We start from the raw sequence: 72089 nt of genomic DNA, 5'->3' as shown, positions 1-72089 counted from the left end.
AGACTTGAGATCGGGTTACCATCAGTTGAGGGTCAGGGAGGAAGATATTCCGAAGACGGCATTCCGTACGCGGTATGGCCATTATGAGTTTCTGGTGATGCCATTCGGGCTTACCAATGCACCGGCAGTCTTTATGGACTTGATGAACCGGATTTTCCGGGAGTTCTTAGACCGCTTTGTGGTTGTTTTTGTGGACGATATCCTTATCTATTCGTCATCTAAGGAGGAGCACGAGGAACACTTGAGAGTGGTGCTTGAGTTGCTTAGAGCTCATAGGCTGTATGCCAAGTTTGGGAAGTGTGAGTTCTGGCTGGGGGAAGTCAAATTCTTAGGCCACGTGGTATCCGGGGAAGGGGTGTCTGCTGATACATCCAAGGTTGAGGCAGTGCAAGATTGGGCACAGCCTAAGAGTGTGTTTGAGATCCGCAGTTTTCTGGGATTAGCTGGGTATTACCGTCGGTTTGTGAAAGATTTCTCCAGGTTGGCGTCACCGTTGACTAGACTGACTCGGAAGGGAGTCAAGTTTGTGTGGAGTGAGACTTGTGAAAAGTCGTTCCAAGAGTTGAAAGTTAGATTGACCACCGCTCCGGTATTGATTATTCCGGAGAGAGGGTTGGGTTATGCGGTTTATTGTGATGCCTCACGAGAGGGTTTGGGTTGTGTGTTGATGCAAGAGGGGAAAGTGGTAGCTTATGGCTCACGTCAGTTGAAAATACACGAGAAGAATTACCCCACACATGACCTAGAGTTAGCAGCTGTGATCTTTGCCTTGAAAATCTGGAGGCACTACCTTTATGGTGAGAGGTTCGAGGTATTCTCGGATCATAAGAGTTTGAAGTATCTGTTTACACAGAGAGACTTGAATCTGAGGCAGAGGAGGTGGATGGAGTTCATCGAGGATTATAATTTTGAGTTGCATTATCATCCGGGAAAGGCCAATGTTGTGGCCGATGCCCTTAGTAGGAAGACCATTAGTGATGTAGCTTGTATAGCCATCCGGGAATGGGTGATGTTGGGAGCACTTGGCGAGTTTGATTTGCTATTGGGCGAATCTGTTGAGGCTGCGGCCTTGTTTTCTGTTGTTGCGCAGCCTACACTTATGATTAGAGTGTTAGAGGCACAGAGAGGTGACCTTGAGGTAGGATCCCTCCGAGAGAAGATCTCTAGTGGGAAAGTTGAGAAGGGTTTGACGGTGTATCCCGACCTGAGTGTGAGATACCGAGACCGTTTGTTTGTACCGGAGTCTTGCCGAGAGGAAGTACTCCGAGAGTTTCACCATTCGCGCCTTGCGGTGCATCCGGGAGGTACTAAGATGTATCAGGATTTGGGTCGCCAGTTATGGTGGCGGGGTATGAAGAGAGATGTGGCTGTCTTCGTATCGAAATGCCTTACTTGCCAGCAAGTGAAGGCCGAGCATCAGAGGCCAGCGGGTTTGTTGCAACCCTTGCCTATTGCCGAGTGGAAGTGGGAGCATGTCACTATGGACTTCGTTGTAGGTCTTCCGAGGACTCAGCGGGGTAGTGATGCTATTTGGGTGGTTGTAGACCGGTTGACTAAGTCGGCGCACTTTATTCCTATGCGCGTGAGAGATTCGGTAGATCATCTTGCCGACTTGTATATTCGGGACGTAGTGAGATTGCACGGGGTCCCAGTGACGATCGTCTCAGATAGAGATCCTCGTTTTACTGCTAGGTTGTGGCAGAGTTTGCAGAGTGCCTTGGGCACTAAGTTGACCTTTAGTACGGCTTATCATCCTCAGACTGATGGGCAGTCCGAGCGTACTATTCAGATCCTCGAGGATATGCTTCGGGGTTGTGTCCTGGACTTCAGTGGGACGTGGGAGAGGCACTTGCCATTGGTAGAGTTTGCCTACAACAACAGTTTTCAGTCTAGCATCGGTATGGCACCGTTTGAGGCCTTGTATGGCCGACCGTGTAGGTCTCCAGTGTGTTGGGCCGAGGTGGGTGATGCACCTTTGTTGGGTCCGGAGTTGGTTAGGGAGACGACGGAGAAAGTTGAGCTTATCCGTAGGAGGCTTGTTACAGCCCAGAGTCGACAAAAGAGTTATGCCGACCGTAGGAGGAGGCCTTTGGCGTTTGAGGTAGGTGATCATGTCTTTCTGAAGATATCACCTAGGCGAGGTCTGATGAGGTTTGGGAAGAGTGGGAAGTTATCCCCTCGGTTTATTGGTCCTTTTGAGATCCTTGAGAGGATAGGTGAGGTTGCTTATCGGTTAGCCTTACCGCCGCAGTTGTCCGGAGTGCATGATGTGTTTCATGTGAGTATGCTTCGGAAGTATGAACCAGATCCATCACATGTGTTGGATTGGACTGATTTAGAGGTAGATGAGGATGCCTCGTATGAGGAGAGACCGGTTCGGGTCTTGGATAGGCGGGATCAGGTCCTGCGTGGCAAGACCATTCCTTTGGTGAAAGTCTTGTGGAAACATCACGGAGTGGAGGAAGCCACTTGGGAACGTGAGTTGGAAGTCCGAGAGAAATATCCGGACTTGTTTGTTGATATGTAATCTTATATTTAAATTTTACATCTTGTTGAACTTAAGAGCTTTGATACATGTCTTAAGTTGTGAAACATTGAAAATGTTTTGGTTATTGGAAGTATGTTTTGGAACTTGCCTCATATGGAAGTTGAAAGTGACATTATATGTGTTAAATATATTGTTGAAACTGGAAGGATAGTGCATAATGATGATGCATGTTGAAAATACATATGTTGTTTACATATTGTGATATGTCTCTTGTTAAAGGGATGGGATGACCGGTAATGGGTCGAAATGTTGAATGTTAAAATGTAACATTGTTTAAAATGGAGGAAAACTTGTATTTGAAAACTTGTGTTTAATTTCGGGGACGAAATTCTTTAAGGGGGGGAGGTTATAGCGATCCCGGGTTTACCCTTGTTGTATAGTGATCCGGACATGTGTCCGTGGATGTTGGTAGTTGCTTATTATCTTGTTTACATCCTTTCTTACTTTGTATGTGAGTTATAGGATGTGTTGAGCGGGTTGTTACAGGTTGGTTGAGTTTAGAAACCAAAACTAGTTGCCCAGATTTTTGGCCTGTACGCTCGAGCGGAGGTGTTGGCGCTCGAGCGTAGATTACATCCATCCAGTATCTTGTTGTGCAGTGTTGTGAGCTCGAGCGTAGGGTTGGGAGCTCGAGCGGAGGCCTGGTTCTGCAAAAGTGCTGGGCGAGTGCATTCTGCGCTCGAGCGGGAGGTTGGCCGCTCGAGCGGAAGTCTGTGAGTGGCCGCTCGAGCGGGGTGTTTTAAGCTCGAGCGGAAGACTGGGTTTAAGTCCCGAAATTGTGACTTTTCAAATCACTTTTTGCTTTCTCTTCTCTCTCTTACTTTTCCAAAATCACCATTGTTGAGCCTCTCACTCTAGACTCTACCTTCTCTCTAGGTTTTGATCTAGTAGGAGTGATTTACTCACCTTTGGCCTTTACAAAAAAGTTGTTGATCGTCGAGGGCTTCATTTTAATCTGAAAATCACGGGTTTTGGAGCACGTTGGGTTTTGTAGTCTTCTCCTTTGGGACTCCGAATTTGAGGTAGGGATAACCTACTCCTCTCTATGGGTTTTGTCTTTAAATTTTGGTATTTTTGAGATGTTGGGCTTGGTTGGGTAATCTTGTAAAGGTTTGGGGCTTTTGTGTAATTTTTACAAAAGTTGGGGTTTTATTCATAATAAACCTAGATGCATGTTTGGCATGGAAAATGGAATTAATGTTGAATCATTGATGAAAATGGAACCTAAGGGTTGAAATGGTAATTATGGAAAATGGCCTAATTACATTGTTTAATTAATTGGGATAATTAATTGGTGAGAAATGAGGAAATGAAATGTTGATTGAATATCCATTGTGCATTTATTTTCTGTCTAGAAATAACTGCTTTGGGCTATCGGTGGAGGATAGTCGTGATTGTTGTAGACAATGCTTGATGATTAAGTAAACTGAAACTAATCAATGGAATGTGTCATGGAATTTGACAGTTGATAGAATACATTAAATGTGTGTATTGTGTGATTGTATATAGAACCAATGTGTTTATATGCGTTATGTGTAGAGGAGGAGATAGGGGATGTACTCCGCGGTTTAGGGGAAGATAGGGGATGTACCTCTAAACCGGATAGGTATTTGGAGGAGATAGGGGATGTACTCCGTGGACAGAGCTCATATGCTTGTCTGAGAAGTGAAGATAGAGCTCATATGCTTATCTTTGTGAAGTGAAGTGTGGATACAGCTTGTATGCTTATCTGTGGATATTGTTGATATACATATCTGTTGTAGAGTGTGGATACAGCTTGTATGCTTATCTGTGGATATTGTTGATATACATATCTGTTGAGATTGTGGATATAGCTTTTATGCTTATCTGAATGTGAGATATAGTTTTTATACATATCTGTGGAAATGATGATAGAGCTAGCATGCTTATCTGTTGAAAAAGGGAAAATGAAAAGTAATTGGGACTTGTAAGTCGTTGACATAAATATGTAATTTATGTGATTGTATCAGTGTTGACCAACTATCAATTGCTAATGTTTTAGTCATTGTCCATGGTTGGTTTAGTGTATTTCTACTGGGCTGTGGCTCACCCTATATGGGAATATCATTTTCAGGTACAGGAAGCATGCCACCTCCAAGGACATAGCTGGGAGGCTTGTGGCAGGCATAGTTTTGTCGTTTTACTTTGATGTATTACATGTAATTTCAAGCCAAGGGCTTAATGTGTAAACGAGTTAGAACTCTTTGTTGTAACCAAGTGTTAACTTGGAAAGCTGTAAGCCCGTAGGGCATTTTGTTATGAGATTAACATGTAATACTTATGTAATGGAATTCTAATGAATGATAGAAGATGGTTAGTTTATCTATCAACGCTCGTCTTATTTGTTGGGTTTAATGTTATTATTTTGAGGGCGTTACACTTTTCAACATCCTTTCTCTCTCTTACTTTTCCAAAAAGCTATTTTGAGAGCTCCTCTCACTAAAACCCTAACTTCTCTCTTAGGATTGATCTAGTAGGAGTTGTTTTCTCACCTTGGGCCTTTACAAAAGTTGTGTTGATCGTCGAGGGCTATCTTTTAATCTGAAAATTTTGGGATTTGGAGCATTTCCGTTTCTTCATCTCCTTCGTTGAGCCCCATCATTCGAGGTAGGGATAACCTACTCCATCTTATGAGCTTTGTCTTTGAATTTTAGCATTTTGTTATGTCGGGGGTTGTTGGGTGATTTTGAGAAAGTTTGGGCCTTTGTGTAATTTTACAAAAGTCGGGGTTTTAAATATATAAACATATATGCATGTTAGGCATAGAGAAATGAGATTAATGTTGGGACATGGATGGAAATGGAACCTTAGGGTTGTTTTGTGAGTTATAGTAATTTGCCTTAATTGGTTTAATTAATTAGCGCATATAATTAATTGAAGAAAACAAGGAATTTAATTGAGAATGTTGAAATTGGGAATGTATGGGACTAAAGAGTGTAGTCGAATCTTTTATTGCTCATCTAGTTGAAGTGTGAGTATATTATCCAATTGTGCACTTATTTCCTGCTTAGAAATAATTGTTTTGGGCTACCGGTGGAGGGTAGTGTTGATTATTGTAGACAATGCATGATGATTAGGCAAACTAAAACTAATCAATTGGATGCGTCATAGAGTATGATGGTTGATTGAATACATTAACTTTATGTGTTGGTTGATTGCGCATATGGCCGATGTGTTTATATGCGTTATGTGTAGACGGTTGATGGAATGCATTAACTTTTTTGTAATGATTGATTGCGTATGTGATTCTGTGTTTATATGCATTACTTGTGTATGGGAGGAGATAGGGGATGTACTCTACGGTTTAGAGGAAGATGGGGGATGTACCTCTAAGCTGGTTAATGGTTTAGGGGAAGATGGGGGATGTACCTCTAAACTGGTCAATGGTTAAGGGAAGATGGGGGATGGACCCTGGGATGCAGCTCATATGCTCACCCGTTGAAGTGTTGATACAGCTCATATGCTTATCTATTGGAATGTTGATATAGCTCATATGCTTATCTGTTGTGGTAGTGATACAGCTCATATGCTTATCTATTGGAATGTTGATATAGCTCATATGCTTATCTGTTGTGGTAGTGATATAGCTTATATGCTTATTTATTGGAATGTTGATATAGCTCATATGCTTATCTGTTGTGGTAGTGATATAGCTCACATGCTTGTCTGTTGAAGTATTGATATAGCTCATATGCTTATCTATTGAAAGGTTTGTTTGATTTAATATAACACTAAGATGTATGTCATCATCGTTTGTGAAGTACGAAAGTAGTTTATGTGTTATTGATACAACACCAAAATGTGTATTCACCTTGAGTTTCAAAAAAATGTTCTAGTGATGAACTATAATCTCATCAAATGTTTTGGCCAGAATACTGAACCTTGTTTTCTAACTCAAAGTTGAATGAGAACTGGAAAGCGAATTGTAACATAAACTTGACTGTCCTGGAATTTTAATAAGTTGTAAATGGAACTGTAAGTGTTGACCATCTACCAGTTGCTAACCTCTTAGTCATTGTTCATAGTTGATTTAGTATATTTCTACTGGGCTGTGGCTCACCCTTTATGGGGACATCATTTTCAGGTACAGGTAGCATGCCACCTCTAAGGACATAGCTTGGGAGGCTAGAGGCGGACATACTTTGGTTGTCTTATTTTTTTTGTATTATATATTGTTTCAAGCCAAGGGCGTAAGGTGTAATTGAGTTAGCATTCTCTTTTGTAACCAAGTGTTAACTTAGAAAGCTGTAAGCCCGTAGGGCATTTGTTTTGTTGTAAACATGTAATACTTTTGTAATAAAATACTCTGATGGTTAGATGAATGTGGATCTTTTATGTATAAATGCATGTGTACATTGATGGTTTAAATGTTATCTTTTTGAGGGCGTTACAGAAATTGCAAGTGCAATCTTTCTCAGTATAATATGAAAATCAAACCAAACATGAAATTTGAAAATCAAATTTGAACACTAGAGGTAAGCAGCGTTCAGTTAAAATTCTGTTGGTTTCACTGAAATTGCAAGTGCAATCTTTCTTTACTTTCAAGATTTTTGTAGGTTAATTATTGACTTCATTTTCATATCAGACAATGCTTATGTTAGAGAACATATTCTTCTCATTTGGAAATTGGATTGGTTGCTTAATTATTATTGGGGGGAGAAAAAAAATTTGGGGTGGTTAAAATTAGTTGGATTTTTGTTTGTTAGGTAAGTAGTCGTTTTTGTATTATTGATGAAATTTTTTGTTACTTTTTTGGGTGGTTAATATGTATATTTATCTGTTTGTGATTAATTAGTCACTGTTATTTGTATAGTGTAGGCACCTGCATTTTCTATTAGGTGCAAAATCAAACTTCAAATTATAGTAGTGTCTTTTGGCTTCTATTGCTGGTATGTGTTATTTTGTTTTATCATAGTAGTTTTTATGTTTATTTGTATTATCTTCAAGGCCTACTTGCTCACTTTGATCTTCTCTCTCTTCACTCAAAATTTTGCACGAAATTTCTGATTTGAATATATATATATATATGCAGTGATGAAGTTAATATTCCAGATTTGAGTATATATTGTAGATATGAAGGGGCATGAGTTTTGGAGTGGCCCCTTGACTGAGTTTTGGCTCAATGAGGTGTGTATATTTTGCAGTGTAATTGATTTATTTATACATATGTAGCTGATTTTTTCTTTTTGAATTTCAAAATGGCAATTTTAATAAATTTGCACTAGCTTATAGATGGGCCACTCCAAAAGCATTAAGTTCCATAAATTCTATTAAAAAAAATTAAACTAAACAACATTTACTTTGTTTGGCTTTGAATGATTTTGAGTTTTCAAAAACAATTTTTATTTTTTTATTTTTTGTGTTTTGTTCTCTTTAGAGGGGGAATATATATATTTTTTACTTTTTAGATGTACCTGACCTATATGCATCTAGAAAACAAAATATTGGTAATTTTTTTTTAAAAAAATCAACGAATACAAAAAAAAAAAAAAAAAAAAAAAATTTAAATATACTATTTATTTATTGTATGTAAGTGAAGTTTTAAAATATTTTTCATAAATATTTTACTTTTGAAATGTATCTAAGTGTGTAGATTAAGTGAATCCACAAAGTAAAAAAAAAAAAAAAATTACTTAAAATATTTAAAAAGTTCACTAAAAATGAAAAATAAAAAACTCAAAAACTATTTTTAATAATTGTAAGAGTGATTTAAACTTCTCAAAACAATAGATCGTGAATTTATATTTGATGGGGGTCTCTTAACTTTTTAATGAGATTAATTTATATCAAACAAAATATTGGTAACATAAATAAATTTTTTAAATTTTTTTTTGATAGTTTGATGGGTTACTTGGACCCCATCGGTTACTATGTGGAGTCGCCTCTAAACAAGATACATCTCCACTACTTAGTGACGATGGTGGACATTGATCACTTTGACGACTACGATTGGGGTGGTGCTGCTCTAGTCACCCTCTACAGATACGCTAGTGTTGTCATGCGTAGTTGAGAGATGACCATCGAAGGGCATTAGAAATGATGGAAGGTACAATTTACTGTTTTATGTCATTTCTACATTGCACATGTCATTTATGCATTTATTCTAAATTTTTTGCCTCATCTTGTACTAATCAACTTTCTGAATTGTGGATCTAGAGCTTTGAGTATTTCAGGGCCAATGCCCTTGACGCTCAGGAGATGGACTAGCACGTCATCCCTTGGTCCCGACAATACTTTTGTTAGCATCGCCACCAGTCCCCACGGTTGTCAAGCATTTACAAGTTTAGATAGTATTTCAACATAGTCACCCCCAATCAGGTAATTGGCTTAATCCCTGTTCAATCATGTACTATATTGCTTTCATTCATTATGCTCTGAGATTTCTATACTTCAAACTTTTGTGACTTGGGCGTTGTGGGCAGCTATGGCATCGGATATCGTGATGTGCTTCATCGCAGTGCTCAACATCACTCTGGTGAGTTGGAGAGGATTTTGCTAAAGGGCCCCTTCTATTAAGTTTGGTATTTCGACAAGCTGGGATGATGCTAGTCTATGGGGATGACTGCCCCCAGAGTGCCTATCGTGGTAACAAATTGCATGCGAACTACTGACACCTTCACTCTAGAGGACATCATACCACCCATAGAGGGCACCGATATAGAGATCTTCTATGTTGTGGCAGCTAATTCCTTCATGACCATGACTTCCCTACTAAATGAAGGCAAAGAAGCATATATGGCACAGTACAATCCATCCATCCCCAATATTATGATCAATTCATCAGGCATGCACCTTGTGTGAGATAAGAGTTTGTGCTTGTGTGTGACTACATCCCTTTTTTATGAAAAATGCTAGGAACCCACACTTACGGAACCCAAATTTATCTCAAATGTGTTTATGTGTAGTAGAGATTGAATTAATGAACTATGAGGTCTACATATGAAATGAATATGAGCCATTGATTTTTTTTTTCCTGGTAAATTCTAGGTTGATAAGGGTGGATTAGTAGTATTGTTGCTTTTTATATGAGTCAGAGTTTCTATTTCATCTTACCAGTTATTTTATTTATTTATTTATTTATTTATTTTTGCCATAATTCAATTTTTACAAGTTTTTATTTCCAAAACCACAACGTTATAAATTTTAGCCAATTGAGATTTTACTATCTTAATGTTAGCTTAGACAATAAAATCCAACCACCACTATAGCGATCCCAGTTTCCCTTTTCTTTAATTGTTGTATCCGGACTTAGGTTCCGTGGAGTTAGTAGTTGTATATGTCTTGTTTACATCCTTTACTCCTTGCATTCGAGTCTTGGGTTGTGTTGGGCGAGTTTGAAACAGGTTGGTTGAACTTAGAAACCAAGAGTAGTTGCCCAGATTTTGGCCTTTACGCTCGAACGGGGATTTTGACGCTCGAGCGGGCCCTTCGTTGTTGTCTGTCCGCTCGGGCGGGGTTTTCGACGCTCGAGCATAGTTTTCCATCTTCCAGTATCTCCTCTGCAGTGTTGTGCGCTCGAGCGGGAGTTTTGATGCTCGAGCGGGATGTTGTGTGTGACGCTCGAGCGGGGAGGGTTGACGCTCGAGTGGAGACCTGGTTCTGGAAAAGTTCTGGGAGTGTGTATCCGCCGCTCGAGCGGGATTGTTGACGCTCGAGCGGGAGTCTGTGAGTGACGCTTGAGCGGGGGTTTGGACGCTCGAGCGGGGAGGCTTTTATATAAATCCGAGATCCGACTTTTGGATCACTTTTTCAACTCCTTTTCTCTCTCTTACTTTTCCAAAAAGCCATTTTCAGAGCTTCTCACTCTAAAACCGGCCATTCTCTCTTAGATTTGATCTAGTAGGAGTTGTTTGCTCACTTTTGGTCTTTACGAAAGTTGTGTTGATCGTCGAGGGCTACATTTTAATCTGAAAATTTCAGAATTTGGAGCATATTGGTTTTGGTCTTCATCTCCATTGGAGCTCAAACTTTGAGGTAGGGATATCCTACTCCTTTCTATGAGCTTTGTCTTTAAATTTTAGTATTTTGAGATGTTGGGGTTGGTTTGGTGATTTGGTGAAAATTTGGGGCTTTTGTGTAAATTTACAAAGGTTGGGGTTTTAGCTAAATAAAGCCTAGATGCATGTTTGGCATGGAAAAAGTGAAATTAATGTTAAAACATTAATGAAAATGGAACCTAAGGGTTGTAATGTTAATTATGAAAAATGCCCTAATTACATTGATTGATTAATTTGTATAATTAATTATTGGGAATGAGGAATTGAATTGAGAATGTGGAAATTGGAAAGGGAAGGGGTTAAAGGGTGTAGTTGGATTATTTATCACTCACCTAGTTGAAATGTTGATTATATATCCATTGTTGCATTTACTTTCTGTATAGAAATAACTGCTTTGGGCTATCGGTGAAGGATAGTCGTGATTGTTGTAGACAATGCATGATGATTAGGCAAACGAAAACTAATCACTGGAATGAGTCATTGAGTACGATGATTGAAAGAACACGTTAAATTTATGTGTTGTGTGATGATGTGTATAATTATTGTTTATATGCATTGTGTTGTGTTGGAGGAGATAGGGGATGTACTCCGCGGTTTAGGGGAAGATAGGGGATGGACCTCTAAACCGGATGTGTTGGGAGGAGATAGGGGATGGACTCCGTAGATAGAGCTCATATGCTTATCTAGTGATGTATTGACAGAGCTCATATGCTTGTCATTGGAAGTGTGATAGTGCTCATATGCATATCTGTGAAAGTGATGATATAGCTTGTATGCTTATCTGTTGTTGTGTGATATAGCTAGTATGCTTATCTGTTATGAAATGGGAAGTGTTTGATATGAGTTATTGTCTCATATGAGTTGTTTGGCCAGGTTCTGAGCCATGGTTATAAATTGAGAATTGAAAAGAAATGGAAAATGGACTGTAATTATGGACTTGTATGTCATGAAACCATAAAGTGTGATAAGGGAAAGTATTTGTGTTGGCCATCTATCAACTGCTAATCTTTAGTCATTGTTTAGATTTGGTTTAGTGTATTTCTACTGGGCTGTGGCTCACCCTATATGGGAATATCATTTTCAGGTACAGGTAGCATGCCACCTCCAAGGACGTAGCTTGGGAGGCTAGAGGCAGGCGGATTTTGTTGTTTTACTTCTTTGTTGTATTATTCAAGCCAAGGGCTTAATGTGTAAATGAGTTAGTACTCTTTTGTTGTAACCAAGTGTTAACTTGGAAAGGTGTAAGTCTTTAGGGCATTTGCTTTTGTCGTTAACATGTAATACTTTTGTAATGGAACTCTGATGAATAGAAGAATGTGGAGTTTTTATATATCAATGCATGTCTCTATTGATGGGTTTAATGTTATAATTTTGAGGGCTTTACAACTTGGTATCAGAGCGTACCGGGTTCGAATACTTTGGGTACGTGGGAAGTGATTAGGATCACAATGGGTTTGTCTCGCTTGATAGAGACTTAGATGTAGTGTCATATGCTATGTGCTTAATTGATAACATGCTTATGTGACTCTGTGGGTATGGAATGTAGTTTCTAGGATGTTGATTGGATCCTTGGGTTTCTGGGAGTCTTGTTGGAAAAGCACTTGATCAATGCTATTTCTAACCGGAACTCTAGTAACGCCTCCGGACTATCATTATCCGGAAATGAAATTCGTAAGTGCTTATGTGTTTATGTGCTTACGTGGAGTGAATTACTGTTGTCCATGCACTAGGACGTGAGTGTTTAGTTTTGGCACATTTGTGAATGTGCTAACGTTCTGTATTACCTTTATTAGGATGTCAGGACGAGGAAGAGGTGCTAGGCGTGGTAGACTTGCGAGGCAGGAAGTACCTTTACCGGATGATATTCCGGCAGTGCAGGAGGGAGTTGGCCAGGCCAATGTGGCCGAGCTAGCGGGTCAACAGGCTATGAGTGCCTTGGCACGAGAGATAGCAAGGGCTTTGGGTATTCTCAGAGCAGGAAATCAGGCAGCTGAGGCAGGGCCTTCTTTCTTGAAGAGGGAGTTCTTCTGGTCTAATTCGGACGAGTTTGTTGGAGATCCGAAGGAACCACTGAAGTCTGACGAGTGGTAAGAACAGATGAGTAAGACGTACGAGATGCTTGGCATCGAGGACGGGGCACTGAAAGTGACCTTGGCATCCTTCTAGCTGAAGGGAGATGCGGGTCAATGGTGGAAGTACGAGAAGGCTCGTGTTGGTGGTACATGGGAGGCGTTTGTGAATGCTTTCCAGGAGAGGTTCTTATCTGCAGTGGCTAGGGAGAAGCTGAGGGATCAGTTTAGCCGACTTAATCAGCAGGGCATGTCTGTGGCGGAGTTTGAGGCCACTTTCACTAGTTTGTCCAGGTTTGCACCTGAGTTGGTGGCGTCCGAAGAACGCCGTTGCTATGAGTTTGAGCGAAAGTTGAGGTAAGGCCTCAAGTTGAGAGTTGGTGGGTCTTACATCCGAGAGTATAGACATTTAGTGGATGTTGCAGCTCATATGGAGCTTTTGATGCAGGAGGAAGACGAGGAGAAACATAGAGGCTCCAAGCGGGGCCAGGAGGGTCAGGGTGATGGCAGGAGACAGAGAGGTTATAACCCTCAGCAGTCTCAGGGTGGAGTTGCTAGATCGACCTTTCCGGTGCTGAGTACAGGTTCGGGGAGAGGTAGTCAGGGAAGCCTGACTTGTTTTGTGTGTGGCCAGCTGGGTCACAAATCTTCGGTTTGCCCACAGAAGGGAGGACGTCAGCGAGCTGCTTCTTCTTCAGCTAGACCTCAGGGCCAGAGTCACGGCAGGGGCTAGCCTTTGTCTTGCTATCAGTGTGGTCAGCCTGGGAACCTGAAGAGGTATTTCCCATAGTTGGGTGCCACATCGGGAGCGTCTGGTTCTAGGCAGACGCAGAGTTATCAGCCAGCTCAGTCTGCGCAGGCCTCGAGGGCCAATCCGGGAGCTTCGTCATCCCAGTCTGTGCAGCAGTCTTTTGCTCCGAGGGGTGAGCAGGTAGATCAGGGGCCTACAGGGCGCGTGTATGCTGTTACCGCGCAAGATTTAGTACTGGCTCCATCAGTAGTGAGAGGTACTTTTCTGTTCTGCAACTCGGTTGCCAGTGTGTTGATTGACATGGGTGCATCTCATTCTTTTGTATCTGCTGCATTTGCATCTATTTTGGAGTTGGAGTTAGCACAGTTAGCATCTCCTATTTGTGTAGTGTCACCTCTTGGGGGTGAACTGATCTTGAAACAAGGTGTTAGAGGTTGTGATATAGAGGTCGCCGACCATAGGCTTCCTTTTCCGTTTGTTGTCATGCCCATGAAGGGCTTTGATGTTATTTTGGGTATGGACTGGCTATCGTCATACCGGGCTGTTATCGATTGCTACCGCAAGAGGGTCACGTTATGTACCTTGAGTGGGGAGTGGTTCCATTTCTTGGGAGACCAGGTTGGTTGTGTTTTACCACCGGGGTATGATTCGCGAGGGCGAAGTGAGCTTAGTGGTCTACTTGCTAGCTTTGAGAGTGGTGAGGGTGATGAGACCCAGCTTGTGTTGCCGAGGGTGGTTTGTGAGTATTCGGATGTCTTTCCCGAGGACCTTGTTAGTTTGCCACCTCACCAAGAGATAGAGTTCTCTATTGATTTAGTGCCCGGCACGGCGCCGAATTCTATGGCACCTTATCGTTTTGCCCCAGCCGAGTTGAGTGAATTGAAGACTCAGCTTCAGGAGTTGTTAGATAAGGGTTTTGTTCGCCCTAGTGTTTCACCGTGGGGAGCACCGGCCCTCTTTGCTAAAAAGAAAGATGGTGCCTTGAGATTGTGTATAGACTACCGGAAGTTGAATCGGGCTACGGTCAAGAATAAGTACCCTATGCCTCGTATAGATGATTTGTTTGACCAGTTGAAGGGTTCCCGTTGTTTCTCTAAGATAGACTTGAGATCGGGTTACCACCAGTTGAGGGTTAGGGAGGAGGATATTCCGAAGACGGCATTCCGTACGCGGTATGGCCATTATGAGTTTCTGGTGATGCCATTCGGGCTTACCAATGCACTGGCAGTCTTTATGGACTTGATGAACCGGATCTTCCGGGAATTCTTGGATCGATTTGTAGTCGTTTTCGTGGACGACATTCTTGTTTATTCGCCTTCTGAGGAGGAGCACGAGGCACACTTGAGAGTGGTGCTTGAGTTGCTTAGGGCCCATAGGCTGTATGCCAAGTTTGGGAAGTGTGAGTTCTGGCTAGGAGAGGTGAAATTCTAAGGCCATGTGGTATCCAGGGAAGGGGTGTCTGTTGATACATCCAAGGTAGAGGCAGTGCAAGATTGGGCACAGCCTAAGAGTGTGTTTGAGATCCGCAGTTTTCTGGGATTAGCTGGGTATTACCGTCGGTTTGTGAAGGATTTCTCCAGGCTAGCTTCGCCTTTGACTAGATTGACGCGGAAAGGGGTCAAGTTTGTGTGGAGTGAGACTTGTGAAAAGTCGTTCCAAGAGTTGAAGGTTAGATTGACCACCACTCCGGTTTTGATTATTCCGGAGAGAGGGTTGGGTTATGCGGCTTATTGTGATGCCTCGCGAGAGGGTTTGGGTTGTGTGTTGATGCAAGAGGGGAAAGTGGTAGCTTATGGCTCACGTCAGTTGAAAATTCACGAGAAGAATTACCCTACACACGACCTAGAGTTAGCAGCAGTGATCTTTGCCTTGAAGATTTGGAGGCACTACCTTTATGGTGAGAAGTTCGAGGTGTTCTCGGACCACAAGAGTTTGAAGTATCTGTTTACACAGAGAGACTTAAATTTGAGGCAGAGGAGATGGATGGAGTTCATTGAGGAGTACGATTTTGAATTGCACTATTACCCGGGAAAGGCCAATGTTGTGGCCGATGCCCTTAGCAGGAAATCCTTTAGTGATGTAGCTTGTATAGCCATCCGGGAATGGGGGATGTTGGGTGTACTTGGTGAGTTTGATTTGCATGTGAGCGAATCTGTTGAGGCTGTGGCCTTGTTTTCTGTTGTTGCGCAGCCTACACTTGTGACTAGAGTGTTAGAGGCGCAGAGAGGTGACCTTGAGGTAGAGTCCTTCCGAGAGAAGATCTCTGGTGGGAAAGTTGAGAAGGGTTTGACGGTGTATCCCGACCAGAGTGTGAGATACCGAGACCGTTTGTTTGTGCCGGAGTCTTTCCGAGAGGAGGTACTCCGAGAGTTTCATCATTCGCGCCTTGCGGTGCATCCGGGGGGCACCAAAATGTATCGGGATTTGGGTCGCCAGTTTTGGTGGCAGGGTATGAAGAGAGATGTGGCTGTTTTCGTATCGAAGTGCCTTACTTGCCAGCAAGTGAAGGCCGAGCATCAGAGGCCAGCGGGTTTGTTGCAACCCTTGCCTATTGCCGAGTGGAAGTGGAAGCATGTCACTATGGACTTCGTTGTAGGTCTTCCGAGGACTCAGCGGGGTAGTGATGCTATTTGGGTGGTTGTAGACCGGTTGACTAAGTCGGCGCACTTTATTCCTATGCGCGTGAGAGATTCGGTAGATCATCTTGCCGACTTGTATATTCTGGACATAGTGAGATTGCACGGGGTCCCAGTGACGATCGTCTCAGATAGAGATCCTTGTTTTACTGCTAGGTTGTGGCAGAGTTTGTAGAGTGCCTTGGGCACTAAGTTGACCTTTAGTACGGCTTATCATCCTCAGACTGACGGGCAGTCCGAGCGTACTATTCAGATCCTTGAGGATATGCTTCGAGGGTGTGTCCTAGACTTCAGTGGGACGTGGGAGAGGCACTTGCCATTGGTGGAGTTTGCCTACAACAACAGTTTTCAGTCTAGTATCGGTAAGGCACCGTTTGAGGCCTTGTATGGCCGACCGTGTAGGTCTCCAGTGTGTTGGGCCGAGGTGGGTGATGCACCTTTGTTGGGTCCGGAGTTGGTTAGGGAGACGACGGAGAAAGTTGAGCTTATCCGTAGGAGGCTTGTTACAGCCGAGAGTCGCCAAAAGAGTTATGCCGACCGTAGGAGGAGACCTTTGGCGTTTGAGATAGGTGATCATGTCTTTCTGAAGATATCACCTAGGCGAGGTTTGATGAGGTTTGGGAAGAGTGGGAAGTTATCCCCTCGGTTTATTGGGCCTTTTGAGATCCTTGAGAGGATTGGCGAGGTTGCTTATCGTTTAGCCTTACCGCCGCAGTTGTCCGGAGTGCATGACGTGTTTCCTGTGAGTATGCTTCGGAAGTATGAGCCGGATCCATCGCATGTGTTAGATTGGACCGACTTAGAGGTAGATGAGAATGCCTCGTATGAGGAGAGGCCGGTTCGGGTCTTGGATAGGCGGGATCAAGTCCTGCGTGGCAAGACCATCCCTTTGGTAAAGGTTTTGTGGAAACATCACGGAGTGGAGGAAGCCACTTGGGAACGTGAGTTGGAAGTCCGCGAGAAATATCCGGACTTGTTTATCGATGAGTAATCTTGTATTTAGATTTTGTAATATTGCTGTACTTAAGAGCTTTATATATGTCTTAAGTTGTAAAACATTGGTAATGTTTTGGTTTAATGGAAGTATGTTGTAGAACTTACCCTGATATGGGAGTTGATTATGATATTGCATATGTTGGCTATATTGTAGAATGGGAGTTGTATTTGGTATATTAACCATGATATGAACTGTGAACCATGTATGTTGAAAATGGTTGGAAATGGGAGAAAATTGCATGTTGATAATGCACTTGTAATATGTGTTGTGAAATACCTCTTGAAAAGAGATGGAATTGACTGGTAATGGGTCGGAATGCTTAATATTATGTCGTAATATTGTTGGACATGGAGAAAACCTATTTCTGAAACTGTGTTTAATTTCGGGGACGAAATTCTTTAAGAGGGGGAGGTTATAGCGATCCCGGTTTCCCTTTTCTTTAATTGTTGTATCCGGACTTAGGTTCCGTGGAGTTAGTTGTTGTATATGTCTTGTTTACATCCTTTACTCCTTGTATTCGAGTCTTGGGTTGTGTTGGGCGAGTTTGAAACAGGTTGGTTGAACTTAGAAACCAAGAGTAGTTGCCCAAATTTTGGCCTTTACGCTCGAGCGGGGATTTTGACGCTCGAGCGGGGTTTTCGACGCTCGAGCGTAGTTTTCCATCTTCCAGTATCTCCTCTGCAGTGTTGTACGCTCGAGCGGGAGTTTTGACGCTCGAGCGGGATGCTGTGTGTGACGCTCGAGCGGGGAGGGTTGACGCTCGAGCGGAGACCTGGTTCTGTAAAAGTTCTGGGAGTGGGTATCCGCCGCTCGAGCGGGATTGTTGACAGTCGAGCGGGAGTCTGTGAGTGACGCTCGAGCGGGGGTTTGGACGCTCGAGCGGGAAGACTTTTATATAAATCCGAGATCCGACTTTTGGATCACTTTTTCAACTCCTTTTCTCTCTCTTACTTTTCCAAAAAGCCATTTTCAGAGCTTCTTACTCTAAAACCGGCCATTCTCTCTTAGATTTGATCTAGTAGGAGTTGTTTGCTCACTTTTGGTCTTTACGAAAGTTGTGTTGATCGTCGAGGGCTACATTTTAATCTGAAAATTTCAGAATTTGGAGCATATTGGTTTTGGTCTTCATCTCCATTGGAGCTTAAACTTTGAGGTAGGGATATCCTACTCCTTTCTATGAGCTTTGTCTTTAAATTTTAGTATTTTGAGATGTTGGGGTTGGTTTGGTGATTTGGTGAAAATTTGGGGCTTTTGTGTAAATTTACAAAGGTTGGGGTTTTAGCTAAATAAAGCCTAGATGCATGTTTGGCATGGAAAAAGTGAAATTAATGTTAAAACATTAATGAAAATGGAACCTAAGGGTTGTAATGTTAATTATGAAAAATGCCCTAATTACATTGATTGATTAATTTGTATGATTAATTATTGGGAATGAGGAATTGAATTGAGAATGTGGAAATTTGAAAGGGAAGGGGTTAAAGGGTGTAGTTGGATTATTTATCACTCACCTAGTTGAAATGTTGATTATATATCCATTGTTGCATTTACTTTCTGTATAGAAATAACTGCTTTGTGCTATCGGTGGAGGATAGTCGTGATTGTTGTAGACAATGCATGATGATTAGGCAAACGAAAACTAATCACTGGAATGAGTCATTGAGTATGATGATTGAAAGAACACGTTAAATTTATGTGTTGTGTGATGATGTGTATAATTATTGTTTATATGCATTGTGTTGTGTTGGAGGAGATAGGGGATGTACTCCGCAGTTTAGGGGAAGATAGGGGATGGACCTCTAAACCGGATGTGTTGGGAGGAGATAGGGGATGGACTCCGTAGATAGAGCTCATATGCTTATCTAGTGATGTATTGACAGAGCTCATATGCTTGTCATTGGAAGTGTGATAGTGCTCATATGCATATCTGTGGAAGTGATGATATAGCTTGTATGCTTATCTGTTGTTGTGTGATATAGCTAGTATGCTTATCTGTTATGAAATGGGAAGTGTTCGATATGAGTTATTGTCTCATATGAGTTGTTTGGCCAGGTTCTGAGCCATGGTTATAAATTGAGAATTGAAAAGAAATGAAAAATGGACTGTAATTATGGACTTGTATGTCATGAAACCGTAAAGTGTGATAAGGGAAAGTATCTGTGTTGGCCATCTATCAACTGCTAATCTTTAGTCATTGTTCATATTTGGTTTAGTGTATTTCTACTGGGCTGTGGCTCACCCTATATGGGAATATCATTTTCAGGTACAGGTAGCATGCCACCTCCAAGGACGTAGCTTGGGAGGCTAGAGGCAGGCGGATTTTGTTGTTTTACTTCTTTGTTGTATTACATGTATATTCAAGCCAAGGGCTTAATGTGTAAATGAGTTAGTACTCTTTTGTTGTAACCAAGTGTTAACTTGGAAAGCTGTAAGCCTTTAGGGCATTTGCTTTTGTCGTTAACATGTAATACTTTTGTAATGGAACTCTGATGAATAGAAGAATGTGGAGTTTTTATATATCAATGCATGTCTTTATTGATGGGTTGAATGTTATAATTTTGAGGGCGTTACAACCACCATCACTAACCATCACAATAATCATAGATGAAATATCATTTTGCCCCCCAAACTTTCACTCGTTTTTCAATTTGACCCCTAAACTTCGATTAATATCAATTTTACACCCAAACTTTTGAAATTTTGATCAATTTGGCCCCTGCTGTCACATTCCGTCTACAATTGGACGAAATGTGTTGTCGTGGCTCCAAAGTTCATTAGAAACTTCATTTTAGCCCACAAACTATACCTTAAAAATCAATTTGCTCCCCAAGTTAAAAATCAATTTGCCCCCCAAACTATACCTTAAAAATCAATTTATCCCCCACGCCAGCACATTCCGTCCAATTGTAGATGGAATGTGACGGCAGGGGCCAAATTGATCAAAATTTCAAAGGTTTAGGTGTAAAATTGATATTAATCGAAGTCTGGGGGTCAAATTGAAAAACACGTGAAAGTTTGGAGGGCGAAATGATATTTTCTCATAATCATAACGCATTTGAATTATTATATCAAATTTCTTATAATTTGAAATATAAAAATCAAACAAACAAAACCCAAATTGATTAAAAAATCAATTTGTTCCAAAAATCTTAAAATTAATCAAGATTTTTGAAGCAAATCAATTTTTTAGGAACCACCAGAATTAATTTATGTATATTGCACATACATATCACTCCCTACATTAAAGACTCCAACATGAAACCCATGCTTTGATGTGCATACCATGCCTTTTTGGTGATTATTAATTTTTTTTTTGTGAGAAGCAAAGAAATAGATATATATTAGCTTCTGCAGCCATTAACTTGTCTAGCTAGTACATGAGTCTTGATTACCTTTAGAAATAGAAAGAAAATCAAAATCCTTACTAATTAGCTTAATATCATTAATAATAGTCGCAATGCTCCAATCAGGGATGCCTTGCCCTTGCAAAGTAGATATCAAAGCTTGACTATCCGTAAAAATGGAGATACTTAACAAATGCTGGCCTATAGCCCAATGAATAGCTTCCCAGCACACTTTAACTTCGGCCAACAATGGAGAAGGAAGCTACATCCTAGAAGCATAATCTTGAACCTGTGATTGATCTATATTGAAACAAACACATGCCACACCCGCACTTTGATTAGCTGCCTACTGTGAACCATCTATGACAAAAGTCCACACCTTGTAATCTGTCATATTAGAGAGAGGATTTGCAAGCATACATATATCATCATCATTACAAACATCAGCAATAGATGTTGAGGTATTAAAGCCTGCTCTAAACATAAGGATGATCTTCGAGTAACATTAGAGGTAAGCTTTTCAACAAGAAGATTTGCTTGTCCTTGTGTCATATTCATGCCTTTAAACACATAAATATTTCTCTAACGCCAAACGGCCCAAAGAATAGCAATGGATTGAACAATAATTTCATGATCCCAAACCTTCTTAATCTATTGTTTGAACCAATTTCGAAAAAACATGGGATTTCCTCTACAAAAATTAGGCCTAATGAAGAAGCTCACCAAACTCATTGAGAATACTAGCATTCAAAGAAACAGTGTTCCAAAATCTCAATCCCTTTATCACATCGTGGACAACTAGGCTCAGTGGAAACTCCTCACATATAACACCCATCAGACCGAAAAAATATAGTGAAGACACTTCTATAAGAAGAGTGTCCTCTTAGGTAGTCTAAGATTCTACAATTGTTTCCAAATGAGATCACTAGAATGGTAACGTGTACCAAGATTCTACAATTGCTTCCAAATGAGATCACTAGAATGGTAACGTGTACCCCTACGGCCTAAGCTTGTTGCATATAAATAACCCGCCTTAATGGTGTATTGGCCAAATTTAGTAAAGCCCCAAATAATTTGATCTCACAAAGGCACCATTGATAAATAAATACCCCAAATATAATCTATGCACTCCAGTGGAAAGAATACTCGTAGAAGATTAAGCATGATTTTGAGTACCAATGAAGTGAGATAGATTCAAGCATGTTAAAGAATTGCGAATAGTTGGAATCCATTGATCCTCCAAAGAGGATTAATTAACTTACCATCCCCTACCACCCATCTTTTCTCTGATTTTAATTAGTCTCTTCCTCATAAAATTCCTTTCCATCCTCATGAAGCATATCGATAAGAAAAGATTGAGATGAACAATATTTCCCCAATAGGGCCTTGGAGAATATGGATTTAGGGTCAGTCAAAATCCTCCACACATGTTTGGCTATAAGTTCTTGATTAAAAAGACTTAAATATAATCATTTCTCGGTCTACTAATTATAATCGCTAAAAACATTTGATAATTATAATTAATAGACTGAGAGATGACTTGATACTGAGCCCTTTTATTTTGTTATTGTGAATTATAATATGTTAATTAGTCTTCGATGTCTAATCTAAACATCAATGACCTATTTATATATTTTTATTTATGTATTTCAATTTGTATATGTAATTCATGGTTGGGATGCGCATTTAATTTAATCTTTTGAAGATCAAAACAACATTTTAACAAAAATCACAAGATATGGGCATGTTTTACGGGACAAACCGGTTCTTCTTATAACTAATGAAAATGATAAAAACATGGACTTGAAAACTTTTAATGGAATAAAAGTGAGAATTTTACTAGATAATTATGCTAAAAAATAATTAGTTTTCGATGAATTAATTTTTTTTAAATTAAAAAATAATAATCAGTAGCTTAAAGGGGGAATTTCATTTCGATGTTAGTAAAAAAAATATTTTCAATTTAGTGGTTAAAGTTAATTAAATTTTCTTTCGATATTGCAAAGTTTCCACTAAATTAATATTATTTTTTTCAACTTTTCATTAAAATGGTATTCCCCTTGCGTAAAAAAGAACAAATACAGGATCTACCTATTGCGTAGAAAGAACTATCCAAAGCATGCCACTTACCAGTTTTGATCATCTCAAGCTATTTTAATTAAAATTAAAAAAAAAATGAAAAAAAACTTCAACCCTTCATCCATTCCACAAAAATACCATGATACCAGCAGAGCATTATACAACACTACTACTAGATCAGCACCTCATAATTAAACCCTAAATCAGCACCTCATAATTTCATACAAATCAACAAGGAAGTTCGTCTCCAAGCTCCAATTTGCATATACAGTATTCTCTCTCTAATAATAAAAATTCCTGGACAAAACAAAACCAAATTATCAGCGCAATCAATGGTATTTAATTGTTGTATCAACCGAAACAACGGCAAGTTACAATGCAAAAATGGATTGTTTATGATACCTATAAAATTCTGAATAAATTATCAAATAGATCCTAATAGTTGGATTTAATCTCCATCAAATCCTAATAAAACAGTGGCTAAAAATAATTTTTTGTAACAACTTTTTGCATTTCGCTAAAAATTGACAATTTGTGATTTTTTGTCACAATTTTCATAAATTGTCACTAAAATTTACAATTAGTGATGTTTTTCTATGATAAATTTTTTAAACTCACTGTAAGTTGAAAATTAGTGAATTTTTTTGTGATGATTTTTTTTAAACCATTGCTAAAACTTATAATTAGTGACATTTTTTGTAACAATTTTCAAACTATCGATGAAAATTAACAATTAGTGACGTTTTTAATAGTGTTTGATGAAAAACGCCATTAATTATCATATGACCTATTTAACAATAAATCTACCTATTAGGACCTATACGTAAATCCCCCTAAAATTCTCAAACGGATGAAAAATTATATACCTTTTATCTTTCAAGCAAATTTCTAACATAGTAAGATTATGGGTTAATTACATTTTTAGTTCCCAAAATATGACTAAATTGGAACAGTTTTTATACATTGGGGAAACGATTGACACAATTTAAACATTGAGGATCAAATTGAAACACTTTCATACATTAGGGACCAAATTGACATAACTTAAATACTGAGGACCAAAATGACACAACACTCATACTTTGGAAACCAAAAATGTAATTAAGCCTAAGATTATGATAGGGCCCTAATCTTGGCAACTTTACCAGAAACCAAAAAAATAAAAATAATAATAATAATAAATAAATAAATAAAAAGGTGGATGGGCAAAATTTAGGAGGGCAACACTATTGCCAAGGAAAAAATTATGTTGAATTGACAAAACTGCCATCCAAGTCAATTCTCCTGTTAGGGAAGTCAACGATGACTGAGAAGAATGAAAAGAGAAAATTTGATAATAGCCACCCCAAGCAAGTAAAGACTCGTTATAGCGACCCCGGTCTTTTTCCTTTAGATTATTGTATCCGGACTTAGGTTCCGTGGACACTGTCAGGATATATTGGTTGTTGTCGTTCTTTAATCTCTTTGTATTTGAGTTATAGGATGTGTTAGGCGGGTCTGTTACAGGCCGGTTGAGTTTAGATGCCAAAACTAGTTGCCCAGATTTTGACCTATCCGCTCGAGCGGGAGTTTGACGCTCGAGCGGGGATTCTTTTGTTGCTTGTACGCTCGAGCGGGGGTTTTGGTGCTCGAGCGGGATTATCACCCATCCAGTATTTCCTGTGCAGTGTTGGACGCTCGAGCATGGGATTGGACGCTCGAGCGGAAATGTGTGAGTGCCGCTCGAGCGAGGAGTTGGTTGCTCGAGCGGGGGCCTGGTTCTGCAAAAGTACTGGGAGTGCGTATTCGACGCTCGAGCGGGAGTTTGGACGCTCGAGCGGGGAGTCGACTACATCAGTCTGAGATTTCACTTTTTGGATCACTTTTTGACCTACTTTTCTTTCTTAACTTTTAGAAAACCGCCCCTTGAGAGTCTCTCTCTCTTTCTCTCTCTCTAAACCTGCCTTCTCTCTAAGAATTGATCTACCTAGGGTGAGTATCTAACCTTGGTCCTTTATTAAAAAGATAGAGTGAGTCAAGGGCTTTCATTCAATCTGAACGTTTGGTGGTTTGGAGCACTTTGGAATTTGGGTATTCATCTTCGTCTTCTCCATTCGGGTTATTTTCTTCGAGGTAGGGATTTCCTACTCCATCCTATAAGTTTTGTTCTAAGTTTTGGTATTTTGATATGTTGGGAGTACTTTGGTAATTTTGGGAAAAACCCTAGTTGTATTAATAAATTAATTTGTATAATTAATTTAAGGAAATTGGGGAAAATTGGTTAAATGCATGAAATTGAGGAATTCATTGATTAAATGGTGTAGTTGGATAATTAAAATCACTCGCCTATTGAATTGTTGATATATTTATTTCCAGTCTAGAAATAACTGTTTTGGGCTATCGGTGGAGGATAGTCGTGTTTGTTGTAGACATTGCATGTGGATTAGGGAAAATTGAAACTAATCAATTTGTTTAAGTCATAAATTTAGACTATTGAATTAATACAGAAATTACATGTATTAATTGAGCATTGCACATGCATATTGTTTGGGAGGAGATAGGGGATGTACTCCACGGTTTAGGGGAAGATAGGGGATGGACCTCTAAACCGGATTTTGTTTGGGAGGAGATAGGGGATGGACGCCATTAGCATCACTATTATGTGTGCTTATTATATTGAAGTGTTTTTACATGTTATTGATACAGCACTACAATGTGTATCAAACGGGAAGTATGAAGTGTTTTGATATGAGCCTGAGTCTCATTTGTTTTGTTGATATTGAAAGTAATGTGAATATGATATATAGTTCACTGTTGTAAGTTTGGCCAGGTTCTGAGCCATGTTGATAATAATGGAAAGTGAAATGGGTCTTAGACATTAGTGACATGAGACTGTATAATGATACAATTGATTATCTTGGTTAACCATCTATTGAATGCTATAGCTTTATTCAATGCTTATATTTGGTTTAGTATTTTTCTACTGGGCTGTGGCTCACCCTTTATGGGAACATCATTTTCAGGTTCAGGTGATAAGCTACCTCCAAGGACTTAGCTTGGAAGGGTTGGACTTTTTGGATTTTGAAGACTATCTTTAGTTAGTTGTTTTTATTTGGTAGTACATGTAAACATTCAAGCCTAGGGCTATACTTGTATTTGAGTTAGAACTCATACTTTTGTGTCCAAGTGTTGGCTTGGAAAGATGTAAGCCCGTAGGGCATTTAATTTGATGTTACATGTAATGCTTTTATTTAGTAATACTCTGATGAATGAGATAATGAATTGTTTTCTTTAAATATGGCATGTCAATGATATATATATATAATGGGTTTATTTTGAGGGCGTGACACTCGTTATCCAGATAATTAGATTACTTGCAATTGCTGCTGACTAAATAAATGGAGAAACCCAGTTTCAGGCAATGCAACTAGTTCAATCAGCTCATCATGGCTTTCGTGTGGATTTCCCGACTCCACAAGCGATACAGAAATCTGTGAATTTAGCAAGAAGCAAAACTAAAAACTACTATTCTTTACCATAGATCCTTTGTTTCTCTTACAAATTTACTTGAGATTGCAAAGAAAAAAGATGTTATTTTTAAAAGGAAGAAATTGGCAAAATGGTAGAATGTTACATGGTAAACCAACTAATTTGAAGAAACACAAAAGGACTTCCGGCTTCCTGAAAACAACTTTACCTGCATACATCTAAGAATAACTTCTGGAATGCAACACCTTCGACAAAGGCCCCGCACAATGTATGTAGCTGGGGCTTCCAGGGAACCATCTTTGCTTGAATACCAGGCATTTAATCGTGAGATCTCCATTGTTATACCAGCTTGAAATCGAACAAGCTCTCCTGCATTCATACATTATATAACCCAGAAGAAAGTCAATGTTGTTTTAAACAATATACAACCTATAACTAGCGGCTCACATCCAGGTTGTTCATTGTGTTTACATCTCCATTTACTAAATACCATGTAGGACAGGACATATGATGTCAAACAGCTCCTAGTAATTCCTGTTGGATGCCTTGTATTAGACTTTAACCAATCCGACATATAGAACCAAATCGTATTTCAGCAAATTTAGACAAGGACCTGAAGGTATTGGCCAATTTGTGACAGAAGAGCCAACAATCCAACTGCCAATATCCTTTTTTCAAGCAACGTGCGGAAAGGGCCAAGAAACTTTTGTAGACTTTCAAATTATCCCATCAACCTTTGTATTTTAGTTGTAAATTCTATTCAACACATAAACATGGCATGATTTTTTTGGAAACAAAAAAGTATTTAATTAAAGCCACAAGCTTGTAACTCTGTATACATGTTCATATATACATATAACAAGCTTCTATTTTTTCAAGGTGTATTTGGATGTCCCCTCAAATTTGATTAGTTCTATTGCACATCATGTGGAATCTGAAGTAAAAGTTGATCACCTAAAAAATTGAGCCATCAAGTAAAATAGGAGTCTTCAACCAATTCCAGTTATCAGATTTAGGTTCCAAAGTAATGCAGTTACAACAAGTCCTTACCTTTAAAGCCAGCAGCAATCACTGTAGCAAGAATACCACCATCATTAAGTTCATGTGTACCAAGTCCATCACCATCTGTTGCCAAGCCGCGAAGAACAACCTCAATGCAGTAATTGTCTGTTGATGAGATAGAGACGCTCACCTTGCCATCAAGTAAAAATGTCAGAGACAAAAGATGTGTGTGTATATATATATATATATATATAGAGAGAGAGAGAGAGAGAGACCTAACTTAAAAAGCTTATGTGATGAAAACTAGTTTTTTTTTTTTTTGAACTAGATGAAAACTAGTTTGGAAGAAGCAAATTTTACATATTACATAATTATATCCTACACCTCATCAAAATATGTAGATTATACAAGACTTAAATATCAAGTGATTCATAAACAAATCAACTGATATGTAATGGTATTGTTTCAGGAACTAAAAGGTTTAATTTGAGTTGCAGTCAAAAGTTTTTAAAGGCGAATGCGTAACTCGAGGTTTTTTTTTTTTTTTTTATTGGCACCGGGTGTCCGGATCACAGTCTGACTAATTCCCAAGGGTGCACAAGCCCTCGGCAAGGATCTTTCCGCAAGTGGACCACGGTTAATTCAAGGATTTTCCCCCAATCTGATAGCTCCAAGAAATTGTTAGCACCTCAGAGGTTTCGATCCCTGAACCTTGGAGGGAGCACACCCCCAAGACCCAAGGCTTCGCCTCCAGGCCAACCCCTTGGGGTTTAACTCGAGGGGAGGCGTAAGCCTTAATGCGTTGAGGCATAAGCCTTCAAAATTTATATTTTAATATTTAGTTATTAAATCAAATATTTTAAATTACTAGATAAATAAAAAAAATTACTAAAATATAAAAGTGTAAATAATTTTCTCCTTAGATTAAACATTTCACTGTAGAGAAGGAAACTTGCCTTCATTAAAAGTGAAATCATTAGCTTTAGTGATTGAACTTCTCACTTGACCATTAACTGTGTTTTTTCTTGATTTATCATTTCCTCTTATAGAATATAGTTGCAAAAATGGTTCTTTTTATTTTTTGCTTTTTTTATGTTTGTTTCATCTACTAGACTAAGTTTAACAAGAGCCTAGGGGAACTTCTTCATATGCCCTCATATGCTTCTGCGCAAAAAATGTACAAGGCTTGACTATGATGTGCAACCCTTTGGGAAACATAGTCTAAAAATCAAAGCCTTGATATGTTTTACCTTAGCCTTGAGGCAAGGTGAACATTAGGGCGAGTCTCAGTAAAACCTTTTAATACTTTGGTTGTGGTATGAAACCCAAGAAGTAAGGAACAGACAACACAACAAGTTCCAAATACAACCACAGTTGAGTCATGGCTAATTATCTATTTAATATGAAATTAAAAATAAATTATTGATTTTTTTTACATAGCAAAATTTCTATTTACTATATGAAATAATAACAAATACATCATGTTCTACATATAAATGTTGAAAAGAATTAGGAAGAGAACTTAATGTTTTGCTTTTAGAAGTCAGAATTGACGAACAATTTTGAAGTTGTAAAAGTTCAGGGTTCTAAATAATAAAAAACCCAAATGATCGATAAATATATAAATCCATACTGCTAATTGTTCTTTGAACTTTTCAAAAAACCACATGTTCATACTTTATACACCAAATTCTATGAAACACGGACACTTCATCTGACGTAACATATCAGTGTCCAACACATCTGGTACACAAATATGTTCGGAGACGCGGCAGATATGTGTTGGACACGCCCTCTCTTGTGTCCCATTTTTTTCACTTTTTTTGGTTGTTCTACACACCTCTGACATTCTCCGGACATGTGTGTCCCTTTTTGGAACAATCCTTGGACACGATGATGGCTTCAAAAAAAAAAAAAAAATCACTAATTTTGTTCATGCAGCCTACAGGAACCCTAGATCTACGATTCAAAGAAAAAGTAGAACTAATCATGCCAGCATAACCACAATTAATGTTAAAAAAAGAATAGGCAAAAGAAAAAGAAACGAACTTACCTAAGTTCAGCTTAGTCTTCTTCAACAAATCTTTACTTTTTTATTAGGGTTTGTAACCTTTACATCTCACCAAATGGGCTAGGCTGCAATACTCTCTTTTTTGTTGGTATGTTGTACACCTGTTATGGGATTTGTTGGGTGTTTTATTCTACATTTCCATCGATCGAATTCATTATGCAAGGCTTTGTATTTGGATCTTAGTTGCACGAAGCAGGGGTGGGGAAGAGTGAGCATATAGAAGTTTTTAAGGTTGGGAATGCCTATGGAAGCGTGTATATATTTCATATATTAAATGTATAAATATATTCTAACAATTAATTTTCTACGTAGAAATAAAATATGTATTAAAATATGAATAAGAATTTGTGATTGATGTCAATTCCAAATTGTTTTTGTCAAGTATGAATACACATATTATATAAATAGAAAGTACTATCATTAGTTTAAGTTGTTATTCTTTTGTTTCTTTAATATTTGTATGTTTTTCATTTCTATCTTAGTTGAGAGCTAGTTTCTTCCTTAACGGAAGGGAGTTTCTTACAAGTTTCTTACTTGGGAGCACAGAAACACGTTTCTCAATAAGAAGCGCCACCTTAGTATAAGTTTTCTGCTACTAAAGTTTGGATATCATCAAGTCCATCATTTCAAAGGAAGATACGTGGAAAAGAAATATTGCAAACAAAAAAAAAAAAAAATAAACTAGTTTATTATTAGATAAAAACATGTCCAATAAAAAAGAAAAAAGCATAAAACTCAATATTAATTTAGTATTTTCGAAATTGATGAATATTGTAATATATATGGCATATAAAATATATAAAAATGTCTTTTCACGGGTCCATAGACATGTCGTGTCTTGCTTTTTTGAAAATCGTTGTGTTGGCAAATCCGAATCATGTTGTATATTTGTCACGTGTCAAGTGTCTGTGTAATAGATGGACCTAATCATGGATAAAGTAGCAGTGACCTTTGGAAAAAAGTGCACCTTAACACATTACCAGACCATCCCACTTAAAATAATGCAATCAAATTTGGCATATAGATCCTTAAGGCACAATGAAGCACAAAAGTGTAAAGCTATCCTCAAATTACCAAAAACTAATATACCATTTCATTTGGCTGCTATCCCTCTGAATCATATGACAGGACAAAAGGAAGCAACATACCATGAGCTAGCGATTTAAGACAACTTCCTCGCTTACTGAAGAATAAAGGGCACTCATTAGTGTTGAACACAAGGTGGCATCTGGGCACATACATTCACCAGAAGGCAGACAGAGCATTGCAATGGCATGCAATTCTAGGAACAAAGGTTCTACTGATTCATAAACACGATCTTCAGTGGGAACCAACCATGGATTTTCTTTTCCTAAAAAATAAAATATATCAATTAATTCAAACCTGAAAGCTCAGAAGTGGAAGAACATAAAATGATGTGACCAAGTCAATGATCCGTAATAAAAACTACACAAATAAACATCGTGGCTAATCCAATGATCTCTACATGCAATGTTTGTAGCATATAGTTAAATCAACTCACTCAAGAGCAGTGAAAATGATGAATTTAGTGTTTCCTTAGCTGCGACAATCGCTCTTTGCTTTTCCTCGACTGACAATTCAAGGGGAGAAACTTCCACATTCTCTAACTCAACTTTCAGCCAGTTGCGATAAGTTGCATCACAAGAGTAGTACTCGCTCTAATTTAATGAAGCATTGTACAAACTTGCAGTCTTAGAAGTGATAATGTATCGAGGCCAAAAAAAAGCATAAACAACATTGAGTGCAATGAACAAAAACAGATCTAAAGAAACCATACCCAGTCCTGGAACTCTCTTAGGTTCTCAGAAACATCATGATCCTCAGTAGAAAGAAGAGTTTCAGTTGGCTGTTTCAAAGGCTCAGGAAGAAAACTTAGCAATGTGTGGGCACCTATGGGCATTGCAGGCACCCTCCACATGGAAATAAGAGCAAACTCCCTGAACAGTATGTTGCTACAATAACAATGAAAGATCAGTATATAGCAAGCCAACAAGATGAGAACAAGAAAATAGGTAGGTAAGAAAAATAGTAAAGTAATTAGTCAAGCATGTATAAGAATAATGCAAGAAGAGACCACAGTAGCAGACAATGGGAGAAACTAGACAAATTCAAACCACAAATAGATGGTAGAGCTTAATCAAAGGAACAAGAAAAACATGTTCAAAACCTGGGTTACCAGAAAACGCTAATACCCTAACAAATTACGTATTGGTATGCACGTTCCAAAACATGGTACATTTCCGTTCCAAAATGATAAATTTAGTGATCCAAAGCGATTCCCAAAGTTTTTTTCAATATATGTCCTTAAATGTTACCTTAGGAGGAAAAATATCAAATATAATGAACTAAAATCTAAGGTGAGTTAAGTTTTGACAAGACAAAAACATGAACAAAAAAAAAAAAAGGGTCATAATGCTAATAGAAAATATTACATTTATTGGATGTCTAATAGTTTTAAAAAAATTATTTTAGAAGTACCTTAAATTTTTAAGTACAATATATGCAGGTCTACCCCTATCATACCACATTTTAGAGCTTGTGGCATACCACGTGCCCGTTCTCGTTCCCGTTCCACGTACTGGAACGATCCATGTCCCAGGTAACATAGTTCAGAACCCAGAAGCACTAGCATTAAAGACAATATCACAAATGTAATTGCTTCCAATTTTAAATCATGTAAAGAACAAAAATAAAAATAAAAATCACTAAGCTCTCATCATTCACTGAAAAAAAGCATTTTTTACATGATTTGTGGACATGTATACAAGTATCGAATGTCAGTACTAGAACCAAATGTATGATATGGAAAACCCCACAATTCAAGACACGGGGAAAATGACTCATATTTGTATTCATCTAAGTTCCATTACCCTCGTACTAAATACACTCCTGTAACTTGGTAGACATCAGATGGGTAAAGAAATTTATAACTAGGTGAGGCCAAAGCCAATTAGCTGGTGTTGGTTCGACCTATTGAAAGTATTAGGAGAAAGTCAAATTTAAGCATAACTATATGGGTGAGAAGGAAATTACCTAGTGTTTATTTCTCCAATATGGGGAACAGATCAAACTAGGAACAAACCTCACATTTGGCGTAGGTACAAACAAAACCTTTTGTAATTTTTCAACAAAGTGACTATCTTCATGCCCAAACCTTCATACTCACACTTGATAACCCACATTTATCCATAATTTGGTAGAGCCATTCACATTGATTATGTTAGTGCAATCTATGAAGCATCGACGCTTCAAAACGAGTGTCGTAGCCGTATTGGACATGCAGGCATTGCGGGGACATGTATAGGACACGCCACATGTCGTGTCCCCTTATTTAATTAATTCATTTTTAGGGGACACGTGGCACCACTTCGGGGACACATATAGGACACACGGTGTGTCCCCTTATTTATTTTCAAAACAAGTGCTTTTGGTGAATGTTGGATGTTTACAGTGTTTAAAAAGGCTCTAGGCGCACCGAGGCGATACGGTCTGCTATAGCCTAAGCGCGAGGCGCGACGTGAAGCGCGTGCCTCACCAAAGCGAAGCTCAAGTAGTAGAAGAAAAGCAAAATTATAAAATAGGCAAAATTTTCAACATAACAAATATATATATATATATATAATATTTAAAAAATCATAACCATTTTCGATAATTTCTGAACATAACATTCAATCTTCTAAAAATTAAAAATATAATATCCAACAAAAGATATAAAGTATAACATTCAATCTTTTATCACTTTTTGCTCTCTTTTGACTACATTTCGTCATTTTATATTGAATAGTTTTGAATCCCTGTGGGTATGTCCACAAAAAAAGCACTTAATCAACAATTGGAGTAGAAAAATGGGTAAAGCCCATGAGGCCCACGCCTTGCGCCTCAAAGAAAGCCCTCGCCTCAGCGCCTAAGATGCGCCTCGCGTGTTGCGCCTCACCTCGAACTGTTCAAAGCGCAAGGTTGCACCTCATTGCGCCTCGTGCTTAGGCGCGTGCCTAAGCGCGCCTTTTAAAACACTGGATGTTTATTCTTTTTTTCTTAGATTTAAATAATTAATAGATCATCTATAAAAAAAAAAAGAAAAAGAAAAAAAAGAAGAAGACATAAATGATAAGTGTTAATTTAAAAGTTTTTTTTTTTTTCAAAGAATTAGTGTTAGATTTTGTTAATTTTAATTGTTTGTAGATGTAATATTTATCTACATAGCAAATAAAAATATATGAAAAAATATTTTATTGTTGTGTCACCACCGGGTCTGTGTTGCATTTTTTGAGATCACCGTACCCCGTGTCCATGTTCATGCTTCTTAGAGTGCAACTAAGCATATAAAGAAAAATAAATGATAGGGATCATTCTAAAGTATTTACAATTCATTTAAAGCTTCAATAATTACTTGAGTATATGGGCTTATGGACCACTTGTTTCCAAGTTGAATCTGGAGGTATGCAGAAAAGCCTCTTTTTGTGCATGGTGTTTTATTTTTGAACTCAACTTCCAGTTGCAGCCAACAAATCACCAATATGAGGGGAAAAAAAATAAGAATTCCACTCTAATGGACACATCCTCTGAAGACTCAAGAACGCCTAGGCTGCTTCAAGTGACAGGACAGGACAGGAAAGGAAAGGAAAGGAAAGGAAAGGAAAATCATTTTCTTTTACTGTCATGTACACGTGTTCAATTGTTACAAGAAAATGTAGGTTCCACCATAACTATTTCCTTTAAGGAACTAGTTTTCCTCAAATCCTTTCCTATAAAAAGTACAGGATTCAGCATCGCGGAAAAGTTGAAATTATTTTTTTACATAAATTTTCTTTTAAACTGAATAAATAACGAGAAAACAAATTATTCCTATTTTATTTCCCTTTCCTTTATGTTAAACCATTTTCTCAAGAAACATTTTCCGGTCACAATATATGCCTGACATCAAGTTGTGGAAGGGGGCTATTCTTTTTTGACTTTTTCTTTACTGTTTATATTAGAATGAGTCTTCATGAGACAATTTTTCTACATTTCAAGTGGATTCAAAGCCTCATAGAAGGATCTGCCTTTACAAACTTCACTTTCTAGAGTTGTTGCCAGGTGTTTCACATATAAAATATTTTTCCAACCAAAGAATTTTCTTTCACATATTGCAAGGCCTTTAGTTTAAAGCTACTATTGATATGTGTCACGCCCCACTTTTTATTACTCGGAGTCATTACAAATTCTTTAACTTAATTCAATTTCAGAGATAACATGCGGAAATAAACTCATACATTCAATCCGTAGAAGTGATTAACAATACTCTCATTCGTATGCAAAGTAAATATTACATGAACTAACTTAGTAAATTGCCCTTGGGCTTACATCATTAAAAGTACAAGAAGAAGGGTGTAACCCTTCACAACAATGGCATTCCGCCAACATAACAGAGGCCCCGTGGCCAACAAATAAGAAGATCCAAATCTTGTAGCACACCCTGCTAAACACCTGAAAAAGATTCAACAACGTGGGATGAACATATAGTCCAGTAGGGAACTCAACATGCTCCTTAACAATAACAACATTACAGATAGCTATGATCATGAACACCAATTCTCATACTAGAATAATAATGTGACAGTTTATACAAAATATATATATGAATATATATATATGAACTTTTCTTTAAAACAATCATTTAATTCACCGCTATAAGCGATTTATCCTTCTTTTTCCTTTCATTAACCCCCGTTCCCAATCTTTTATAACATTAACAACTATTTAGAAAAAAAAGATTCACAAAGCCCATTACTCTTCCATTTGCCACACATACAACAGATGTGCCTTTTCAAAACATATTTGGCATTTCGATGCAATTCCAATTATATCATAATTATCCATACACACCTCTATAAAAAGGTAACAACTCAACTACATACATAAAATCAATCAATGAGTCAACTCGTCCCTCCAACACTGTAACAAATACAATCCACAATGTTTCCAGATACACTGAAACAATAACAAAACAACAATGCACTACTAGCTATATGCGTAGTAAGCCAAAGATACACTTCTCACAACAATCTACCAGTTTACCAGGCGCTAGCTGGAAGGGTATGGTACCTTAGATTATCAGCGCGTCAGTTCTCCAGGCGCTAGCTGGAAGGGTATGATACCTCTGATTATAAGCGCTGAACACATAAGTGTGTGGAGTCCATCCCCTATCTTCTCACACACACTGGAGTACAACCCCTCTCTTCTCCCCAACCGGTATACAAATATAATGTAATATAGCATTTCATTACATATGATGTTCAATCAACAATGGTGTAATACATACACAACAATTCAACACAACCTTATCATCCTCCACCGATGACCAAAATCTCCAGATGCATGCATATAATACATCTATTAACAGACCCAACTAACATGAGATTACAAAACTCAGCAACAACATGAACATGGTAATTAAAGCTATACCCCACACAAGTGTGTTCAACACTCAAGATACAACATTCCAATTTTCTTATACTTGTTTCAAAATACCTTTCCCATTTCACAAAATGAATTCCACTTCCTTTGTTTTCACAAAAATCATTCCCATGGACCAAAGCCATACTTCATTTAAATTCACTACATTCTTTTCAAAGCCATTTCAAACTAATTATGCACATTAAGTCATAAACAATAAATTAGGGTCTTTCCTTCCTCTTTCTCAATACTGACCAAAAAGGCCCAATTAACATCAACAAACAACAATAACCACAATTAAGACTCATAATACCTAAGTATTTACCCAAAGATCAAAACCCCTCAATTAATTTATTAAATCAAATAAGAAAAATTTAGGGTTTCCTCTCCTTTCAACAACCACATGCTAATTAACACCCCAATTAGCTCAAACCACAACTAATGATAATAAACCCTAATTCAACAACCAACCCAAGGTTCAGTCCCATGATTTTCACAAATCCAACATGATACAATTTTTATGCAATACAAAAAAAATACCACATGTCTATCTATAGATGAAGTATTGAAAAGAAACAAGGAGAATCCCTACCTCAAAAGAGAACTCAAAAAGAGATGATGACCCGAAATCCAAGAGCTCCAAATCCACTATTTTTCAGATTAGAATGAAGCCCAAGCCGCCCTCTATCTTTCTTACAAAGAACTTAAGATGGATTCACACTAGAAGTAGATGAAAACCTAGAAAGAAGATGAGTTTAGAGAGAGAGAAGTCGGACCTAGGGTTTGGAAACTAGAAGAGGATGAAAAGACTGATCAAAACCCGCTGCTGCCTATTTAAACTGGACAGGCTCGCTCGAGCGACCAAACACAGGAAAGACTCGCTCGATCGAAGAAACGTTCGCTCGAGTGAAGAAACACTGCTCTCAGGTCTATACTAAACGCAAACGCTCGCTCGAGCGAAGAAACCCTGGCTCGATCCACTAGACACAAAACTCAACCCTCGCTCGAGCGACCAAACTCTCGCTCGAGCGACCAACCCAAATTCTGGACAGTAACACCTGGTTTCTAAACCCAACCAAAACAAAACAAACCTGCCCAACACATCCGATAACTCAAAAGAGAAAATAAAGGATGACAACCACAATTATACAATGAGAGAATCCAGGGAACCTAAGTCCGGATACAACAACCAAAAGGAAAAAAAAAAAAAACCGGGGTCGCTATAATATGTCTTTGTGAGAATATATTGTATATATTCTATATTAGGCATAGTTCTGATTGTATATAGTAGGCTTGATTTAGGCACGATTGTAATTATGTTATATTAGGTATGATTGTGATTATGTAATCTTTGTATTTCCTCTTTAGTTTTAGGTAACGGGTTACATATACTGAGGTTTTGATGCAACTATATATACAATTGAATATACAAATTTCTCATAAAACCTACAGTCTTGACATATAAAATCATGAAATTCCTTTATAGATAATAATGGATCCACTATAGAGAAAACTACAACCAAAACATTTCAAATACCATCAATTCCAAACATGGTTATTGAGAAGTTGGCAATGTTTTTTTTTTTTTTTTTTTTTTTTTGATCAGCAACAGAAAAGAAAAATTTTATTAAGGCACAAGGCCAAAAAGAAAGAGAGGATGAGGCATCCTCAACAAGGAAAAAGAAAAAATACATCCAAAGAAGACAAACAAAACCAAAAGACCACCAACTACATACTATTCAAAGCAAACCGACACCCAATCTGAAGCAATCAAAAACAAAGGGATCCCGCGGAACACAGGACTCGCCGAAGCCCAAAAAGATGCCAAGTATCTCACTTTATCCCATAAATAATCTATATCACTATTTCCTCCTTCGAAAATACGCCCATTCCTCTCCAGCCAAATGACCTAGGAGATTGCAAAGACTACACAACTCCAAAGAACTTTAGCCCTCTTTGACCTTCCAAAAACTTGAAAATCAAATAATAGTATTTGAGCAACTCCTTTAGGAGCCACCCACTGTACATTGCCCAAACCAAATGCCCCATTCCACAAAAGCCCTGCCACCGAACAACGCAAAAAAAAGATGATCCAAAGATTCTCCACTTTTGCAACACATTATGCACCATTGAGGATTAAGATACCATGAAGGTCTTCTCTTTTGCAATGAATCATTTGTCAAAGTGCCCCCATGAACCAAGATCCACATGAAAACTTTCACCTTAAGAGGAGCACATGCCTTCCAAATCTTTTTGTGAAACAAAAACTGAGGTACATGCGGAATATCAATGATTTTATCCAGAAAGGATTTGCAAGTAAAAGATCCTGACGAATGAATATTCCAAAACCATCGATCCTCCAAAATTGGAGACAAAGAAACATTTTCAAGCCTTGACAATAAAGATATCAACTCGGGAACTTCCCTATCATGAAGATGACGGGAAAAATTAAAATTCCACGAACAAGGAGCCAGCGAAAAAACAGCCACGGACGAAACAGAACAATTATGAGATTGAGAAACTCTATACAGAAGCGGATAGGATTCAGCAAAGGACAAAGAACCCACCCAAACATCTTCCCAAAATCTTACCGTGTCCCCCTTACCCACCCTCACAGAAATGAATTGGGACCAAATTGGATAAATATGAGAGATAGACTTCCACGGAGCACGCCCATTACCCCTAGAAACCACCCGAGAGTCCCTACCATTAACATGCAGCCCGTATTTACTTTTGATAACTGCATGCCATAATGAATCGCGCTCAATTGGGAATCTCCATAACCACTTGCCCAATAAAGCCATATTTCTAGCCAGTATATTACCAACTGCCAAGCCCCCCTTCTCCTTTGGTAATGACACCGTTTCCCATTTCACCAAATGATCCTTCCTTCTTTCATCCTTCCCTTCCCACAGAAAATCTCTCATTAGCTTTTCTATGGTTTTTGCTACCTTGACCGGAATCTTGAACAAAGGCAAGAAATAAATAGGAATCCCACTCAACACTGTTTGAACCAAAGTGTACCTACCCCCACGGGACAATAAGGCCCTACTCCACCCTTCTAACCTCTTACCTATCCTTTTTACCACTGGATTCCCAAAACTATCACCTCTTGGGTTACCTCCCAGTGGGAGGCGTAAATACTTCATAGGAAAAGTCTCAATTGCGCAACCAAGCAAATCGGCCACACTTTGAATCAGTCTAGGATCGGCATTAATACCTGCCACCCTACTCTTTTCTAGGTTAACCTTAAGCCCTGAAATCACCCCAAAGAGCCTTACCACAGAAAAAAGGTTTGCCACTTGGCACTCGTCCCCCGTAGAGAAGAAAATAGTGTCATCTGCAAATTGCAAATGTGACACACTAATTCTATCTCTACCAACCTGTAAGCCTTCAAACAGGCCTACCTCTTTAGCTCTGTCTATCATCCTACCTAACACATCCACTACCAAAATGGATAGAAAAGAAGATAAAGGGTCTCCCTGTCTCAACCCTTGTGAGGCCTTAAAACACTTCCCTGGCTTACCATTAACTATCACCGACATATTACAAGACACCAAACAACCCCTAATCCAAGATCCCCGTCTCACACCGTACCGTTTCTTATTCATCACGAAATCTAAAAAACGCCAATCTACATGATCATACGCTTTCTCAAAATCTGCCTTGAACACAATGCCTACCTTTCCCGACTTCCGACACTCCTCTACCACCTCGTTTGCCACCAGAACCACATCTAGAATCTGTCTACCTTGCACAAAAGCCCCCTGTGTCTGAGAAATTGTATCCCCTACAGAACATCTCAGCCTTTTTGACAATACCTTACCCAAAATCTTGTAGAGTGATGTAATCAAACTAATGGGTCTAAATTCTTCCATTCTAATGGCTCCCTACCTCTTAGGAATCAAACAGATAAAAGTGGCATTTGTACATAAATTAACCACCCCTGTCTCGTAAAACTCCATGAAAACTCTTACCAAATCCCCCTTCACCACCTCCCAGCAGTCTTGAAAAAACCACCATGGAAAATCCGTCTGGACCCGGAGCCTTATCCCTTTCATACTCAAAAACTGCTTCCCTAATCTCATTTTCCTCAAAAGGTCGCTTTAACCACATCCAATTTCCTGATCAATAGGCTGCCACTCAAGCTTGTCTATCCCAGGCCTAACAATATCATCCGCCGAAAACAAATTAGAATAAAAATAAAAAATCCCCTGAACTATTTGCTCCTCTATCCACCACTACACCTGGCCTTACTTCCAATCGCTTAATGAATTTCTTCTTCCTTTTCCCATCCGCAATTCTATGAAATTTTTTTGAACTAACATCCCCTTCCTTTAGCCATTTCATCTTTGCTTTTTGTGCCCAAAAAATCTGCTCCCTAAGATTCAACTCTTCCAATTTCAAACCTAACTCCCTCCTCTCTCCCCTCAAGGCCTCAATCTCACTCCCTTGCATCTCCAAAGTATCTATCTCCTCAATCCTGCGCAAAACCTGACATTTAGTTGATTCCAAGTTCCCGAAAACCTCCCTATTCCACTGTTTCACATTCTCTTTAATTACTTTCAACTTTCTCATGAATCTATAACCCTCCCACCCCTGACAAGTAGCAGAATTCCACCACTCCTCAAAGGCCTCTTTAAATGAATGATGTTCCAACCGCATACTCTCAAATCTAAATGGAGCCGGACCCCACCTAAAAGGACAACTCTCAAACATCACTGGACAGTGATCAGATACCAATCTTGGTAATGCCTCCTGCCTGACATTGGGAAAAATCCCCTCCCACCCCAAAGAAAATAAAAATCTGTCCAATCGACAACATACCCGCCTTTCCCTTAAATTAGACCATGTGAACCTAGCATTAAATAGAGGAGGGTCAACCAACTCGCACCCTCTAATAAAACCATCAAAATCTCTCATACTCCTATTGATTATGTTCCCATTAAGCTTTTCCGAAACCTTCCTAACCACATTAAAATCCCCCCCTAAACACCAATTAGGAGGGCATAACCCAAATAAACCAAATAACTCATCCCACCAATCCTTTCTCCTAGAAGGGCCATTTGGACCATATACCCCCGACAGCCACCACTCACTGAGATCTAGATTCCTAAACCTAATTGATAGTGAAAACTCCCCGACTACTGATTCACACTCTGACACAACCCTCTCATCCCAAATACTTAAAATACCTCCTGACCTTCCCACTGACGGTACAAAAGCCCACCTTTTATGTCTAGTTCCCCAAATACTTTTAATAAAAGTCCTATCACAAGCCTCTACTTTAGTTTCTTGAAAAATGACTATGTCAGGTTGATGTGTCCTCAAAAAACCCCTAATGATCCCCCTTTTCTTTCGGGATCCCAAACCCCTCACATTCCAACTAACAATCTTCATTGATAATCACTGTCACCCCTAACCTCCACATGCCTTCTGTCGTAATTAATTGTACTCACCAAATTCCTTAACTCTCTGGCCCCCTTTCTAACCGAAACCCCTCATCGTCTAGTACTCTCTCCTCTTGTGACACTATTATCCACTCCACTACCATCACTCTTTACCATTTAAACTTACTAGGGGCAGCCCCATAACTTGAAGCAAATGCTTGAAATGGGGTACTTCATTCTCCTCAATTGGACATGACGCATACTTGCTTAACTCCATCAATCAACGCTCTGTCTCTACCTCACTATCCCTCAAACTACTAAAAACACAGCCTCTTCTGTGCAAATGCATTACAGAAGCTCCCTCTTGAGCATCATTTACTCGGCCTGCATTTATATTTGCATTATAGAATACAGGGTTAGTGATAGGAACATCCCTCATGGCTCCCGAGATATCTGGAGTGACTCCTCTATCATCCCTTCCCCTAACAGAACACTTGAGACCAAGACACTGAGAAACCCCTATCCCATCCCCAAGAGAAAAAGAGTCAGGAATAACAATGTGACCTTTCTGTGATGACAGTTCTGTATAGTCATGATGAACAGAGTCACTGACATGATCCATTGTTTCGGAAACCTCAATTTCATCCTCCTTGATAATGTCGTTCTCAGTTTTGTCCTCCTCAACATTGTCCTTCTCAGTAAAAAGATTAATAAGCTCGAGATCAGATTCTTCTTGATCTTCTTCTTCACAACCTGAACCAGAGTCATACTCTAAACTCTCCTCAGACCCAGACCCATAAATATTTAAGGCTTGCAACACTTCAATAGGTTCGAAACACCCTTCATCCACCTTTCGACTCAACAATTCAGCATCATTCTCTTCTTCGATTCTTTCATCGACCCATTCATCCACTTCCGCCGCTAGGCTCTGCTCTCCTTCAACAGAGTCGTCCACCCTATCAGCTAAACCAAGTTGAATCTCCTCCTGCGTTAGTCAATCCTGACTGTCCCTCTGTAAATACCCATCACCTTCGCCATCGACACCTCCTTTTGTGCCAGACGACAGCCGTCGCTAGATCTCTCTCGCTCCAAGTGGTTGTGCTTCGTCTTCGATCAAATCGGGTCGAACTTCAGCTCCCAATGGTTGAAACTCAGCCCTAATTCCCTCCTCCAAGATATGAGCCGCATTCATATAACCCACTGGGCCCAATTCATTTGAATTGAGCTCGTCACTTCTATTAGGCCCACCATTATATTCCTTGTATTGTTTAGAAAATGGCCCATCCCTTGGAAAAACAGAAATGGGCTTTTGATAATTAAACTCCTGGCCCACATATAGAAAATCACTTGAACCCAAAATTTTACTCGGCCCATCATGTTCCTTCTGTGGCCCATTCAATATCATTTTGATCCCCCTATCTCTTGGTCTTCCCCCTACCTCCACTACATCACCGAATCTGTCCCCAGACCCTTCAACTCCTTCGCCCCTTCGACTTCTCCTAACCAAGCTTCCACGTGTCCTCCCTGACCCATCAGCTTCCATGTCATCAGCGATGGGATCGCCTGAAGGTGCTGGTCGGAAAACCTTTGGCCACGTTTCCACTTGGCGGCGCACTGTCTTGGACAAAGATTTTAGACGAACCATTGACGATCGTCCTTCCACCTTCACCACCATGCACGCAGGCAGAAAACCAGAGTCGAAGCCTGTGACTTTCAACCTAGCCTCAAAAAGATTATCCAAAGCTATGGTTCTTCGATCAACTTCCAACAAACCACCACATTTCTTTTCTATGATCTGGAAAACCTGATCATTCCAAAAGGTAAAAGGCAGATCGCACACTGGCAAGTTGAAAAAAAAGATTAGCATCCATTACATTGGCAAGTTGAAAACGAGTTGAGAAATACCTAGGTGTAGAAGTTATTATTAAGGATGGGATGTTGGGGTTAATAGTAGGGTTGTTCATTATACCTACTAACCTGCATAAATCGTCCGACACAGATTGCCTCATGATGCTAGAGACAATTTTGAGCAAGTGAATGATTGGCTACGGTTTTCTAATATATTATTTGACCAGTTTGCGGTCGGAAATGGATACAAAAAATACACACCTGGCCAAATAAATATAATTATATAGCATTTTATACTGGTGGCCTTGGAAGTACACTTGTGTCAGTCTGAGTTCTCTATGACAGACTGCTACACTTTCTCATAACCATTCAATATCTTTCTCTCATAAACCCAAAGACTTTCCCAAAAAACAAAGATACTTTCTATCTCTCACTCTCTCTCACTTTCTCCTATTTTTCTTCATAGCCATTCAATGTTTTTCACTTTCATAAACCCTAAAAGTCTTTTCTAGAAAACTAAGAAGACTCTCTATCTCTCAGTCTCTCTTCTAGGTCACTCACACTCTGTTTTTTCTTCTCTCCATGGAGTCTTAAGAAATATTCTACCTCTCACTCTCCCTCTCTCATCTCTGCTTCTCTCTCTTTTCCCTTCCATCTTCAATCTTCCTCCTCTCTTTAATGGTGGTGGTGACAGTGACAGTGACAGACAAGGGTGATCGTGACGGCAAGCATTGGCGGTCATGGTGGTTGCAGATGCGGTTGCAATTCTCTCTCTCTCTCTCTCTCTCTCTCTCTCCCTTTTCCCTCATTTTCTTCCTCCACTCTCTCTTGCACAGATCTGTAAATATATACATATATATAAGTTTTAAGGTGTATTGTTTTGAAATTTGAATTTCATTTTTTATAAATTTTTTTTCTACTCTTTCTCTACCTTTGCTGGATCTTCAAAATCGATTGAACTGACTATTAAACCGAGGTCTATGATTTGGTTGATTTTGAACAGTATATCGATCGATAACGGGGTGACTGATTTCTTCACCTGATGGTGTCGGTTCAGCCGGCGGACTAAGGGTAAACCTGACCCGACTCAACTCGTGATATAGCGACCCCGGTCTTTTCCCATTTGATTATAGTATCCGGACTTAGGTTCCGTAGAGTCTGTCATTGTATAATTGTTGTTGTTGTCCCTTATTTTCTCTTCTGGAGTTAGGATGTGTTGGGCAGGTTTGTTTCAGGTTGGTTGGGTTTAGAAACCATGTATTACTGTCCAGAATTTTGGATCTTCGCTCGAGCGAGGAGTTAGTCGCTCGAGCGAGCAGTTGTTTTTAGTTCTTCGCTCGAGCCGGAGTTTGGTCGCTCGAGCGAGAGTTTGCGTTTAGCATAGACCTGTAGTATTGCATTCTTGGCTCGAGCTAGCTTTTCTTCGCTCGAGCGAGGTTTTCTTGTGTCTGGTCGCTCGAGCGACCATGTATTCGCTCAAGCGAGCCTGTCCAGTTTATATACGCAGCAGCGGGTTTTGATCAGTCTTTTTCATCTTCTTTTTGATTCCAAACCCTAGGTCCGACCTCTCTCTCTCCCTACTCACCTTCTCTCTTAGGTTTGATCTATTTAGAGTGGGTTTCTACCCTAGTTGCTTTATTAAAAAGATAGAGGGAGTCGAGGGCTTTCATTTAATCTGAACATTTGGCGATTTGGAGCACATTGGTATTTGGGTATTCATCTCTGTCTTCTCCATTTGGGTTGTTTTCTTCGAGGTAGGGATTTCCTACTCCATTCTATAAGTTTTGTTCTAAGTTTTGGTATTTTGATATGTTGGGGATACTTTGGTAATTTTGGGAAAATATGGTTAAATTCATGGAATTGGGGAATTCATTGATTAAATGGCGTAGTTGGTTAATTTAAATCACTCGTCTATTGAATTGTTGGTATATTTATTTCCAAGTCTAGAAATAACTGTTTTGGGCTATCGGTGGAGGATAGTCGTGCTTGTTGTAGACACTGCATGTGGATTAGGGATAACTGAAACTAATCATTGATTAAGTCATCAATTTTGACTGCTGAATTAATACAGACATTATGTGTATTGATTGTGTGTTGTATATGTTATGTGTTTGCATACATTGTATTGTGTGGGAGGAGATATGGGATGTACTCCACGGTTTAGGGGAAGATAGGGGATGGACCTCTAAACCGGATTTTGTTTGGGAGGAGATAGGGGATGGACTCCATTAGCATCATTTTTATGTGTGCTTATTTATATTGAAGTGTTTTTATTGATACAACACTAAAATGTATATCAAACTGGAAGTATGAAGTGTTTTGTTTTGAGCTTGAGTCTCATTTGTTTGTTGACATTGGAGGAATGTGAATTTGATATATATAGTTCACTGTTGTAAGGTTGGCCAGGTTCTGAGTCATATTGATAATGTTGGAAAGTAAAATGTGTCTTAGACATTAATGTCATGAAACTGTATAATGATGTAATTGATTATCTTGGTTAACCATCAATTGAATGCTATTGCTTTAATCAATGCTTATATTTGGTTTAGTATATTTCTACTGGGCTGTGGCTCACCCTATATGGGAACATCATTTTTAGGTTCAGGTGATAAGCTACCTCCAAGGACTTAGCTTGGAAGGGACTTGGATTTTGAAGACTATTTTTAGTTGTTTGATATTATTTGTCAGTACATGTAAACACTCAAGCCTAGGGCTTATTTGGATTTGAGTTAGAACTCATACTTTTGTTGTCCAAGTGTTGGCTTGGAAAGATGTAAGTCTGTAGGGCATTTAATTTGAGATTACATGTAATGCTTTTATTTAGTAAGACTCTGATGAATATTATAATGAAATGTTTCCTCTCTAACATTGCATGCTGATGATATATATAATTAATGGGTTTATATTTGAGGGCGTTACACGTGAACACTTGCAGTTAATATAGCATGCGTACAGGGGACAAAAGAAGACTCACAATTCCACCAGTCATCGATTATGGGACTTGAAATTTTGGTCAAGCAATACCACAAAAGGATTTTGATGCTGTGAATACTTATACCACCCCGACATGTGGTGAGCCCTGCGAGCACCACGATATTATCGCCATGCCTCTACATAACAAAGCTCGGAGACCTGACGATGTCCTCACAAGACAAATTGAGGTTGTATGCCTAGCTTGAGTATACACACCAAGTATAGATGCTTAGCTCACTAAAGCAGGTGCTGCCCTAACAGGCAAGCGCTCCAAAGTGAATGAGTCAAAGTATGAAGAGCACAATGCATGGTTGGGAGCATATGTGGCAAAGCCGAGTTCATTGCTTAGCCATAACCTACTCAATAACACCATGGCTCTAGAGTACCCAGCTTGCCTAGAGCCTATGTTGCCCATTGTTCTTTGTACCTCATTCTTTCTAGGAACACTCGAGAATGACTATCTCGACTCAATCAACATAACCTGGTCCTCAGCTTGCCTATGTCTCCCTTATGCACTCCCTATGTCTCCCTAGGCATTTACTAGTCAAGATCATTTAAGGATTATAGATTGGAGGCTAGGATCAAGGGTTTGTCAAGGATAACTGGCCACCCTAAGAAAATAACTCCACCTTGACTAGGCTTAACAAGAGGGGACATTGACCTTTCACTCTCGCCTACTACATGCCTTGATATACCTCCCAAGATATCATACCTACCCATGCAACTCCTATGATGACCTAAACAGTGAGTAATTTAAGCTTTAACAGTTAAATTAAGAGCTAATGGGTATAGGAAGGGATTAAAGTTGATTTGGGGGTGAATGGATAGGGCTTTGAGGTTGAAAAGTGCACTTTTTGAGGGCTGTGAATAGTAACCCAATATTAATAACTAGGGTATGTGAGAAGAAGAAGATAGGTTTAGGAATCAATCCTAAAATCCCTTGGTTATTATTGGGACTAAGAAAGCTTTCTTAGTTATTATCAAACCCTAATGGATTTTGGAGCTTTCACAGTCCATAAGAAAGCTTCAAAGCATTGAAATATTTTTAATATATTGACTTCATTAAATTATAAGCATTAGGTGGCTTTATATAGAACTAGGAGACTTCCTACACCAACTAGAATAAAAAAAGATAACTACTAAAACTATTTTTGACTTCCAAAACCAACTTAAGACCAAATACAAAGCATAAATAAAAACCAATTAAATAACTAGACCCATAAGACAACTCATGGGCAACCGCTGCAGCCCATGCCAACAAATTTGAAACTACTAAAATACCTTTAACTTAAAAAGACTAGAAAACAAAAAAAAAATAATCATAAAATTAGACTCTAATAATACTATAAACATAATTATATAAAATTCCTATAACTTTCTTTTTGAAATCATGCCAATGTCTAAATATCATCGCTTCTTTGAATTTAGCCTTCCTTGAGCCTCTTATATTCTGCATCCCCACCTCTGATCCCTGATACCTAATACCTACAGACTTGAGTTGGTAGATGTATATTGATTGACCTCTCTAACATTTGAGATAATCCTCCCACTTTTTCGATTTTTGTGCGTGTAGAAAACTGTCCGTGTAAATAGAAGAGACCTGTTGCAATTTTTATGGGACCAAATACAAATAGAAGTACAAATATATATATATATATATATACCTGTGTAACAGTGCTCGGAGGAGAAGTTTGGCACTAGAAGCCTGAGCATCATTAATAGTGGAGGGAGGTGTAAAGCAGAGCCATTGTACAACCATAGCCTTTTGAAGACTCTGCAACCGATGTTGCTCAGCAATATCAGATGATTTATCATATTTTCCAGCTTTGATTTCCCAAGATCTTGACAGAACCCTGTCAGAGTAGGTTGTAAATGAACTCCCCAGTTATAAAAATAATACTATTCAATTCACCCTGTCTCAAACAATAAAACTAAGGTCAAGGAAATAGATAAAAACCACTCAACAATTTCTTCGAAACTGCCTTTCGAATCATCTCTAGGAGAAAATGGTAAGTGCTCAATAGCAGAAACAAAGATTTTATATTTGACATGCACACTGGCCAAAGAAAAAGCAACATGTTACCACATTAAAAACAAACTCACAACTTCATATTTAAGAATCTTATAATCTTTCTGTGTATCCAGGATAGTTGGTAGCACAGCATTTTCCCTCCCAGTTCTACACACAATTTGTTGAAAAGGGAAATTAGAAGCATGTTTATCACACAGCTAGTGGGATATTTTACAGCAAATGAACAAAGAGAACAGTTATGAAACTATTCACAGTACAGTACCCATAGGCCAACGAAATAAAGAAGCCAAGGCTCCTCATTTCAAAAGAAACAACCATACACCTCCTTAATGACAACACGGATAATCTTGCTAACATAGTTTAGCTGAGAAAACCTGGACACAGTAACATTGTCACTGCATTCACAGAATAAACATGCTCATTATGTTTGCAAAATAGTGTACATTTATACAATACAAACATAATGAGCATGTTTAGAAACAAAAAATATCTAACCGTATGCACACACACAAAAAAAAAAAAATTTTTTTTTTTCCCATTTTGGTAATATATAGAGAGGACATAGGACCATTACAAAGACCAATACTGTTTTCTTCCGAACTATAGTATTTTCTAGAAATTCTCTTCTTTCAGTAACACATCTGTAAAAAATACTCAATCCTGGATTGAAATTACCACCTCAACTATATGGCCGTCTTCAGTTTTATTTAGGGTGAATCTTAGTAGCAGGAATCGTCTCAGACGGCGACAACTCCGAGGAAAAAGCGCGATTTTGCGCTTCTGAGGAAGGATCGCATCAGAATCGCGAATCTGAGGAGAGGGAAATGCGAATCTGATGCGGGAAGGGAGCACTATTGAGAGGGCAAGGAGAGTACCTGGTCGCAGGCTTCGATCCTCCGTTCGACGACTTCGATCTCGCCGTTTGACTTCCCCGTCGAAGCCCTAGTCTTCGTCCCTCTCTTCGAAGCCCTAGGTCTTCGTCTCTCTCTCTCTCTCGCTTCTCTCACCCTCGATCTCCTCTTCGTCTCTGCTTCTCTTTCTTCGCCTCTGTTGCGTGTCTTTCTTCTCCCTCTTTCGATCTATTCTCTCTCTCTCTCTCTCTCTCTCTCTCTCTCTCTTTCTTTCCCTCTCCGTTTTCATTTTATATAATATAATTTATCATATATATAAAATATATATATATAAAATATAATTTATAAATTATAAATTATAATATAATTTATCATAAACAATATAATTTTTATTTGTAAAATAAAAAATTATTTATTTTATTATATATAATATAATTTTTATTATTTATTTATTTTTTTAACAATTATTTCTTAACTTTTTAACATATAATAAATTATCTAGTTGTTTAAAAGAAATCTATTTAAATCATATATAATAAAAAAATCTTCAAAAATTTATAAAATAAAACATCTAATTTTTATTTATTATTTATTTAAACATAATTTATTATTCATTATAATAAATAAAATATAATTAATAAAAATAATACATAAGCGCTCCTAATTTACGACTCCTCTAAGTAGCCATGTTCCCCCGCTCCCGCTCCCGCCCCCGCTCCCGCTTTGTGCAACTAAGGGGTGAATTACAATACAGGGTGCAGGACCAAAAAAAAAAAAAAAATTAACAGAACATGGGAGGGTGCAACTCATTTTCTGATGGGCTGCAACTCAAACACTAGGGAGTTGCACCCCTCCATTTTGTGTAAATTTTTTTTTTCCTGTCCCACTGTTCGGTGATTCCCCCAATAATAAATAGTGAAGCACAATTGAGGCACCTGTAAATTGTGCACAAGCCTAAAGAAGCATCAACTCCAGCCCGACCAAAAAAATATGGAAAAAAAAAAGACTAAATAAATCAAACATAAAGGAAAAGGAATGAACAAGTTGGAGAACAAAAGAATGAGTAATGCCGTACACAAAACAAATCATACAAACTTTTTAACTCTTATATCATTGAAGTGAGTCCAGTTTCTAAAGTTTCATTATTGTACAGTTAGCATGAAAAATTTGTGATTTGTTAGTTTGGATAGCATTTTCCCAAAACTATTAAAAAGATGAAACAAATTTCAGTTCTGCCTTGAAAAAACACCTGTTGTTCAGCCTTAATTCCATCATGTGCACAAAGAGGTCAATGCAACGATGATGTGCAAGTTGAGAAGCATAGATACCAACCAACTCTTCATGGTGCTTTGAAAATAGAAATATCGCATACCTGGAAAATTAGAAATTGCATTTCCTAGTTAATGGTTGCACATAATGTCTCCTAATGCATGGCAATACCAAGCTAATGTAGACAATTGTATCTGACTTTGTTTAACATATTACCAAATCATATAATGGAAAAAAAACATAACCTTCGTCATTCTTCACAAGGCAAGTAAGCCATCTTATCTATGGATGGCACACATTTCAGGGGTATGAAGCCAAGTCTCATCCAAGAGATTCTCAAATGAATCAACTTGACCACATGGGTGCCATCATGTCCTTTATACAATGGACAAGAAGAAAATTACTGGTACAAATTATAGAATCTAAAGACCAAGGTCTTACAAACCAAAAAGCAAATACAGACCAAAAAATTTCTAACAGAAATCCATTACAACAATTGAGATTTGGTTTTCTATACAATACGTCACATGTCAGTTGTAACTTGTGTTCGATAACGCTAATTAGCTTTAATACAGTTACTCTCTCTAAAGAAACCAACTTGATTCTATGCTTTAAAACTGTAACTCTTTCATTTTTAATAAATAATTACCATCAGTCGTTACTTGTTAGAGTGGTTTCTCCTGCCGCCCGTGCAACTATCTTACTTATCAAAAACGAATATGAAGACGATGTTCTACTGTATCATCTTTATATGTTCTTTCAAATGATAATTGCAAATGAACATGACATAGCTGGACTCTCTACCTTGAGGACAAACAACAAAACAAAAGGCACAAATAAAAATAATAGACACATGTAAAATACTATTGTCCAGGGGTGACCATTGGTTCAATGGTAAAACCTTGACCTAATAACCTTGAGGTTATGGGTTCAAGTCACGGGGCAACCACTTTGTACACTATGCCAAAAGTTAGGTGTGTACCCAATCTTTCTCCTCCCAAACACATTAATGTGTACTAATTGGGCTTTGTTTTTTTTATGTAAAACACTATTGTCCAACTCTAACCATGTTAAAAAGATAACTCCACTGTGACAATTATTTTAGGTATGACAATGTATTGATTTGTAAGAATGAATGATTAATAAGCATGGCTCAGAAACGCTTACATATGAAGGTCACCAACAGTCATGATCTTCTCTTTGAAAGCACCCTTCATTTGTTCCACAAGTAAGTATCTAAGCACAAGAACCAAGTGTGCACCAAAACGAATCATCTGAGGATCACCATGAGGCCTGAGAGAAAGCAAAAAGCACAGCCAGCTCAATGACATGAGTATCCCATGCTCAGGTGGATGAATGTTCATAATAACAAATAGTGTTTAAGCAAACACGGATGCATGCATGCATGTGCACGGTATGTTCTTTTCACTTTTATTTATTTATTTTTTTTAAATGGAAGAAAAATTTCCAAACATGGCCCATAGTGAAACAGAATGCTACCTTGAATGCCTGTAAGAAACATCAACAGAGTTATTTTAAGATGTTTTACTTTTAAGCATTTGGCAGTATATTTCAACCACCTATCATGGCCTAGCTTTCAAATAGATCAACACAAAGCTGTGAATGACGGCTTGGATTTTATATCTATTTCATTAATCACAAAAAGAATAGAACTAATATAAAAGGTGGCCACAAATTGGAAGGACCATAACAAGTTATAGGTACATGAACATCTAAAAGACAACAAAGGTTTGTCTCTAGAAACAGACTCTAACTTTAAATGCAGATAAAAAGTAAAAAATCACCTGAAGACGTTTTCCCTATCTTCGGATGGTGATATCCATGACCACATAACATCTAGCAGATGCGGTATATCCCCCATCATAAGATTCATCTGGACATCAATGTTCAGTAAGAGAAGACTGGCCAATGACATATTCAAACCGAGGAAACTAAAACAATTTCCACATTTGCTTATGTATACAGAAAAGCAAAAACTTCTTTCTATAGTAGAAAGCAAAAATGACCAAGCATAGATACTTTATTTTTATTAAAATTAAACAGAGCAAGCAAACATACAATGCAAGGACTTTGAAAACAGAGAAGTTAGGAAGAGAAAAACAATAAAACAAATAGTGGTGCTCCAAACTTGTTTCTTGGAACAATATACACAAGAACCAAACCGAAGTAAGCCTTGTGTCCCAACACAATACACACAAGTAGCAGAAAAATATATGTAATTCATCAACAGGTTACACGGATGTCATGATTCATGACATGGTGTATACGGACCTACATTAGGTTTTTTTTTTTAAATAAAAAATAAAAAACTGCCAAAAGTAAGATAAGGCATGAAATTCTTCCATTCTACATGGAAATACATACAAAGGCGAGAAAGGAGATACACAAGTAATCCAATGAATGCACAATAGACCTGCTGTGCTAAACAGATAATTAGCAAAGTATTGTAAAGGCAATATGATACCAATGAGTTGCTAGCAATAGGTTCGTCACCAAAATATTGTAAACCCTTTGCTTTTTCTCATCCAAAGAGGGAACTGAATTATATTAAGCAACAGAGTACAAAACACCTCATAAATGACAGGACCAAATAACACATGTTAGAATTGTGTTCTTTCTGCACCCAATTACTCAACTCACCTGAACACACTTTTTCCCTATTACATGTCATAAATGACAGGACCAAATAACACATGTTAGAATTGTGTTCTTTCTGCACCCAATTACTCAACTCACCTGAACACACTTTTTCCCTATTACATGTGGTTGGATATATGGTCATTTCCCTTAGCTGGCAATATTTTAAGTCATATCCTCAAATAATTCCAAATCAATTATCTCTTTTCTTATCATCTCAATCCATCTCCTCCTGGGCCTTTTACTTCTTTTACCACTCAATGTGGATCAAATGAGTCCTCCTAACATGTGCACATGTTGGTCCAGGTTGCACATGCTTATCTAATGCACACTAGTTTCATACCCATGCAATGTGGGACTCTGCTTCATAGTCATACCATCGCAAACAGCCTTCTTCCATTTTATCATGAGTTGGTGCCACTTTTAACTTAGGGGTGTTCAAAACGCCGAATCACCCAACCCGCCCAATCTGATCACATTATAAATGGTTTCACCAATCCTACTGTCGGCAATGGTTGAGAATCTCAAAATTTATTTGAATTTGAGTCGGACATCGAGGAAAATTCATTTTTTCTCAAAATGCCTTATAAGTTATAGCAATCCAACCAACTCTAATTCTTTCTATGAGCCACATTTTCCTCAATCTTTATGAATAATTGACTCAAAACATCAGAAATTGACCACTCTTGGGTACCACTTACCCCTCCTCAAGTTTTACTCGATCTTTACGTTTATTTCTAAGTTCGCTAAAATTGCATTCCACATAATTTGTTTTGGTCGTATTTAACCTAAAACCTTTAGATTCAGTAGTGTCCCCACAATTTTAACCTAAAAGTTTGCCCCCTTATTTGACAACTAAATGATATCATTTGCATACTATCTCACGCATGTTGAACATCAAATGTGTCGTAACATGTTTGGTCACCTAGTCAGCAACGACCGTGAGGTTTCTTTATATCCAATTAACTTTGGAACTCATAATCTACTACTCAACATGGCTAAATATTGTTCCTACATAGAGATATTGAATGGTCTAAATATTGCTACTTTAGTTATTACTATGTAATTGTGCAATGTATTAGTTTTCATGCATGCTTAGGATGTGAGAGCCAGTAAAGCAAAGTTAAATTCCTTAAGCTTGTGTTTGGATCATAGATTTGGGTAAGAGTTTGGAAAAGGAAAAGGAAAAGGAAATGTTGGTGAAATGTAACTATATTTCATTCACAATTCACTAACTTGTACCTTTTCCCTTTACGTTTCCAAATCCCTACCTAAATCTATGATCCAAACACAGCCTAAAATAAACTTTGATGATTGAAACCAGCAATATGTGGCTTGATCCTTACATTACTGCAAAACAATCCGCTTTTAGGCAGTCCATCAAACAAGTTAACTATCAACAAGACATCATTTCCAGCAAGTCGTAACCACCCTTATTTATAGTGGAACAGGTGGCCCGTGAGACTTCATTTTAGAGTTCAAAATCAATCCGTATAAAGAAGTGGCATTTGAATATTCAAGTATGCTAAAAGTCTTTTGCTAAGAAGATGCTCTTACTTCAATTTGTCGGTGCTGCTCCTTGCATTCTTGAGTAATAGCTTCATGTACTGAGTCGCTAAATCATGCAAAAAAATAGAATTATCAAATACTAATATACCCCACTAGAAAACCGTAATAAATTGACGACGTATACCTTGAATGGAGTTTCTGAAGAAGTGCAGACAGATGCCGAGGTTGCTGATTCAGAACTTGTAGTGGCCAATTTTCTGGTCCAACTGTAGATGGAGAAACATCGTCTCCTTGTCCATGACTTCTGTCAATTGCATCTTCATAAGTTTTAAATTGATCCATTCCACCTGGTTGCAAGCGGGCCAGTTCAAGATCCACCTGAACATCAAGCCATGACTTGGCCATCGCCCAACATGCTGACTGCAAAAGCATTGGAATTTAATTTCCCAGATAACTATAAACTACATAAGTAACAGGGCAAGAAAATGAGAAGAAATGAAGATCAACGCAACTAAAAATGCCTAGAAATATTGCAAAGGAAGCAGCTAAACCTCAAGATTTGAGCAATTTAAACAAATTACGTATTTAAACTACGAATCAGAATTCACTGCCTCAAGCTCTAAACTTAACACATTGCTTATTCACAGAACTTGATTAAGTTGTCTACTAGTATAATATGAGAAAGTATTCATGACAATGGAAAGCGACGAGCATAAACAACAATACAATGTGGTTGTTGTGAAGGCAAATATGTGGCTTGATCGTTATTTTTCTCCCTTCAAAAGGTGGGGGTTTATTGGAATGATACTCTATTGACCTCATAATGGCTAAAATACCACTAAGGCCTCATTAGGGAACTTGGTTATTTTAGTTGGCTTTTATGGTTTTTTGGCTATTTTATGAGATGAAAAAAAGTCGTGTTTGTGATGATTCGTGAATTTTTTAGTAGTTGAATATATGGTTGTGAGAGAAAAGTGATTGATTGATGTGTAGGATGTGACATTTTGTCTTATTGCCTATTTTAGCCTTTTTTGTCTTTATAGGCTATTTTAGCCCCAATCCTTTTTCCTAAATAGGGCCCAACTCTATTATCCAATCACGGCCTAATACAACTTGTTAAGAGAGGGCCTTGAAAGTTTATTACCCCTTCGCAGGAGGTGCTTCTTGTAAAGTATAAGCTTCTAGGACTGAAGTATTTGCCTACAACCAAAGCAGAAGTTAAATAAAATTGTGCCTTGTTGAAAATTATTGAAAAGCTCAACGTGGTTTGAAGATTGGGATTAGATAAGATGTTGGTCAAGCAGTATTAAATAGAATTGGGAAGAACTACAGTATAAAAAGGTGCCTTAGATGTTGTATGGCTGAGCTTTTATCTTTTTTGTATAATATCAATATACATAGGTTGAGCCTTGAGGCTGTGAACCAAGCTGTCATTGCGAAAATTGGTGAATACAACCACAATGAAAACTTGGAAGTTTCAAATAGCATTTTGTGTGCTTGGTAGTTGTGGGTAAGTGAGGTTAGAGGTGGTCGGTTGCAAACCTCTGGGAAAATGAAGAGCACTTTAGTGGTTTGAGAGCACCGGAGGTGGAGAAACAGAAGACCAAAGTAGGCTTAGAGATGGGGGAGCGTAGTGAGAGACCTTGAACACTTAGAGCATGTTTGGTACGAAGGAATGGAATCAATATGGGAATGGAATGCAAGGTTGAATGGAATGGAATGGAATGTTGATTCCCATTCCATTATTTGGTTGTCAACATGGAATGACATAGAAATAGAATGATAATTCTTATTCTCATGTTTGGTTATGCCTTTAAATTAATGGAATGGAATATTTTTTATATTTTATTTATTTATTATTTTTATTATTTTTTTTAACAAGCTAGTAACAAACAAGTTAAAAATTCATACAGATTATGATAGTTGTGAAGCGATGGTGTGAGTGGTGGTATTGGTGGCGGCATCGGTGGCCGTGATAGTAGTGGTATTAGGATGGTGGTGGTGGTAGGTCACTATGATGGTGGTGGTGGTAAGCTAGTGTTGTGGTGGTTGTGGCGGTGGTGGTGTTGGTTGGCGACAGTGATGATGGCAAGTAGCGGTAGTAGAGTGGTGGTTCTTATGATAATGGTGGTGTGATTTTTGTAAAAATGGTGATAGTAGTGGTAAGGTAATGGTTGTGGCAGTGACGATGTTGGTGTTGGTGGGTAGCAGTAGTAGAGTGGTGGTTCTTGCGATAATGGTGGCGGTGGTGTGCTTTTTGTTAACACCACGGTAAGGTAATGGTTCTAGCAGCAAAGGCAGTGGTGATGGTAAAAACGGAGCTAGTAGGGTAGTGATTCTAACGATGGTGGTAGTGATTGTGGAGGTGGCGGTTGTAGCAGTGGTAGTTGTGGTGATGGTGGTATTGGTGGTGGTGGCAGCAATGGCGTAGTAGGGTGGCGGTGGCGGTGGTTGTGGAGGTAGTGGTAGTGGTTGTGGAGGTGTGGTGGTGGTGATGCAGTGGTTGTGGTGGTGATGTGGTGCTTACAGTTGTGGCGGCGATGGTGGTGGTGATAATGTAGTAATAGTAGTAGTGGTAGTGATGGTGGCGACAATAGGGTGGTGGTGGTGATTGTGGCGATGGCAATAGTAGTAACGGTGGTGGCAATGGTGGGAGGGAGTGGTAGTAGAAGGGAATGGTGGTCGTAGCCAACTGATAATGTTTTATGGTGATTCTATGATAGAATGGAATGGCTATTCCTTGGGTTAGAGAAAGGAATGGGCATTCTCACATGTTAGAATAGCAATTCCATTGAAATGACTATTCTCACTTAGATAAGACATACCAAACATGGGACATGGAATGCAAAGTCAGAATGGACATCCTATTTTAGCCCATTCCATCGTACCAAACGTGCTTTGAGGGTTTGTGTAGTTATAGTAGTGTTGTTGTATGATGATCGTGGTCGTTGCATGTATGATACGTTATATAAGCTCCTCTAGTATTGGAGGAGCCCAAGCAACTTGAGGGGCAGGTGGCGGGCTCCCCTCACCTCAAGAAGCTGATATAAACTTGGCTGTCATCTGGGGTGACAGGTCTGATATCTTCAAAGGCAACGTATCATGCATGTAGAGGCATGGATATAAAGTCCACATTGCCTCTCTCTAAGGAGATAGCCAAGCAAAACCTTGACGGTACCATGGTCTTAGCCTCTAGTCCACAGTCCACAGTCCTTCGATGGTCCCCAAGCGAGGTTGCCTAGGCCCAACTCCCAGCCTAGAAAGCCAAGTGGTTGAGTAGAATGAGTGACATTAAGGCAAGCCTTAGGCTGCTATGCAAGCATATGTTGGCCAAAGGACTGAATAGGCAGCCAAGGGCTCAACTTTGGGCCTCCAAGAGAGCGTAGGTAAGTAAGAACCCAAATGGGCATGCAAGTGAGTCTAGGTCCTCAATGAGCGCGTAGGTAAGCTGACAGCCCAGCTCATTTGTCTTGGAGCTCTTCATACTTGATGGTGTGCATGCCTCGACTTAGGCTAGGCATGCAATCTCAATTGACAGTGGTGCCTTAGAGGTTTTCCATGTGGGGATGTGATGACAATGATGCGGTGCCCGGAGGGCTCGCCACGTGTCGGGCATGGTATAGGTACCTACAGTAGTCTTGTATAAGATAATAATATGTAATTGTCTCCTCAAAGAAAACGGACTTTACCCCGTAAGTGTGACATCAGAAAATAGACAAAGTGATCTCACCATTCTGTTACTTCATTGCCCTTCTACAACTACATTTAAATAGTTATTCAACTAGATAACAATACGACAGGTCAACAACTAATTCTCCTTTCATTGCAGCAATTCAAGAAAACTAAATTACAAAGATTAATTATTTGCAATATCAACCACCTCTTGTATCAGTTTACTAAATATTTTTCAGGGTTAATTTCAGTTTTATCCCCCAAACTATTGTTTTTTTTTTTTTTTTCTATTTCATCCCTAAACTATCAATTTATCTAGTTAATCCCTAAAATTTTGATTTCAGTTTATATGGTTCAATTAGAGATGGCCTATCCAAATCAATAATAAGGAAAAGCTAATCTACTAGGCAAAAAGATAATTTCACAGGTTGGACAACCTAATAGTGGGTTTGGCAACTGCTTTTTTAGTAGTTTTTTTATTGGTTTTTTTGGTCTTTAGTGAACTTTTATAAAAAGAAAAATTCAAAAAAGTTCACTTTTAAGTCCTACTAGACTAGATATACTTGAAAAGCAACTTTAAAAAAAACATTAAAATTGACTTTTTTGAGTTTTTTTTATCTAGTGAACTTTTCTTGGAATTTTTCAAATTTTTCCTACTTTTAAGATCCATTTAGACTTGACAAACCTAAAAAGTAAACATTTTGGCACAAATTTTTTTAAAAAAATACTGAAGAGAGAAAAAAAAAAAAAAAAGCTCTGCAAAAAAATGTAGCTTTGTTAGTTATTGCCAAACATAGCCTAAATCATACAACTACTATATTAGACAACTTACACTCTACAAGCATACACCCATCTTCTTCTATAACCCTCATTTCAAATTAGCAAACAAAAAAATGATTGTTTGTCATGTGGTTTAAATTGTTCAAATATTAAAATGACTTTTTGCCCATCAAATTAGGTTTTAACATTCAATTGGACTACTTTAGTAGAAATTAATATCTTTAGGGACTAAATAAAAATAAAGGGTAACTTACAAATACACCCCCTGAGATTTGCTTAAAATACAAATTACCCCTTATCGTTCTGGAAATTACATCCCGCCCCTTCAAGTTTCTAATTGCATAACCAATGACCCATTTTATTAATAAATCATCAAGTCAGTTAACTGTTTTTAGTATAGGAGAGTAGTTAAGAATTTTATTTTTTCTAATAATTTTGTTAATAAAAAAATATGGCAAGGGGATATTTGTAATTTTCAAAACTATAGGAGGCAGTTCGTATTTTAACTTAAATCTCAAGGGGTGTATCTGTAATTTAGCCTAAATAAAATTAATAGTTGAAGAATGAAACACAGAGTGGCGATAGTTTCTAGAAACATTTTTTTGAGCATCAACAAAGAATTTTATTAAAAAAGAAAAATGAGAGGAGAGGACAAGAAGCCCTCAAACAAATAGAGAAAGAAAAGGCAGAACAGTCAAAACAAATTTCACTAAACTCCTAGCACTAGAGATGGCAAACAACGGCCCAATCTCTAGAAATCAAGAAAATGAAACTCCTTCAAAAGGAAGCCAAAAATTCCACAAAGCCAAATATGAAGCCAAATAAAGACAAATATCCCGCCCTATTCCACAAAGCCTCCTCATCTGATTTTTTGTTGTGAAAGATTCATGCATTTTCTCCAACCAGATAGTCCAGAAAATAGCAAACACAATATAGGACCACATTGTTTGGGCTCTTTTGTCGCCGCCAAACCCTTCAAACCTAACACGAAGCATATGAATGCAGTCCCACGGAGCAACCCACTAAACATCACGTAGGCCAAACAAATGCTGCCATAAAGCAAAAGCCACCGGGCAGTCCAAAAATAGATGATCTGCCGATTCCGAGTTCCTTTTGCACATCACACCATTAAGGACAAAGAAAGTGATTGGACCTTCTCCTTTGGAAAAGGTCATTGGTTGTGACACCCTTTTGAGATAAGGACCACATGAAAACTTCACTTTATGAGGAATAGTCGCTTTCCAAATTTTCTTATGAAGAGGAAACAAAGGGACAGAGGGATCATCAATGAATTTATTGAACAGAGATTTACAAGAAAAGACCCCTGAAGAATTGATATTCCAAACCCTACTATCACAAGAGGAAGAAAGAGAAGCCCCATCAATCAATGACAACAAAGAAGCCAACTCGCCAACCTCCCTATCATTTAAATTCCTATGAAAACGAAGATTCCAAGAAATAGGTGCCACATTAGAACATGCCACCAATGCTATTGAAACATCCTAAGTACAAACCAATCTGTAAAGAAGAGGAAAAGCTCAATTGAATGAGGAATCCCCTAAACCAAACATCCTCCGAAAATCGGATACTCACCCCATTCCCCACTTTCAATGATAGGAAATTGGACACTTGTGGATACAAAAGAGAGATCGACTTCCAAGGAGAACGACAATTGCCTGTAGTAACCACATTAGAATCTCTACCATTGGCCTGAACTTCATGCTTGCTTTTAATGATAGAATACCATAGTGACATTCTTTCAACAGGAAATCTCCATAACCACTTACTCAAGAGGACAATGTTCCTAGTAACAATGTTTCCTATAGCAATGCCCCTTTATCCCTAGGAAGAGAAACAACCTCCCACTTAACTAGATGATCCCTTTTACCCTCATCGCACCCTTTCCAAAGAAAATCTCTTATCAATTTATTTTCCTCGCAATGTTGACCGGAATCTTGAACAAGGATAAGAAGTAAATAGGAACCAAGGTTTTGAAAAGCAGTTGTGATCGCTGTAACGGTGGCGGTGACGCGGTTGCAGTTGCGGGGTGTAAAGGCCATAGCGTAACAGTTGCGGTAACCGGAACCGTGAATTTTTTTATTTTTCGCACAATTTGAAAAAAACTTACCGATACGCACATTTTTTTTCCATGAACATATTTATTGGGTTTTAAAATAAATATTGATCAATTTTTGTAAATTTTTAACTTTGATCCAATATATTTCATATTTTTAAATAACTATAAACTAAGTTTTTTACATTTTATTTTAATAATTAATAAATTTATATTATACAAAAAATCAATCACTAACTATTATATATAAGATAAACAATGATAAAAGTAAGAGAATAAATAAAAGCTTAAATATATATATATATATATATTTTAATCAAGCCAAATAGATAATGACTACACTTATTATTATTATTTTCAAACAATATATAGATAGACACACACAAACAAAATGGTTGAGTGATAGCAGCTGAATACAATAGCATAGGTCTTATAACTTCAACAAATCAATAACCTATTCTCCATCTTCCCTCTTCTCTCTCTATCTCTCTTCCCCCATTTTCAATTTTTTTTTTTTTGCGTGTTTTTTTGAAAGAAGCAATTCGGAACCGTTACGTAACAGTGCGTAACAGGCCGTTATGGCCGTTACGGCACCGTTACGACCGCTATAGCGGCCGCTACGGCCGACACATCTGTGAATCTCAATCACACTGCAAAAGTGGCTGTAACAGGTGGCGGTAACCACCACAACCGTTACGTAACGGCGTTACGTAACGGCGTTACGTAACGGTTGCGGCCGCTTTTTAAAACCTTGATAGGAACATAACCCAACACGGACTGTACCAAAGTATACCCCCCCGGGGAAATAACAAGGATTGCTTCCAACCCTCTAATCTTTTCCCAATTTTGACAAGTACAGGCTCCCAAAAAGATGCCGATCTAGGATCTCCTCCCAATCGAAGCCCAAAATATTTGAGAGGAAACTGCTCAATGGGACATCCCAACATATCTGCCATCCTTTGCTCATAGGTAGACTTCAAATTAATACCCACAACACTACTCTTACTAAGATTAACCTTAAGCCCCGACACAATTTCAAAGATTCTCAAAAGCATTAGCAAATTGCCAACCTTACCCTCCTCCTTTGATGAAAAAAAGATAGTGTCATCCGCAAATTGTAATGGGTGACACCAATCCTATCCCTACCCACCACTTATGAAGCATGGGTACTCCGAAAATATTGTTATACTCGTACCGTGTACTTAGCAGGTACTGGTAATTGTACCGATAGGACTGCATGCTTACCGAGTACTCGAAATACATACCGGGTACTTTTTATACATTCTTTGATAGTTGGGTACTGGATAGATACTATAGCGATTCTGGTTTTACCTTCCCATATTTATTGTTTTCCGGACTTGGGTTCCGTGATGTTGGTGGTTGTATACCTTGTTGTCATCCTTTAATTCCACTTGATTGAGTTTTAGGATGTATTGGGCAGAGTTGTTACAGGTTGGTTAGGCTTTGGTTTCAATTCTTTGTTGCCCAGTTTTTAGGAGGTCCGTTCGAGCGGGTCTTCTTGCGCTCGAGCAGATATTGCACACTCCCAGTATTTTGGTGCTCTGCAGAACTTTTGCAAGCATGTTTTTCACGCTCGGGCGGGTTTCTTTACGCTCGAGCGGTCGCGCTCGAGCGGGTACTCTGGAGCTCGAGTGGGTAGTACTTTTTGGTGTAAGTTCTGGGACGGGGAAATCTACACTCGAGCGGACTGATTTTTGTGCTCGAGCGGATGTACTTTATTCTTCTGTCTTGGCGCTTGAGCGGGATTACTTGCGCTCGAGCGGACCTAGTTTTTTGTTCTTGACGCTCGAGCGTTGTGTTTTCCGCTCGAGCGGGAATGTCGTATAACAGAGGGCAGCTGGGCATTTTTGAATCATTTTCTACACTTCCTCTCTCTCTATTACTTTTCCAAACCGCCATTTGAGAGCTTCTCTCTCTAGAAACTCCCTTCTCTCTAGGGTTTGATCTAGTTAGAGTGCTTCCCTTCCCTTTGGCCTTGGTAAAAGTTGGGTTGATCATCGATGGCTATATTTTGACCTGAGAAACTTGTGATTTGGAGCAACTTCGTTTTCGTCATCTTCTTCTTTGGGTGTCATCTTTTGAGGTAGGGATTCTTACTCACTCTTATGGTCTTTGGCATAGATTTTTGGTTGTTTTGATAAAGTGTTGAAGTTGGAAAATTTTGGGACTTAGGGTTTCAAAATGTTAAAAGAGGATTTTGTTATTTTGATTCTAAAATGTGTATTGTGGGTTTCATAATAATGATATCGTTGTTGGTTGTTGATATATAGACCATTGGGTCAATATTGGGAAATCGGGTGGAAAACCCTAATTTTGGGAAAATTGTGATTATATGGAATTGAGTTGGAAATAATGAAATTGGTTCATTATATGGTAGAATAGTGGAGTTAGATTTATTAATCGCTCACTTTTGAAAAATTGATATTTTATCTGTTGGAGCTTTTATTATCTGTTCAGAAATAATTGCTTTGGCTACCGGTGGAGGGTAGTTTTGATTGTTGTAGACAATGCATGATGATTAGGCAAACTAAAACTAATCAACTGGATATGTCATAGAGTATTACGGTTGATAGAATACATTAACGTTATGTATTGATTGATTGTGAATATGACCTTTGTGTATATACGTTGTGTGTGTGTGAGAGGAGATAGGGGATGTACTCCACAGTTTAGGGGAAGATAGGGGATGGACCTCTAAACCGGATGTTGTTTGGGAGGAGATAGGGGATGGACTCCACTGATACAGCTCATATGCTTGTCAGTTAATGTGTTGATACAGCTTATATACTTATCTATGGAAGTGTTGATACAGCTCATATGCTTATCTTTGGAAGTGTTGATATAGCTAATATGCATATCTGTTGAAATGTGGATACAGCTTGTATGCTTATCTGTTGAAATGTTGATACAACTAGTATGTTTATCTATTGTAAAATGGGAAACGTTTAATATGAGTCACTGTCTCATATAAGTGGTTGGCCAGGTTCTGAGCCGTTGATGTAAATTGTAAAATTGATAAGAAATGGAAACTAAAATGAAACATGAACATAGTGGTCATGAAATGGAAATGGGTTATGAATTGATTTATAGAAATTGAACATTTATCAATTGCTAATGTCTTAGTCATTGCTCATACTGTGTTTAGCATATTTCTACTGGGTGTTGGCTCACCCTATATGGGACATTATTTTCAGGTACAGGTAGTATGCCACCTCCAAGGACATAGCTTGGATGATGATGAGAGTTGAAGACTCTTTTTGTTTATTTTGTTTGTACTGCATGTATATCAAGCCAAGGGCTTACTTCGTATAGAGTTAGTACTCTTCTTTTGTATAACCAGGTGTTGACTTGGAAAGCTGTAAGCCCATAGGGCATTTACTTTTGTTGTTAACATGTAATACTGTTGTAAGAATTACTCTGATGAATAGAAATGGTTAGTTTCTTTTATATTAATGCATGTCTCTAGTGATGGGTTTTATGTATTATTTTGAGGGCGTTACAACTTGGTATCAGAGCGTACCGGGTTCGAATACTTTGGGTACGTGGGAAGTGATTAGGATCACATTGGGTTTGTCTTGCTGGATAGAGACTTAGATGTAGTGTTATGTGCTTATATGATAACATGTTTATGTGACTATGTGGGTATGGAATGTAGTTTCTAGGATGTTGATTGGATCCTTGGGTTTCTGAGAGTCTTGTTGGAAAAGCACTTGATCAATGCTGTTTCTAACCGCAACTCTATTAACGTCTCGGGACTATCATTATCTGGAAATGAAATTCGTAATTGCTTATGTGATTATGTGGACTGAATTACAGTTGTCCATGCATTAGGACGTGAGTGTTATAGCTTTGGCACATTTGTGAATGTGCTAATGGTCTTGGTTACCTTTATTAGGATGTCAGGACGAGGACGTGGTAGGCGTGGCAGGCATGGTAGGCAGGAGATGCCTTTACCGGATGATATTCCGGCATAGCAGGAGGGAGTTGGTCAGGCCAATGTGGCCGAGCCAACGGGTCAGCAAGCTACGAGTGCCTTGGTCCGAGAGATAGCGGGAGCTTTGGGTATTCTCAGAGCAGGGAATCAGGATCAGGCCCACGTAGTTGAGGCAGGCCTTCCTTCTTGAAGAGGGAATTCTTCCGGTCCAATCCGGACGAGTTTGTTGGGGATCCGAAGGAGCCACTTAAGGCTGACGAGTGGTTGGAACAGATGGAGAAGACGTTCGAGATGCTTGGCATCAAGGACGGGGCTCTAAAGGTGACCTTGGCATCCTTCCAACTGAAGGGAGATGCGGGTCAATGGTGGAAGTACGAGAAGGGCAGTGTTGGTGGTGCATGGGAGGCGTTTGTGAATGCTTTCCAGGAGAAGTTTTTATCTTCAGCTGCTAGGGAGAAGCTGAGGGAGCAGTTTTGCCAGCTTAAATAGCAGGGCTTGTCAATGGCCGAGTTTGAGGCTACTTTTACTAATCTGTCTAGGTTTGCACCTTAACTTGTGGCGTCCGAGGAACGCCGTTGTTTTGAGTTTGAGCGGAAGTTGAGGCGTGGACTCAAGCTGAGAGTTGGAGGGTCCTTTATCTGAGAGTACAGACGTTTGGTTGATGCTGCAGCTCATATGGAGATTATGATGCAGGAGGAGGATGAAGGGCAGAGAGGCTCCAAGAGGAGCCAAGATGGTCAGGGTGACGGCAGGAGACAGATGGGTTCTAACCCTCAGCAGTCTCAGGGAGGTTTGGCTAGATCGACCTTTCCAGTGCCGAGTGCGGGCTCTGGGAGAGGTAGTCAGGGAGGCTTGACTTGTTTCGCGTGTGGCCAGCTGGGTCACAAGTCTTCGGTTTGCCCACAGAAGGGAGAGGGTCAGTGAGCTGTTTCTTCTTCAGCTAGACCTTAGGGCCAGAGTCAGGGCAGGGGCCAGCCTTTGTCTTGCTATCAGTGTGGTCAGCCTGGGCACCTGAAAAGGTATTGCCCACAGTTGAGTGCCACTTCAGGAGCGTCTGGTTCTAGGCAGACGTAGAGTTATCAGCCAGCTCAGTCTGTGCAGGCCTCGACGGCCAATCCGGGAGCTTCGTCATCCCAGTCAGTGCAGCAGTCTTTTGCTCCTAGAGGTGAGCAGGTGGATCAAGGGCCTACAGGGCGCGTGTATGCTGTTACCGCGCAGGACCTAGTACCGGCTCTATCAGTAGTGAGAGGTACCTTTCTGTTTTGCAACTCGGTTGCTGGTGTATTGATTGATACGGGTGCATCTCATTTTTTTGTATCTGCTACATTCGCATCTGTGTTGGAGTTGGAGTTGGCACAGTTAGCACCTCCTATTTGTGTTGTATCACCTGTTGGGGGTGAATTGATTTTGAAACACGGATATAGAGGTTGTGATATAGAGGTCGCCGACCATAGGCTTCCTTTTCCTTTTGTTGTCATGCCCATGAAGGGTTTTGATGTTATTTTGGGTATGGACTGGCTATCATCATACCAGGCTGTTATCGATTGCTACCGCCAGAGGGTCACAGTACGTACCTTGAGCGGGGAGTGTTTCCATTTCTTGGGGGATCGGGTTGGTAGTGTGTTGCCACCGATGTATGATCCGCGAGGGCGAAATAAGCTTAGTGGTCTACTTGCTAGCTTTATGAGTGGTGAGTGTGATGAGACCCAGATTGTATTGCTGAGGGTGGTTTGTGAGTATTCGGATGTTTTTCCCGAGGATCTCGTTAGTTTGCCACCTCACCGAGAGATAGAGTTCTCTATTGATTTAGTGCCCGGCACAACGCCGATTTTTATGGCACCTTATCGTTTTGCCCCAGCCGAGTTGAGTGAGTGGAAGATTCAGCTCCAGGAATTGCTAGATAAGGGATTTGTTCGCCATAGTGTTTCACCGTGGGGAGCACCGGCCCTCTTTGCTAAAAAGAAAGATGGTGCCTTGAGATTGTGTATCGACTACCGAAAGTTGAATCAGGCTACGGTTAAGAATAAGTATCCTATGCCCCGTATAGATGATTTATTTGACCAGTTGAAGGGTTCCCGTTGTTTCTCTAAGATAGACTTGAGATCGGGTTACCACCAGTTGAGGGTCAGGGAGGAGGATATTCCTAAGACAACATTCCGTACGAGGAATGGCCATTATAAGTTTCTGGTGATGCCATTTGGGCTTACCAATGCACCAGCAGTCTTTATGGACTTGATGAACCGGATCTTCCGGGAATTCTTAGATCGATTTGTGGTCGTTTTCGTGGACGACATTCTTATCTATTCGCCTTCTGAGGAGGAGCACGAGGAACACTTGAGAGTGGTGCTTGAATTACTTAGAGCCCATAGGCTGTATGCCAAGTTTGGGAAGTGTGAGTTCTGGCTAGGAGAGGTCAAATTCTTAGGCCATGTGGTATCTGGGGAAGGGGTGTCTGTAGATACATCCAAGGTAGAGGCAGTGCAAGATTGGGCACAACCTAAGAGTGTGTTTGAGATCCGTAGTTTTCTGGGATTAGCTGGGTATTACCGTCGGTTTGTGAAAGATTTCTCCAAGCTAGCTTTGCCGTTGACGAGATTGACGCGGAAAGGGGTCAAGTTTGTGTGGAGTGAGACTTGCGAAAAGTCGTTCTAGGAGTTGAAAGTTAGATTGACTACCGCTCTGGTTTTGATTATTCCGGAGAGAGGGTTGGGCTATGCGGTTTATTGTGATGCCTCACGAGAGGGTTTGGGTTGTGTGTTGATGGAAGAGGGGAAAGTGGTAGCTTATGGCTCACGTCAGTTAAAAATACATGAGAAGAATTACCCTACACACGACCTAGAGTTAGCAGCAGTGATCTTCGCCTTGAAGATTTGGAGGCACTACCTATATGGTGAGAGGTTCGAGGTGTTCTTGGACCACAAGAGTTTGAAGTATCTGTTTACACAGAGAGACTTGAATTTGAGGCAGAGGAGATGGATGGAGTTCATTGAGGACTATGATTTTGAGTTGCACTATCACCCGGGAAAGGCCAATGTTGTGGCCGATGCCCTTAGTAGGAAACCCATTAGTGATGTAGCTTGTATAGCCATCCGGGAATGGGAGATGTTGGGTGCACTTGGCGAGTTTGATTTGCTTCTGGGCAAATTTGTTGAGGCTGCGGCCTTGTTTGCTGTTGTTGCACAACCTACACTTGTGACCCGAGTATTAGAGGCACAGAGAGGTGACCTTGAGATAGAATCCCTCCGAGAGAAGATTTCCAGTGGGAAGGTTGAGAAGGGTTTGACGGTGTATCCCGACCAGAGTGTGAGATACCGAGACCGTTTGGTTGTGCCGGAGTCTTGCCGAGAGGAAGTACTCCGAGAGTTCTATCATTCACGCCTTGCGGTGCATCCAAGAGGCACTAAGATGCATTGGGATTTGGGTCGCTAGTTTTGGTGGCGGGGTATAAAGAGAGATGTGGCTGTTTTCGTATCAAGGTGCCTTACTTGTCAACAAGTGAAGGCCGAGCATCAGAGGCCAGCGGGTTTGTTGCAACCCTTGCCTATTACCGAGTGGAAGCGGGAGCATGTCACTATGGACTTCGTTGTAGGTCTTCCGAGGACTTAGCGGGGTAGTGATGCCATTTGGATGGTTGTAGACCGGTTGACTAAGTCGGCGCACTTCATTCCTATGCGCGTGAGAGATTCGGTAGATCATCTCGCCGACTTGTATATTCGGGACATAGTGAGATTGCACGGGGTCCCAGTGACGATCGTCTCAGATAGAGATCCTCGTTTTACTGCTAGGTTGTGGCAGAGTTTGCAGAGTGCCTTGGGTACTAAGTTGACCTTTAGTACGGCTTATCATCCTCAGACTGACGGGCAGTCCGAGCGTACTATTCAGATCCTTGGGGATGTGCTTCGAGGTTGTGTCCTTGACTTTAGTGGGACGTGGGAGAGGCATTTGCCCTTGGTGGAGTTTGCCTACAACAACAGTTTTCTGTCTAGCATCGGTATGGCACCGTTTGAGGCCTTGTATGGCCGACCGTGTAGGTCTCCAGTGTGTTGGGCCGAGGTGGGTGATGCACCTTTGTTGGGTCCGGAGTTGGTTAGGAAGACGACGGAGAAAGTTGAGCTTATCCGTAGGAGGCTTGTTACAGCCTAGAGTCGCCAAAAGAGTTATGTCGACCGTAGGAGGAGGCCTTTGGCGTTTGAGGTAGGTGATCATGTCTTCTTGAAAATATCACCTAGGCGAGGTTTGATGAGGTTCAGGAAGAGTGAGAAGTTATCCCCTCAGTTTATCGGTCCCTTTGAGATCCTTGGGTGGATTGGGGAGGTTGCTTATCGTTTAGTTTTGCCACCGCAGTTGTCCGGGGTACATGACGTGTTTCATGTGAGTATGCTTCGGAAATATGAGCCGGATCCGTCCCATGTGTTAGATTGGACCAACTTAGAGGTAGATGAGGATGCCTCGTATGAGGAGAGACCGGTTCGGGTCTTGGATAGGCGGGATCAAGTCTTGCGTGGCAAGACCATTCCTTCGGTAAAGGTTTTGTGGAAATGTCATGGAGTGGAGGAAGCCACTTGGGAACGTGAGTTGGAAGTCCGCGAGAAATATCCGGATTTGTTTGTTGATGTGCAACCATGCATTGGTAATTTTGTAATATCGTTGAACTTTAAGAACATTATATGTGTCTTAAGTTGTAAAACATTGTGAATGTTTTGGTTAATGGAAATTTGTTATAACATTGCATATGTTCAATGTTTTGTGGAAATGCAAGCATGATGCTAATGTTGCATGTATTATGGAATTGTGGAAAATGAGTTGAAATTGATAAATTTCAAAAGAATGCATGTTGATAATGCAGGTTGTTATGTATAATGTGATATGCCTCTTGAAAAGAGATGGGATTGACCGGTAACGGGTCGGATTGTTTAACATTATGTTGTAATATTGTTGGGAATGGAGAAAACTTGTTTTTGATAAACTTGTATTTAATTTCGGGGATGAAATTCTTTAAGGGGGGAAGGTTATAGCGATCCCGGTTTTCCCTTTCTGTATCTGTTGTTTTTCGGACTTTGGTTCCGTGATGTTGGTGGTTGTATACCTTGTTGTCATCCTTTACTTCCGCTTGATTGAGTTTTAGGATGTATTGGGCAGAGTTGTTACAGGTTGGTTAGACGTTAGTTTCAATTCCTTGTTGCCCAATTTTTAAGAGGTCCGCTCGAGCGGGTATTCTTGCGCTCGAGCGGAGATTGCACACTCCCAGTATTTTGGTGCTCTACGAAACTTCTGCAAGCATGTTTTTCACGCTCGAGGGGATTTCTTTACGCTCGAGTGTTCGCGCTTGAGCGGGTACTCTGGAGCTCGAACGGGTAGTACATTTTTGGTGTAGGTTCTGGGAGGGGGAAATCTACCCTCGAGCGGACTGGTTTTCGCGCTCGAGCGGATTTACTTTATTCTTGTGTCTTGGCGCTCGAGCGGGATTTCTTGCGATCGAGCGGACCAAGTTTTTTGTTCTTGACGCTCGAGCATTGTGTTTTTCGCTCGAGCGGGAATGTCGTATAACAGAGGGCAGCTGGGCATTTTTTGAATCATTTTCTACACTTCCTCTCTCTCTCTCTCTTACTTTTCCAAACCGCCATTTGAGAGCTTCTCTCTCTAGAAACTCCCTTCTCTCTAGGGTTTGATCTAGTTAGAGTGCTTCTCTCCCCTTTGGCCTTTGTAAAAGTTGGGTTGATCGTCGAGGGCTACATTTTGATCCAAGAAACTTGTGATTTGGAGCAACTTCTTTTTCGTCATCTTCTTCTTTGGGTGTCATCTTTTGAGGTAGGGATTCCTACTCACTCTTATGGTCTTTGACATAGATTTTTGGTTGTTTTGATAAAGTGTTGAAGTTGGGTAATTTTGGGACTTAGGGTTTCAAAATGTTAAAAGAGGATTTTGTTATTTTGATTCTAAAATGTGTATTGTGGGTTTCAAAATAATGATATCGTTGTTGGTTGTTGATATATAGACCATTGGGTCAATATTGGGAAATCGGGTGGAAAACCCTAATTTTGGGAAAATTGTGATTATATGGATTTGAGTTGGAAATAATGAAATTGGTTCATTATATGGTAGAATAGTGGAGTTAGATTTATTAATCGCTCACTTTTGAAAACATTGATATTTTATCTGTTGGAGCTTTTATTATCTGTTTAGAAATAATTGCTTTGGCTACCGGTAGAGGGTAGTTTTGATTGTTGTAGACAATGCATGATGATTAGGCAAACTAAAACTAATCAATTGGATATGTCATAGAGTATGACGGTTGATAGAATACATTAACGTTATGTATTGATTAATTATGTATATGACCTTTGTGTATATACGTTGTGTGTATGAGAGAGGAGATAGGGGATGTACTCCACGGTTTAGGGGAAGATAGGGGATGGACCTCTAAACCGGATGTTGTTTGGGAGGAGATAGAGAATGGACTCCACTGATACAGCTCATATGCTTGTTAGTTAATGTGTTGATACAGCTTATATGCTTATCTATGGAAATGTTGATACAGCTCATATGCTTATCTTTGGAAGTGTTGATATAGCTAATATGCATATCTGTTGAAATGTGGATACAACTTGTATGCTTATCTATTGAAATGTTGATACAACTAGTATTTTTATCTATTGTAAAATGGGAAACGTTTAATATGAGTCACTGTCTCATATAAGTGGTTGGCCAGGTTCTGAGTCGTTGATATAAATTGTGAAATTGATAAGAAATGGAAACTAAAATGAAACATGAACATAGTGGTCATGAAATGGAAATGTGTTATGAATTGATTTATAGAAATTGAACATTTATCAATTGCTAATGTCTTAGTCATTGCTCATACTGTGTTTAGCATATTTCTACTGGGCGTTGGCTCACCCTATATGGGACATTATTTTCAGGTACAGGTAGTATGCCACCTCCAAGGACATAGCTTGGATGATGATGAGAGTTGAAGACTCTTTTTGTTTATTTTGTTTGTATTACATGTATATCAAGCCAAGGGCTTACTTTGTATAGAGTTAGTACTCTTCTTTTGTATAACTAGGCGTTGACTTGGAAAGCTGTAAGCCCATAGGGCATTTGCTTTTGTTGTTAACATGTAATACTGTTGTAAGAATTACTCCGATGAATAGAAATGGTTGGTTTCTTTTATATCAATGCATGTCTCTAGTGATGGGTTTTATGTATTTTTTTGAGGGCGTTACATTTTTGCTCCATCTTTAAGCACCATTATGTGATCTGCTTCATTTGGTGCAACAACTTCAATGGCGACAATGGAGAAGATTAGGGTTGTGGGTTGCTGGCTCTGTTTCTGTGTCTTGGTTTTGGTAGAGATGTTATCCCAAACAAGTATTTTAATTAGTTAGTCATGCCGGATATGTTGAAACCATGGGAAAAGTTGCTAGAAACTTTAATTAATTAGATTTGTAATTAATTATGCTGGATTTAATTAATTAGGTTTGTAATTAGATTAATTAGTTTGTTTTATTGCTAAAATTGTGATAAATTTGAACTATATCCTGTGGTACCTATTAATAGTTGATTTATTATTATTTATTATTATTATTATTATTATTATTATTATTATTAGTTGAAGTTATTTGTTGGTTATAGGGTGCTT

The 72089-nt window shown here is 39.1% G+C and overlaps 1 pseudogene across 1 annotated transcript; it reads right to left on the bottom strand.

Annotated features, from left to right (window-relative positions):
- Window positions 1-22493: 22493 nt before the first annotated feature.
- Window positions 22494-50053, bottom strand: LOC145816177 (nuclear pore complex protein NUP107-like; annotated as a pseudogene). The gene is made up of 12 exons (XR_014358630.1): window positions 50016-50053; window positions 49780-49902; window positions 48000-48074; window positions 47605-47703; window positions 47312-47500; window positions 30779-30953; window positions 30503-30659; window positions 30129-30331; window positions 26958-27099; window positions 26116-26276; window positions 25793-25909; window positions 22494-22736 (listed from the first exon to the last, which is right to left on the bottom strand). The product of XR_014358630.1 is annotated as a nuclear pore complex protein NUP107-like (transcript).
- Window positions 50054-72089: the final 22036 nt, after the last annotated feature.

Source organism: Camellia sinensis, chromosome 2 (genome assembly GCF_055761805.1).
Source record: "Camellia sinensis isolate YWXY chromosome 2, ASM5576180v1, whole genome shotgun sequence".
NCBI classification, from domain to species: Eukaryota; Viridiplantae; Streptophyta; class Magnoliopsida; order Ericales; family Theaceae; genus Camellia; species Camellia sinensis.
This window is presented reverse-complemented; position numbering and strand designations above follow the sequence as displayed.